This window comes from Hypomesus nipponensis, chromosome 11 (genome assembly GCF_054491055.1).
Source record: "Hypomesus nipponensis isolate SF chromosome 11, ASM5449105v1, whole genome shotgun sequence".
NCBI classification, from domain to species: domain Eukaryota; kingdom Metazoa; phylum Chordata; class Actinopteri; order Osmeriformes; family Osmeridae; genus Hypomesus; species Hypomesus nipponensis.
The window spans coordinates 14,332,971-14,402,586 of NC_140371.1; the positions used below are offsets into that span (position 1 = coordinate 14,332,971).

General features: G+C 43.6%; 5 protein-coding genes and 1 long non-coding RNA gene across 12 annotated transcripts in view; 3 read left to right on the top strand and 3 right to left on the bottom strand.

Annotated features, from left to right (window-relative positions):
* Window positions 1–934: 934 nt before the first annotated feature.
* On the bottom strand, window positions 935–13,428 carry LOC146268265 (uncharacterized). 4 transcript variants are annotated; one of them, XM_084710036.1, is made up of 18 exons: window positions 13,183–13,428; window positions 12,928–12,993; window positions 12,666–12,835; window positions 12,488–12,530; window positions 12,151–12,276; window positions 11,924–12,028; window positions 11,556–11,774; window positions 11,315–11,452; window positions 11,032–11,178; window positions 10,711–10,830; window positions 10,273–10,497; window positions 10,012–10,149; window positions 9,805–9,912; window positions 9,643–9,692; window positions 8,849–9,530; window positions 6,610–8,637; window positions 6,289–6,409; window positions 935–1,145 (listed from the first exon to the last, which is right to left on the bottom strand). In XM_084710036.1, exons 1-18 carry the CDS (start codon window positions 13,348–13,350, stop codon window positions 1,093–1,095), a joined length of 4,707 nt encoding a protein of 1,568 aa, XP_084566162.1. In that variant the 5' UTR covers window positions 13,351–13,428; the 3' UTR covers window positions 935–1,092. The 4 variants fall into 4 exon arrangements, with proteins under 4 accessions (XP_084566162.1, XP_084566161.1, XP_084566163.1 ...); XM_084710035.1 differs by lacking the exon at window positions 935–1,145 and adding an exon at window positions 1,229–2,325; XM_084710038.1 differs by lacking the exon at window positions 935–1,145 and adding an exon at window positions 2,189–4,833.
* Window positions 13,429–14,914: 1,486 nt separating this feature from the next.
* On the bottom strand, window positions 14,915–34,941 carry cul9 (cullin 9). Of its 4 annotated transcripts, none has more exons than XM_084709521.1 (42): window positions 34,818–34,941; window positions 32,779–33,444; window positions 31,496–31,650; window positions 30,742–31,329; window positions 30,178–30,319; window positions 29,503–29,693; window positions 28,792–29,206; window positions 28,478–28,667; window positions 28,138–28,339; window positions 27,778–27,968; window positions 27,385–27,581; window positions 27,059–27,296; window positions 26,849–26,954; window positions 26,521–26,748; window positions 26,275–26,365; window positions 25,933–26,104; window positions 25,562–25,667; window positions 25,381–25,476; window positions 25,053–25,228; window positions 24,773–24,906; window positions 24,419–24,604; window positions 24,071–24,097; window positions 23,634–23,770; window positions 23,166–23,348; window positions 22,857–23,014; window positions 22,549–22,750; window positions 22,171–22,342; window positions 21,894–22,039; window positions 21,670–21,799; window positions 21,293–21,492; window positions 20,800–21,062; window positions 19,583–19,958; window positions 19,298–19,438; window positions 18,767–18,931; window positions 18,470–18,633; window positions 18,278–18,371; window positions 17,947–18,021; window positions 17,739–17,849; window positions 16,963–17,080; window positions 16,648–16,781; window positions 16,422–16,513; window positions 14,915–16,258 (listed from the first exon to the last, which is right to left on the bottom strand). In XM_084709521.1, exons 2-42 carry the CDS (start codon window positions 33,437–33,439, stop codon window positions 16,039–16,041), a joined length of 7,773 nt encoding a protein of 2,590 aa, XP_084565647.1. In that variant the 5' UTR covers window positions 33,440–33,444; window positions 34,818–34,941; the 3' UTR covers window positions 14,915–16,038. The 4 variants fall into 4 exon arrangements, with proteins under 4 accessions (XP_084565647.1, XP_084565646.1, XP_084565648.1 ...); XM_084709520.1 differs by having other exon boundaries at window positions 24,071–24,100; XM_084709523.1 differs by having other exon boundaries at window positions 16,119–16,258; window positions 16,422–16,553; window positions 24,071–24,100.
* Window positions 34,942–36,019: 1,078 nt separating this feature from the next.
* Window positions 36,020–49,346, top strand: syndig1 (synapse differentiation inducing 1). Its single transcript, XM_084710181.1, has 4 exons — window positions 36,020–36,374; window positions 38,594–39,241; window positions 41,155–41,292; window positions 49,188–49,346. The coding sequence occupies exons 2-4, from the start codon at window positions 38,696–38,698 to the stop codon at window positions 49,344–49,346; spliced, it is 843 nt and encodes a 280-aa protein (XP_084566307.1). The 5' UTR covers window positions 36,020–36,374; window positions 38,594–38,695.
* A 6,375-nt stretch (window positions 49,347–55,721) lies between these two features.
* On the top strand, window positions 55,722–57,468 carry LOC146268268 (uncharacterized). Its single transcript, XR_014768792.1, has 4 exons — window positions 55,722–55,856; window positions 56,402–56,550; window positions 56,805–56,995; window positions 57,373–57,468. It is a non-coding gene; the product is annotated as an uncharacterized LOC146268268 (long non-coding RNA).
* Window positions 57,469–61,677: 4,209 nt separating this feature from the next.
* Window positions 61,678–63,013, top strand: cst7 (cystatin f). The gene is made up of 4 exons (XM_084667110.1): window positions 61,678–61,816; window positions 62,291–62,463; window positions 62,557–62,676; window positions 62,790–63,013. Exons 1-4 carry the CDS (start codon window positions 61,756–61,758, stop codon window positions 62,883–62,885), a joined length of 450 nt encoding a protein of 149 aa, XP_084523236.1. The 5' UTR covers window positions 61,678–61,755; the 3' UTR covers window positions 62,886–63,013.
* Window positions 63,014–63,692: 679 nt separating this feature from the next.
* Window positions 63,693–69,616, bottom strand: part of apmap (adipocyte plasma membrane associated protein) — a 6,347-nt gene continuing 423 nt past the window's right edge. The window contains exons 2-9 of the mRNA XM_084667109.1: window positions 69,171–69,287; window positions 68,033–68,148; window positions 67,440–67,532; window positions 66,876–66,992; window positions 66,473–66,647; window positions 66,191–66,325; window positions 65,029–65,221; window positions 63,693–64,757 (exon numbers count right to left, since the gene is read on the bottom strand). Coding sequence (XP_084523235.1) covers window positions 64,548–64,757; window positions 65,029–65,221; window positions 66,191–66,325; window positions 66,473–66,647; window positions 66,876–66,992; window positions 67,440–67,532; window positions 68,033–68,148; window positions 69,171–69,287 — 1,156 coding nt within the window. The 3' untranslated portion in view covers window positions 63,693–64,547. The remainder of the gene's footprint in view (window positions 64,758–65,028; window positions 65,222–66,190; window positions 66,326–66,472; window positions 66,648–66,875; window positions 66,993–67,439; window positions 67,533–68,032; window positions 68,149–69,170; window positions 69,288–69,616) is intronic.

Genomic DNA, 69,616 nt, shown 5'->3' on the forward strand with positions numbered 1-69,616 from the left:
TTTTAATGAGCATTTCTCGTTTTTAATAACCCACGTCAAAATGGAGAGTAGTCTACTTTAACAGTATGTGCTGAAACCCATGTAAATTAATGCTGTCAAATTGTTCACTGGTGGATGTCAAATTCTCATTTTGCAACACTGATGCTGAAAGTCTTATACATTTTTTTTTTTTCTTGTCCATGTACTAATAGATTCTGGAAAGGTATGGAAGGTTTCATACTAAATCAAACTGGTCACTCTATTACTATCAAAGACAAGGATGTTAATGCATATTGTGACTGTACTGTAATATCCTTAAACTGGGTAGTTAACATTATGGTTCTGATAGGTAAATTTCATGTTCATAAGGCCACATTTTTACACACTATTCCGTGCTTTACAGTATTTTTAATAGACTTACATCTCTTGACAGAATCTCTTGATCTGCTACAAAATAAGAAAGCCTTATATACCATTCAATATTATAAGGAACTGTTTTCAAATGTCTCTGCTCTAATGGAAATGTAAATATATCTTTCTATTTATGACTGTCTTGATTGTTATCAACTGTAGGCTACTTTAATCTTTTTGTTATAACTTTTTTGTATTTTGTTTTTCATTATTCCACTTGTAAACAGTATTTGTACTATATGCTTCTGTATTTGCGACCAGAGTGTTTTTTTAAACACTGTGCTGAAATATTGTGGATTATAAAATATGATTCTGCTTATCAGAATCTAAAAACTGTAAATATGTGTACTTAATCAAAACCAATGCGTCATTATGAACCATTTGGATTTGAACTACACTCAGATGAAACATGTTCCAAGTGCGTCCATCAGATGAATGGGCATGTGTCTGAACTCAATTGCATACACTTAATCTCACCCATTCCTTTTGAACCGGATTACATATGCACAAAATAAAATACTCAATATTTCATGAAAATTATCACTTTATTTTGTGTTTAGATGCCCTGTGTGGATAAAGTCATGGAACTTAATGACAATCAGATAAGTGAACAACATTTTTCTGAGAAAAATCCATCTAATTCGAAGGGATCACAGAGGGTTAAATAAGATGATAGATCTCAATAACGTGAAGGAAACATTTTTACCTAGTTCTCCTGATGTCTTCGTGGCACACATTTGACGTTCCATGTGGATCTACATATAATAACATGAGATTTTTAGAAAGAATCTTGCATTTTGCATGAAACTGAGGCGATAAAACATCACCCAAAGACAACTTCCAAATCATCAAGTTTATTTTCTTGGCAGACAAATTAATGTTTGCTCAAATCAAAATATGCTGAATAGCAGTCAGTAACCAGAAACAGTCAGGGAAATAGTGAGGAAAATATTTATGATTGATTATACTGAACAAACTGCTAACTAGAGTTTAGTATTACATTCTAATCTACACTTACATTGATATTTTGCTGGCCTACGATGCATCTTCAGGCACATTGAGTTACAACACTGCAGAAACATTTATGACCTTAAACACAACCATAAATGCATTTAATGTAATCGATATCCCTGGTAGTCAGTAATTGTCAATTGAAAGTTTAAATCAAATTTTCTCCAAGACAAACTTGCTCAGCAGTTACAGTGTCAATCAAATCATCACAGATAGACAAATGTGTGCGAGTGTTCAGGTCATTATGGAACTAAGCACTGAATTAACAGAAATGACAACAACAAAAAGTCAAATTGAAGGACACCTCCTAACTTTACTCAGTGGCATTATTTGCCTCCATCTCCCACTTCTCCAGAAAGTCCTGCAGGTTCAGGTTGTAGGTATCAATACCTTTCCCAGACAAATGAACTCCATCAGGCCTGTACAGGCCTGTATCAGTACCACACCTGATGTTGTCATGGGTAAGAGCAGTGCCACCTAGCTCAGCTATAATGCTGTGAACCCTGCGGTTGACGGTGGCTCTGACCAGGTCAACTTCAAGACTGTCCTCGGAGTGCCTCCAGACCCTCCGGGGCAGGATATCAGACCAGACCAACAGGCATTGTGGGAAAATACTTCTCATGGAGGTCAGGTCTTTTTTCACAGAGGCTAGAAGGTCAGTAGGGCTATCGGTGCCCAGATCATTGCCACCCAGGTGCATGATGATCACATCTGGATTAGGCCACTTGATCTTCAGCTGGAGCAGCTGGGGCAGGAGCTGTGGCCATGTCATTCCCTGCATGCCCTTCCACCACACAACCACACTGCTGGGGTCCATGCCCAGCTGCATACCTACCTCGGGTGACTTGGCCCTCATCTCTGCCCAATAAATAAGGGAGTGACCACAAATCCATATGTTCTTAGGCTCGGTGCTGATAACTTTGCCTGCAGAGATTCAACAACACAGGGTATTTGTTAGATTAGCAGCCTCTTAATGACAGATTGTTTCCCATTGAACACTGGTAGTGTGATGACTGCTCGTACACTGATGATCCTTTTCTTGTTGTTCATGAATCATATAATCTACTTTATTATGGTTGTCCGGAACAAAAATTCAATCTATCTATTGAAGTCGTAGTTAACGTTAAAGTGGTTAGGTTATTGAGTAAGTTGTAAATACATTTCTCTTATTAACTCGTTATTAATTCCCAGATGTTTTTTGTTTTGTCTCTAAAGCAGTCATTGAAATCTTAAATAGATAACAATAGTTAATTTTTGTTTCATGTAGTAATCTGCAATATTTTAGGTGAGGTAAGTTTTATGAACTAAATATGTACAGTGAAGAGACCAAAATATCAACCTACCTTGATCATAGAATGGTACATCTTTATCTGTTCTACACTTACTAATGCCATGAAATGAATACTACTGTGCTTAGTTAACATTAATCTGAGATTACAAACAATACACATGACCTACATTTCAACATTGTCCATTGTTGTACATTTCCGAATACATATGTTACCATATGAGTGACAGCTACATATCCTCAGTAAGCCCTTGCCAACACTATCAACAGGACAGGTGCAATTTGTATCTTCACTAAATCAAATTGTCATTCAATTACTTTGCACACACCCATTTATGTATTTTAAAAGTACTTGAGGCTTCCTAAACTACATTCTTAAAATGAAACTAGCTAACATGAACATAGAACAAGAACAGGTGTGTATTATATTCTATTCATGTGAGCATTCAATCATTCCTAATAGCTTGAGTACTTTTTTTAAAATGCACAACTACAATTATGCAACTGTCCTGGTAATTTTCTTCCCTGCGCTATCTGTCAAAGGACTTTATAGAGATTAGAATTTACATTGACCAGCCAGATAAAGTTACAGATGTCTTCCTCTGTTGGATGCTTTTTTCCTCCTTTCTTGTTGGGTAAAATGGACTGCTACAGTAGACCGCTAAAATGCTACACGCGGAAGACAACATTAAATAACAGTGGACACCTAGTTGAAAATAAACCTGAAGAAAAAAAGAGATACTCTTAAATATATTTTCAATGCCTTGTTAAAGATGGAGGTTCAGAAATAGCCTGTTGTTGATAAAATGTTAAGTAAAGACTGCAAACAAAAAACCTTTCCTTATTTAACCATGCTTAGGGTACAGTGTGCAATACATCTTTTTGAACATTCAGAACCTGGCCTAACTCTGAAGTACAACTGCATTCAGAATGTCTTTGTAACTTACTTAAATTGATAACCTTGTGGTTAACTTAAAAAAAACATCAAATGAGGTCAAACCAAAATGATGACTGACCTTCATACATCTATTTTCATCACACCTTCTCTATGTTCTATTAGTTTCAAATTACCAACAGCAATACTCAATTATTTAGCAACACTAGACAATCTAACTGAAACTCAACACTTGCGTGTCTCAGTAAAACTTAGAATTGGCAACCCCGGGTTTCTCTACCTGAGTGCCAGCAACATTTTCTTTAATGGCACTTGCTAAATATTCTGCAATCTACATATAGTTCACCTTTTAATGTGTATAAAAATATGTAACTTTCTACAAATGTAACTTGTAAATTGAGTCTATCTATTGAAGTCATAGTTAACTAGTGGTTAGGTTGTTGGGTAAGTTGTACATAAATTTATCTTATTAACTCGTTATTAATTCCCAGATATTTTTGTTGTTGTCTCTAAAACAGTCATTGAAATCTTAAATAGATAACAATAGTTCATTTTTGTTTCCTGTTGTGATCTGCAATATTTTAGTGTGAGGGAAGTTTTATGAACTAGATATGTACAATGAAGAGATCAAAATATCAACCTACCTTGATCATAGAATGTTACATCTTTATCTATTCTACACTTACTAATGCAATGAAATTGATACTACTGTGCTTAGTTAACATTAATCTGAGATTACAAACAATACACATGACCTACATTTTAACATTGTTCATTGTTGTACATTTCAGAATACATATGTTACCATATGGGCGACAGCTTGATATCCTCAGAAAGCCCTTGCCAACACTATCAACAGGACAGGTGCATGTATCTTCGCTAAATCAAAACGTAATTCAATTACTTTGCACACACCCATTTATGTATTTTAAAAGTGCTTGACGCTTCCCAAACTAAATTCCTAAAATGAAACTAGCTAACATGAACATAGAACAGGTGTGTATTATATTCTATTCATGTGAGCATTCAATCATTCCTAATAGCTTGAGTACTTTTTTTAAAATGCACAACTACAATTATGCAACTGTCCTGGTAATTTTCTTCCCTGCGCTATCTGTCAAAGGACTTTATAGAGATTAGAATTTACATTGACCAGCCAGATAAAGTTACAGATGTCTTCCTCTGTTGGATGCTTTTTTCCTCCTTTCTTGTTGGGTGAAATGGACTGCTACAGTAGACCGCTAAAATGCTACACGCGGAAGACAACATTAAATAACAGTGGACACCTAGTTGAAAATAAACCTGAAGACAAAAAGAGATACTCTTAAAATATATTTTCAATGCCTTCTTAAAGATGGAGGTTCCGAAATAGCCTGTTGTTGAGAAAATGTTAAGTAAAGACTGCAAACACAAAACCGTTCCTTATTTAACCATGCTGAGGGTACAGTGTGCAATACATCTTTTTGAACATTCAGAACCTGGCCTAACTCTGAAGTACAACTGCATTCAGAATGTGTTTAAATTGATAACCTTGTGGTTAACTTCAAATGAGGGGTCAAACCAAAATGATGACCGACCTTCATACATATGATCATCAGACCTTCCCTATTTTCTATTAGTTTCAAATTGCCAAGAGCAATACTCAATTACTTAGCAGTACTAGACAATATAACTGAAACTCAACACTTGCGTGTCTCAGTAAAACTTAGAATTGGCAACCCCGGGTTTCTCTACCTGAGTGCCAGCAACATTTTCTTTCATGGCACTTGCTAAATATTCTGCAATCTACATATAGTTCACCTTTTAATTTGTATAAAAAATATGTAACTTTCTATAAATGTAACACAATTTAAATGCCAGTGCTAACTAAAAGTGAAAGTGCAATCCCAAAACTAGCTAATTTATTATACAAAACCTAACTACATAAGTTTCAGATCAAAGTCACCAGGGTTGCGCAATAAGACTTCACGATAGACATCGCAATAGACTTCCCAAAATACTACATGTATAAAGGGCATTATATATCTTGGTATGCCTAGCTATTTAATACTGCTGGTAAATAATACTGTAGCAGGGCTTTCTGAACCAAGACAAAAAGTTTACTTTGCGTTGACAGGCTGTTACAAGTCGTCTTCCTTTCTTGGTCTTTTTTTCTTTGACTCCAATCTTGATAGGTGAAATTGACTGCTATTCTTTGCTAGGAAACTGACTTTAGCACACAACATACAAACTGAATTCAACATTCTACCTGAAGTCTAGCTTGAAATATGTCTAACTTTGCATTGTGCAAAAAGATGATTTAAGATAAGTCCACATTTATCAAAGCTTATCTAACATTGCACTATGTTAATTGTCAATCAAAAATCTGAGTTACAGTACGTGTTGACGGCATCCACAGTAAAATAATCAAATCTATGATCATCATTTACGACGGTGCGGTGGTTGAAAAAAGTTTACGTTGACCTGTGTCGCTGAAGTCACAGGCTCATATTATCAAGACAATTTACTTTATTGACTTGCAGCCTGTCTATCTGGTAACTTGATTGGCTTTAAAATGTATATTGATAAACTCAACCTGGCTACAGATAGTGACTGGCTATATCACTCTTGAAGGTAATGACCAGAATATTATGAAATAAGAGCCAAACAATGTAGGCTCAAGAAGGTACTTTCAAAAGCTAATGAGTATGCAACAATATGGTACCTGGTGGGTTGTTCAGATTTTTGTTTCGAGCCCGCACATCCTTCATTTGCTGCCTATCAATCATCCTCTGGGTAAATTGTTGCTTACTCTTCTCCATCATCCTCTGGTTAAATTGTTCCAGCTATAAGGTCATAACAGAACACAAACACATACCAGTTATTGGTTTGAGGCATCAATTCACACATTCAACTAATCATTGACTTAATAATACAACAAACAACAAAAGATTAATACTCAGGTCATCCAAATCATCCTCCAAGCATGCATTGTGTTCATAAATTGGGACTTGGCTCCAAATACAATTAGATAACAATGACATACCCGTTTTTTTTGTTTGACCTCGATATCATCCTCTGTTCCTGACGAGGCTTGTTTACCCACAGTTGATCCAGCATGCGGCTGTGCTGCCTCGGAGGACTGCAAATTGAACTGGACCACCTTCCCTGGTTTAGGCGACTCTTTCTGTACAGTCTTGGTTTTGACAGTTTCAATGACCTTGAGGCACCTAGAGACGGATGTGGCTACAACGGTCTGCTTGGAGTCATCACTCGTGGGAGTCAACGGTGTCACCTGTATCAATGTATTTACTTGTTGAGGTTTTACGAGGGAAGTAGACTGAACTATGGGAGCTAAAGAATGTAAGGGATAAGGAGATACGGGGGGAGGACCAGCTGGAGGCTGCCCATAATAATGGGTGGGCAGGCTAGATGTGTGTCCAACGTAGGAAGAGTATTGTGCTTGCTGGTACACCCCAGGTGCCTGTTGACATGAGGAGGGAGCAGCAGAGGTTGGTGGTATGGGATACTGTGTGCTAGCCCCCTGGTGCCAGCCATAGTCAGTGGTAGAATAAGAATAGGCAGGCAGTTGATCTGGGTACAGTGACGATGAGGACGTTACAGGGGTGGGGTTAGAGGGAGGGGTGATGGGCATTGTTTGTTCGGGTGCGTTCCTCACAGTCTTGGTGAGGCTCTGCATCTGTCTAGCCTTCTCCAAGGCTTCCTCTTCTTTCTGGTCAAGGAACCCACTATATTCGGATGTAGGCTCGTAGCTGGAGTATGGTTTCCGACTGGGCAACCTTGCAGGGGAGATGGACCGGAGATTTTCAGAGTCAGCGGAGCGTGTACGACTCCGATGTCGATCATCTCTCCTCGATGACGAGTGTTCCCGATCTCTATCTGAGCGCTCTGAAGACGATTTCTCTGTTCGGCCATAGAGTCTCTCCTGGGTCCTGTCTGCCAGCTTGGAGACCTCTCCTGTGTCAAGATTCAGACCAATGGTGCGGAGAAGGCTCTGGATCTTGTCAAAATGCTCAGATTTGCTGGTACTACCCTCCCTGGTTTGTCTAGTTGGACTCAATTTCTTGCCTTCCCTCACTGGTTTCTGCCTTTCTCTTGACCCCGAGGACCTTTTGTAGTGTTCACCATCAGCCGCAGAGCCCTTACCATGGTAGAGGAACTTATCTTCATCCATGTCGGTTGCTTTCTGATAGGCACTGGGAGAATATTTCTCCTGCGCCATGCTCAGTATTCGAGAAAATCCACTACCATCTTGGATAGCTCTTTCATGCGGCAACAGATCATCCTGACAGTGGTCAGTAGTTTTGCAGCTATCGTGTTCATCAGGAGTTTTTAATATGTCACGGCTGAAACTGAATGTCTTCTCGGGGTCTGCTTCTCTTACACTGTGAGGGTCGTATTTGTCAGTATTTAGCTCAGGGTGGCTCTGTGGCACTACCTGGGTGTTCTCTGCCAACACTGAAATCTCATCTTGAGCATCCTGAACTATTGTCGAGAAAAGACTGGCGTCCACGCCTTTGTTGAGGATGTTAAGAAATCTGCTAATCTGGGTGGTCAAGTTACGTTTTTCTTCAGGGGATGACTTTTGGCTGGGAGGAGAGGAATTACGTTTACTGGATGAAGACAGGCCAGGGGAAGGTTGTTTAGGGATAATTGGATGGAGTGTGGACTGGCTGGAAAGGAGGCTTTGTGGATTCTGTTTGGAGGAAGGCTGACCAGGGGGAGATTGGCATGGAGGAGATTGGCTAGGTGGAGTTTGCTGAGGTGACAGTTGATTTGGAGGGGGTTGACTGGGATTAGGTTGACTTGGGGGAGACTGATAAGCAGAGTGTGTGTTGACAGGAGCAGAATGTTCTTGAAGAGACTGGTTTTGATAAAAATGATCCTGTGCCAAAGTTTGTTGACTTTGTTCATATGGGGAATCGTCATAATATGACATTTTACTGGATCTCTGGGGATACAAAAGATGGCTTTGCTCTGGTGAATCAAATGACTGAATATGGTCAAGTGTAGGTGGGTTGTAGTGGTACTGGTTATGATCAGGGGGTTCAGTCTGTAGGCAAATGAAATAATATCAATCATTATAGAATCATCTTGGTTAGTTGAGTTAATGTATTTAGTGTCAAGAAGAATCAATGATTCATCCATGAAAACAATACAGTGTTATTAATGTCTTAACTATTTAAACTTCAAATATTTCATAGAGCCATTGTATACACCAGTCAATAAGATGATCTGGATAAAGAATGAAAGGCGCAACAAACCTTAATTGGGAACAAAGGCCCAGAAACACTTTCAGTGCGTTTCTTCAGAATGGATTTCACCGGCTTGAATTCTGTGATTGGGACAGCGATCCGGCCATGGTCGTAGTCTATGCAGGTCTTTTCCATTGGCCTCATATCCATGATGCCTCCCCTCGGCTGCATGGTCACCATGGCTTTACGGCGAGCGATCATATCATTGAGTTCCTCAAGCTCCCTTTTCTTCCTGGCAAGCTCATGGTCCACTCCCCCGCTGTGCCTGGGTTCCCCTGGAGGCAGGCTGGAGTCCCGGCTCCTCCTTTGACCGCTGCCCTCATACTCCCTGCTACTGCGTCCCTTGGAGACCCTTCTCTCCCTGCTCCGGCTCCGGCTCCTGCTCCGGCTCCTGCTCCGGCTGCGACTGCGGCTACGTCTGCGCGACCTCTCCCTGCTCCGACTGCGCCTGGGCCTGCTGTGTCTATCTTGATCCCGGCTCAAGCTCGGCGCTCTCCTGTGGCGGCCGAACGCGTCTTTAACGGGACTCCTGCTGCGGCTCTTGCTGCGTTGGTTTCGCCGCCGGCTGCTGTCGCTGTCTTTACGTCCCGTGCTGGGCTTGTTGTCCTTTGACCTCAGGGTTTTGACAACGGCTTTCATTTTGTCGGACTCGGTTGGAAGTTTTGTTTTCATGTCCTCTGGTTTGCCCTTGCTGGAAAATGATCAATTGGGGAGGGAACTGATTGTCTTCATTTTGTAGGTACCACATACTTGACGCGTAAACCAGGACACAAGGTTTTCAAGCAAGAATACAAGTTACTTACTCATCAAGATTGGTGGTAGAATCCTTAATTAGCTTGATAGTCATCTGCTTCTGCACATAGGAAACACACAGCTAGAATCTCATATGGTATTGTATACACTTTAATTTAGCATCACAAATACCTAATCAAACCTAATTAACCTCAAAAATGTTTTTACTATACCTTTATTTTTTGGGTTCCCACTCCCCCTAGCTTGGGCACAGGGAGGAAGACTCTTTCAGTCAGACGTTTGATCCTGATTGCCTGACTCCCACCTTCCGCTGTTTCATGCTTGGTAAAAAAAAAAAAAACACATAAAAGATCACATTTACCCCAAAATGAAGTGAAATCTACCCCGTGGATGATAGGTGCAGCATCATCAGAACTTACTGGGATGACACTGAACTCCACCTTTTCGTTGAGCTCCAGTTTTTTAAACTCCATCACTTCAGACATGTGGAAAAAAAGCTGAGGGTTTTGCTGGCATTTAATGACCCCAGACAGGTCCTCGATCTCCACCACCATACCCTGTGAAGGTGTATAAAAGAGTCATCATTTATGCAGCCATTTTTAACAGAGATGTCTCCAAACTACAGTTCAGCTTCCTTTCTTCATAACGACAAGGTCCAAAAGAACCACTTCTTGACTTACCGTTCGACGTTGTTCAGTTGATTCCGCAAATGTTTCTGGTGAAATATTTATGTTGACGGCCCGCTCTTTCTTGGTTTCTCTGTGGGTCGAGATGTTGAACTTGATCTTATCGCCGTCCAACATGGTGGCGGCGGTCCGAATGTCTTGTGCCTCAAACGTTAACTGCTTCTGTTCACCTGCCAGTGTCATCACCAACCTGCCCTTCTCAGACTCTTGTCCCTCTGCCTAAATGACAAGAATATAAATTATATCAAATGTTACATACTTCTGTAGTCAACAATTAAGCTACAAAAGTGTGACGCATGTGGCACAGTTGAAGCAGACAAACGCTGCATTTGCATTCATGTTTAATGGGAATTCATGACCCACTAAAACAGAAGAAATATTTAAGGTATTAATACACAAATGTAGCTTGCAAGCACAAACACCATGACTTACTGGCAGCTGCTGAGGATTCTTGAGGATAGCTTTGAGGACTGTTCCCTCATACTGTTCCTTACTGATGTCCTCCACAACCTCAGTCATCACAGGTGGCAACTCCGAGCTCACTGGCTTCCACTGAAGACACACACAAGTGACAGAATACACTATTACATAGAGTATCACAGTGGGAAGGTTAAGTGAGTACTGCCAATGGTATTGTGTTTAAACCAATGATCTTGTTGAAAAGCACCATATTTCAAAGCACACGAGAACATCATCAACCGTTTATTCTTCCATTGCATAGCATATAAACCCAATAGCCTTTTATTGTAATACCTTGTCTTTGGCTATAGCAACCTCTTCTTTCTTCTTGATTTCCTCTTTTTCTTTGACCTCCTCCAACACACTTTGGGTCTCAGAATCAAATTTCACGGATCCTCCCTTCAGCTTTCTGACTCGAATAGCCTTCTTTTTCTCCTTAACCTGAACAATCAACAAAACTGTGAACATTCTAAACTCTCCCCTATATCACACAGGGTTCCAATTATTGTAATACCTTCACTGATTAGGTCATAACCATTTAACTAATAATAATAATGAGACGGCAGATAGCACTCACTGAGATGACAGTGAACTCCACTTCATCTGTGGGGCTGAACTCTGTATCACCCAGGTTTTCAGTCAGGTCAAAGGGCAAGTTAGGGTGGTCCTCTGACACAATAATACCTTCTGTGTCCTTTATGTTCAAGATAGCACCCTGTCACAAGAAGGAAGCATATTACAGTTATAGTAACTACCCAAGTATGCCTGGTTGCCCTTTGTTAAGCATTTTAACAAATACTGTTAATCCTCCTTGATACCTTTTCTCTTTTCTCCTCTGTATGTTTAAACGTGGCAGGAATCTTTGGCTTGATGTTGGTGGCTCTCTTGTTCTGGGTAACTATGTCATTTAAGAGATTGATCAGAACATGGTCCCCTGCCAACAGAGTGACTGTGCAGTCCCGTTTCTCGTAAGGCAACTTGGATTTCTCAGGACCAACATTGACTTCTATATATCCGGGTTTCTGCCTTACACCAATCTATATGGAACACAAGATGGAAATCATTGAACAAAGTAATATACATGATCCGTATATTATAGGTCAGCTTCACTACAGAAAACCAGGTCAACGAGTTGTATTTATGTAGGTGTAGCAAAACAAACATGACATTTGTCATTGTACCTCACCTGCGCTTCAGTATAACTTTCGATGACAACTCCTTCGTATATCTCAGTGTCAACATTCTCAGTTCCACCCGGGGCCACTTTCACATCAGTGGCAATCTCATTAGACTAGTTATAATTCAAAAAGAAGCAATATAAACAAATCTAATTATACAATACTGAAATGTGGTGTAATGTATTCATATATTAAGAAGTAAATATCAGCTAAAGATGTGTAGATATTGACCCACCATCTCTTTGCATGCTGTAAAGTGAACTCTGACACCTGGTGCCAATGCCTTTCGACTCCCAAAAAATGCATCAAAGCTAAAGGTGAATTTCTTTAGGTCCTCTCTTTCAATAAAACCGTAGCTTGGCTGTAGGATGGAGAAAATGATTCATGACAATAAAACATTATGATCTTCACATTTCTGTAATACATATTTACTGGAAACATAAAAATAATACATTCAAGGCCAGTCAGTGACAAGTGAAATCAAAAATCCTGTTTCCATTGAGGCCCCTATGAAAGATTCAGACATATTATGGTTTAAATAATACATATATTAAATAATAATAATAACTTACCCCAATGAATGAAATTATCCCTGTGGATCTTCCAGGAGGAGGCCTAAAACATTGTAACTCCTTAAAGACAGTGGTATCAAATGTGGTATCACAAGTATACCCTCCTACACATCTTTGATCTTTTTCCTATGTGAGTAGCTGTACTGTCACAAATACACTAGTGATAAAAAAACATTACTTGTCGAAGGTTCTTGTCCCAAGTAGTCCTTGTGGTTTAGCCTTCTTTGTGCTGGCCTTGGACTCATCCTTAGGCTGCTTGGACTCATCCTTGGGCTGGTTTGACTCTTTCGCAGATTTTGACTCAGTGCTTTTCTCAGTGCTTTCTGGGCCAGATATCAAGGCTTTAATCTTTAAAGACAACAATTATAATTGAGTTAAGTATATTTCCAGCACATTCATTCATCTAAATAGTCAAAATCAGGAGAAGTTGTGGTGCATACCCATGCTGGCTGGTCTGGGGCAGGGTTGACAATTATTTCTTGGTTTGATGGAACACAAGTGCTGGCCTAATGAACACAAGATGGTTAAACTTGGTTTACATTTTAGCGTAATAACAGAGTCAAACGCAGTAGTACATAGGGATTGCATTGAAAAGTTACATACAGTACAAAAATATGCAATAGTGTATACACTGTTAGGAACATTGCAGTATAAACACTATGGGATTGCTAAACCACAACAAAGATAACTGTTACCTCAGTTGGCCATGTCGGAGGAGGGATAGTGGCATAATTGGCCACTGCACCATATTCACCCACTGGTCCATAGCCTGGCATCATAGGCATTTGTGCAAATCCTTGAGGATCTGGTGGGCCTGACATGGGTCCATAACCCATTGGGGGAATTTGAGGATTACCAGCCATTGGATTACCAACATAATTTGGATCTGGACCACCGTAGAATCCATCTGGTGGCGGCCCACCCGGTCCCCAGCCACCTGATGGTGGAGGTCCCCCAGGCACCCACCCCCCTGGTTGAGGTCTGCCTGGTCCCCAACCTCCTGGTGGTGGTCCGCCTGGTCCCCAACCCCCTGGTGGTGGTCCGCCTGGTCCCCAACCCCCTGGTGGTGGTCCATTCGGCCCCCAACCCCCTTGCGGTGGTCCACCAGGCCCCCAACCTCCTGGTGGTGGTCCATCCGGTCCCCAACCCCCCGGTGGTGGCCCACCCGGTCCCCAACCTCCTGGTGGTGGTCCATCCGGTCCCCAACCCCCTGGTGGTGGCCCACCCGGTCCCCAACCTCCCGGTGGTGGTCCATCCGGTCCCCAACCCCCCGGTGGTGGTCCATCCGGTCCCCAACCCCCCGGAGGTGGTCCGCCCGGTCCCCAACCCCCTGGAGGTAGTCTACCCGGACCCCAACCCCCTGGCGGTGGTCTACCCGGTCCCCAACCCCCTGGCGGTGGTGGTCCCTCTGGTCCCCAACCTCCTGGCGGAGGACCACCTGGGCCCCAACCTCCTGGAGGACCATCATACCCCCAGCCTCCGGGTGGCGGAGGTCCTGGGCCCATCCATGGCGGACGTGGTCCTGGACCCATCCCAAAAGGAGATTCATCTTCGCCGTTTTTCTTGCGCTTCTTCTGCCCTCCTCGAGTCATTATATCCAATATGAGGAGACACTTGAAAAACACGAGCGGTCTCTCGTAATAGCTAGCTAACTAGCTAGTTATTCAAAACAAAGTAGCTCCACAGCAAAAGACTGAGGAAAATGTAAATCAAAATGATATATCGTATCAACTCAACTAGTTACAGTGATAGTAATAAAAATAATAGCTATAACTGTTCATTTCAGGGCTCGAACTATTCTCAACTTAAAAGCTTACGATTCTTGCAGGCTAGCTCGCTAGCTTTAGCTATGGACTAGCTCTATGAAGATGCGTGAAGCCAGCCTCAATGAAGAATCTCATGTCCGACTGATTTCTTTAAAGGTAACTTCAAAATAAAGGTCAGGAAACAAACTGTCCTTTTTATTTTGATGTCAAAACTTATTTTGACTTAAAAAGCGTGTATTTATTTAAAACAATTACAATGCAGGATTTACTCAAACCAATCATAATGTATTTTGGTGAATCAAAAGACTGGAGAGCTTTAAGGTTAATGTACCTTACGTACATTTTGGGAACTCATTGGTTGCCTAGTACAAATAACCAGACTATATTTTCTGTTATAATAATTTGATTAAAACAAGCTTTTTAAATTCGTTCTACTTGTAGGGAGGCCATGCTCTTATTTTGAAGGCGAATTCACAAAAACGCCATTGAGGCGAGTTTGATGGGTGACAGAGCCTGTTTAAGGACTACTAGACATTCTCTGGTACAACCAAATAACTTATATTAACTCTTCGGTACAATCTAACATAGCAAACATCCCTACAGTATGCCAATAGAAAAGCAGAACTCATAATTGTACACAAACCAATACATTTACACTTCAGAGCGGAAAAAAAGCTTTTATTTAGTTAGCCTAAGTCGAACAAACTCAACGATAAGATCAAAAAGATATAACATTTTAGAACATGAATATAGGTTTTTCCCCACTTACAGCAAAATGAGGTATTGAAATATCAGATACCTCAACGCCTAAGCCTATACAGAGATGAACACTGACATGTCCAAAAACTATCTATGACCCGCCCCCCAAAACAGCATGTTACACAAATTTTGCTTAGCAAATAACACCACAATGACCTCATACTTTCAAACTGTTATTGCAGAGATTCTAGAGCCAGGTAACATTCCAGAATTTCCCTGTTCAAGTCCAGACCACATTTTTTATTTAGTAATGTTACATTTAAGTCTTATCCCTCGTAGCCCTTTAACACAGTTGCATGAAAAAGTTACACTCTTAAAACAATGTATTTTGCAATGTCTTACCAGAATGCTAAACACAAACCAAGATGTAGATCAGGAATACAGTATTTTACGTATTTCACGTATCATGGACGTATATAGCAATTAAATGTGTTCTTTATTGTTCGTAATAAACGCATACCCACGTATTAAAAAAAGAAAAGGCAAACCTGTATGTGATGCAAGAAAAATTATCTGAGCCAAATCAATATGCCAGTATATGATGACATAAACATCAACTTATAACCAAGACTAACAGTCTTACCAACCCTGGATTATAAATCCCTTCATTCAGTTGCCAAAGTAAATCAAAAAGCAGCAGCATCTGCATTAAACAAAAATTATGGGCTTTGTTCCCAAGCATATTCACATAATGTTTTCACTTATGACGATCCTTCATCAACGCATCAACAAGTAATTGTGCCCTTATCAGCGGCATAAATGTTTCATAAGGAACACAAGGAAAGGCTTTATGAGTAATCAAACCTATGGAATTGACAGATGAAGTACAGAAAGTGTAAAATGTTCGTGCAGCTGGTCAAAGTCAGCACAGACAGACTTATTCTCTCAAACGTCTACCTCCCTGTCTTGTATAATCGTTGTACTGTTAGATTCTTATATATCTAATATATTCATATGGTGATATAGTGCCTGCACAGTTGGGACTGACTTTTGTCTGCTTCTTCATGTTACTGTGTGTGAAGGTGTCTAGTCAAAGGGACTGAAGTCCCTCTCGAGGTTCTCAGACTCGTCGTCGTCTGAGAAGAAGTCGTCCTCGTCGATGTCGTCTTCGTCGTAGTCTTCATGCCACTCGGGGACGTACTCGTCGTCGTACTCGTCGTCCTCCTCGGCCTCGTCGCCCACGTCCTCGCCCGTGTTGTTGTTGTTGTCGGAATCCCCGGACTCCGAGGCCCTGTCAGACTTGGCCCTGAGTAGAGGTAGAGAAAGAGGTAGAGAGAGAGGTGAGAGAGAGGTTAGAGAGAGGTAGAGCGAGAGGTAAAGAGAGAGCTTTGTCATATCTAAAGCGTTCCACTGGAGGAAAAGCAGTATCACCATTATAAAAGGAGGGAGTCCTCCCTCCCATTCCTTACGTTTTGTTGGCGTCTGTGTGATTAGACAGATTTGAAGCTTGAGCAGACTCCTGGTCTTGTCCCGTTTTGGACTGATACCCCACTCGAAAGTCCTGTGTTTGGAGAGACCAGACAGGAAACCCTCAAGACTTGCTGTTGATTGAGCGACAAAGCATCCAATGAGTGGCAAAAGCGATACCTGAAGGTCAGAGAGAGAAAGAGAGTGTGATGCAGGGTGGAGGCCTACCTGGGTGGAGTGCTGCAGGATGGCCACCAGGCGCTCCTGGATCCGGCGGATGAGCTCCAGTCCAGTGTTGAGGTGCTCAGGCTTGAGGAGCCGGACGCAGGACGCCAGATCGGTACACTGCAGCAGGGTCTCCTCTGAAAGGCCAAACATAGCAATCAGAAACGCTTGAAATAAAGGACACTGAAAGTGGCATGATACCATCTTGTCAACATTGTATTCCAGTATGCGTTTAACTCAGATCATCAAAGCTACCCTGAATGATGCTGTTCCACCCCTACAGGTGGGGCCTGCAGAAATGATTCATTTAGGTCTTACCCAGCAAGATCTGTAGGGCATTAGTGTGAAGGTCTAGGGCTTCCATCTGCTGCTCCATCACATCCATCTTCTCTGTGTCCTGGTTGTAGTAGCTGTACACACACGAGTAGGCCAGCACCTAGTGCAAAGTTATAACCATCAGAATGAATCAATGATACAACTGTATAAACGACAGATGTACTGTATGACCAGTATTAGGATATGATGTGGACATTGCTCAGTATACGGACACCTGGTTGTTGAACCTCTCATTCAAAATCAAGGGCATTCATATAGAGTCGATTAAACGTGTTTTCTGTAACAGCCTTCACTTTAGGCTTTCCGATAGATGTCAGACCATTGATGCAGGATTTGTTTCCCTTCAGCCACAAGAACATGAGGGAGGTTGGGTGATAAGACCTGGCTTGCAGATAGAGTTAGAATGCATCACAAATGTGTTTGTTGGTGTTTCAGTCAGTCAACATCATTGCCCAACCTCCCTAATGATCTTGTGGCTGAATGAAAGCAAATTCACAGACGCGTGAAAAGGGGGGCCAACTCCACACTCCGCCCACTGTTTTGCGATGGGATATCCAACAAGCTCAGACAGGCGTGATGGTCATGTGTCCATATACCTTTGGCCACTTCGTGTAGCTCAAAAACCAAATACAGTGTACTGTACTTGAATGGTATTAAACATATTCATCAACTGATTAAGGAAAATACTTGGACCAGACAATGTGTATTGAAATAGTTGAACCTAAAATGTATATTCTTGCTAATCATGAGATGCTTACCTTGCGAGCCTGAGCGAGGACCTTGCAGGCATCGATGACGAAGGTCAAGGATTTCATCTGCAAGGCTTCATTGATGGCTGACACTTTGTTCTCCAGATTGATAGCAAAGTCCTTAATCGAATCGACAAATGTAAAGTTCATTATGATATTATTCAGGATTCACCAACTTTCTGGATAAAAGAATATGGTCCAGAAAGTGTGTGTGTACCTTGGCCTGATTGTGGAAAGTGCATCTCTCATTGTAGTCTTGAAACTTCTTCTCTTGCCTGGCAGCTTTGCTCACCTGATCATTTTTTACAAAGTAAGCAAGCATTATTTTCTTCTTGTCAAAAAAGGCAGAGGTTGGGTATTTGAACAAATGTGTCCTAAAGAGCAACAGTGCTTCAGCTTTAAAAAGAACACATTTTGGAAACATTTTGGACTCGGCAGTTTGATCACACGCGTTAAAGCCAGTGATAACACATGCAGTAGTTATGAAGTCATTAGAGATCTTTCTGGTGGAATTCTACACAATGTCAGATCAAACCTGTAGAACTCACCATGGCTGAGCAGTTGTAGTAATCTTTGTGAGTTGGTTTCCATGGCTTCAGACACCTCCAGCAAAAGCCATGGTTACATTTGGCACAAGTCATGCTAGGGAGTTGGAAAAGTACAGAAGGAGATCAGTTAAGGTGGCCATCAATTGAAACTATACGACATTCAATGTGCACTAAAGGAGGTTGTGTCCTTACTGTAGGCAACCTTCATTCTTCTCTATCTGGGCCTGGCAGCTGGGGCAACGTTTGGAGATGAGTTTGGCAAGGTGCTTGCTCTGGGCTTCCATGCTCATGCCCTCATAGTAGCCACCATCGTCCATCCACTGGGACATGTGGCTGCAGCTGGCCGGGTAGTGGGCCTGGGGAAGAGATGGAGGAGAGTCCAGGTTAGCTCTCAAGACGTTTGAATATTTCCATGGGTGTCTCATTAACCAATCGCAATTGCGACTATTTATTCTTTGATCTGTCAAATAGCTTGGAAAATTTGCTTACCTCTGGGAAGTTGCAACTGAAGCAGGAAGACCAGCAACACTTGGAACAGGTGCCCATGCTGCCGATGTTCTCCTTGCACAGGATCTGGTCACAGCCCTGGGGGTTGGTGCACCAGGTCAGGTTGGAGCAACACTCCACATATCCACGCAGGAGGGCGTTCTCATACTGAGGGGGGGGGGGGGCAAAAGAGGACAGAAGAGATGTGTTGTCAGGAAGTTAGTCGTGTAATATGCAACATTGTAAAATACATTCAAGTATGAGAAATTCTTGTCCAAACAGCCACGCTTTCCTCAAGCTCAAGTTGACTGCCAGTTGATTTCACAAAATAAGTCAAGGCACGCCTCGCCAAAGGAAATTGGATGGAAACTAGCGGCATGCTCCAAAAGATATAAATGTACTGGTGCTAAATCAATGTGAGGGCCTCACTAGCTTACACAACATGTTTATAGGGGACACAACCTTTTTTGGACTGAAAAAAATCCTTTCTATCGTACCTTTAATGAAAGCCAAAAACTAGATTGATCCCCCTACCTTGGAGATGGTATCCTTGTCTGTTAGGATGCTAAAGAAGAACTGAGAGGTGGGCTGTGCTCGACAGTCTGTGATTGGACAGTTGCAGTTCATCACCAGGTTCTGCTCAATCCTTGCCGTCAGATACTCCTGCCAGCAGGACTATGTGTAGAAAAAAAAGAGCTTATTCTCCTCTCAACTGCACACATCAACGAGAAGGAAAACATGTCTACAAACACTGTCTGGAATTTCCAAGATCAATAAATCACTGCTTTGGATTGAAGGAATACAAGAGTTCAAGCTGACCTTGCAGCAGTAGTGCATGCAGCAGAGAGTGGGTGCGGCCTCAGTCTCCCCCGTCTGGGCGATGAGACACACGGGGCAGCTGGACACACTGGTGGCGGGCGGCTGTGGGTTCCTCCCCTTTAGCCCAGCTGCCATGACCACGCTGTCGGGGTCGTCCGAGTAGCGCTGGATCAACACGTCCACGTTCCACTTGCAGTGCACCAGCAGGTGCTCGGCCCGGTCCAGGTCCAGACTCAGGGTGCCGGCGACCTGCTGGACGGTGCGCTGCATCAGCTGCCTGACTTCTTCCTGGTTCATGGTCCGGCCCATGGAGAACAGGACCGCCTCCAAGACGCCGTCCTCGGCACGTTGAGGAGCTACAGCCAGGCCTCCCAGGCTGCAGAGGATTAAACACAACCGTCACAACAGACAAAAAGGAAAGCAACATTTTTATGACGCCAGCTATAGAGGTCCTTGGAAGGTTGGATGTGGGAGCATTTATCTTTCAAGTATTACAGTGGACATAGGATTTCATCATGAATGGGGAAAGTATTTCTTTTGTTAGTTCTGACTGGGATTTGAGAGAAAGCTTCCAAATTAATATAGGCTGTAGTAATAGTGACAACTTTTGGAATCTGACCAGCATTCTAACCACACAAAAATAAGAGAGCAACAAACATGGTTGAAAGTTTTAAGGGTTCTTTATTTTCTTCGTTTAAGGTTATAAAACATTTATGTTGCATTATGCCTGCATCGCGCTGTGTGCAAATTGTAGGTAATCGTTGCTAATGTAATTATTGGTTTACTTGAGAAAGATGAAAATGAAAAGTGTAAGTGCAAGATAATCCTGAACGCAAAAATCCAGACTGATATTAAGGCATAGCCATGCAACCACAGTGCGGGTCAAAGTGCAATTAAAAGCTAAATTAGTACAGAACATATGGCACAGTGTGTCAACACCAGGGCTGAAAAAAAACAACCACTGGCTCGCTCTAGAAGTTATCAATCAAAGCATCATAGGAGGGACTACAAATGACAAACAAATGAAGACGAGAAAAAAAGCCTGTTAGTATATAGAATATTCTTGCGTGATATTTTGGCAGTCGTCCTGTCCTCTCATTGAAAAACAAGGCTGAACCCAAGGGCCAAGATTTATCCTAGACAAATTCAGAGGTCTTCCACATAAATAGAAAAAACACCCAGCCTCCCCCCCCTAGGGTCAAGGGTCGTCAGCACACCTGAAGTCAGCCTTGCTGCTGCCGCCACTGCCAGGGGTCTTCTTCAGATCCGTCTTGCTGAAGGAGAAGTGCGCCTGGCCCTTCTGGGGCGTGGAGGGGTCCTCGGGCACAAACTCCACAATGTGGGGACTGTCCTCGTTGCGCCTGACGTAGCCCTTGCTGATGACGTGCATGACGCAGCCCAGCACGTCCGTGGTGGTGCAGCTGAAGCGCATGCCGCCAGGGAAACCCCCCGCCTCCTGCTTCTGGCACGTGTCCAACACCTAGGGAACGCCGGGACACAACAGGCACAGGTTGGTCGGCCGTTTCGAAAATGAAAACGCGGGCAGCCCGGCGACGACCCGACACGGGAACCTCATCCGTGAAGTAAATGTACATGCATGTACTTCGACGCTCCACAAGCACGTTTACGGCAGCACTGATTTTAGACCCAGTGGACCCCCTATGGAAAAGCAGGAGTGTCGTGTGAAAAGGGTAAGAAAACGAGTTTTACTTTGAACACCAGGTTGTCTATGTGCATCTCCTTCTCGGTCTTCATGATCTGGACGATGAGGCAGTAGATGAAGTTCCTCTTCCTCTCCAGCGTGCGGGCCGAGTCCTCGTCTACATTCAGGTAGGTCTGCTTGGGCAGCAGGTAGCAGAAGCTGTGGCTGTCCTTGCCCTGGGTTAGAGTATGATTCAACTTCAGAACTCCTGTGGTTGGAGAAGGAAAAAGAAAATGCTCAATAAACACCTCTTGGTTCCTTTATTTTAATTTTTTTATCGCTATGAAAAGTCACCAAAAGTGGGGTGGTACCAATGTCTTGTTTAGGGACAGCACACGCTTGAATAAACACGCAAGTATTTCTTCGGACATTCCTAAACACGTACCCTTTGAGGGGTCACTGTCGGGTGTGTCGTGGGTGAGGATGCCCTTGTCGGCGGTCAGGGGGGACAGGGCGTGGAGCAGGACGGTGGGCGACAGCCCCGTGGCCTGCAGCAGAGCCTCCACAGACACATCCTGACCAACACACAGGGACGTCACATAAGCCCGTCCGCTCTCATGCCACCACAGAACAGAACGTGACGGAACGTGTGCGCGCGTGTCAGGTTACCTCTTGGTGGTTGAACTGGAGCAGGACGTACATCTGCAGGGTGGACACGTAGATGGTGCAGGGGCCGTACGTCATCTCGGCATGGCCCAGCCACGTCCACTGGAGCCGTCGGGGCTTGGTGTGGGCCATTTCATACATGCACTGGCCTGCAACACAGACGGAGGAACACGTTTTGATCCTTTTCATGGGGGGGGGGAAAAAAACTATCCGGCCACAGAGGGAGAGAACTGCGACTGTGCGGAAATGAAACAATGTTTGGGTGAACAAGGGGACTAACTGTTGGCATAGAAGTCGGTGAACTCCGCCAGGTAGCTGCAGAGCTGCTGGGGGAGGTGCCTTCTGGGGTTGTCCAGGTAACAGGGGGAGGAGACGGCCCAGCAGCGGGGAGACAGAACGAGCACCTTGACCTCGCTCTCCTCGTCCGGCTCCGAGGACTGATCCTCCATCATCTGCACAGCAGCCACGGGGACAGCGAGAGAGGGACAACCAGAATTGACACGAGCATATCGACAACAATCAACACGCGAGGCTAATCCAACGGTCAACGAAGGGTATTAGTGCGTGACTCGTGTCGCTTGGGACCCAGCTGGGCTGGACAAAGACCCGAGCCAATGAGCTTGCAACGTTTGTCAGAGCAAGCCGGCCTCGGTCTCACCTCCTCTTCCGTGTCCTGCAGGGTCTTGTCCAGCTGCTGCAGGCGGTACAGGTGGAACTCCTGCTGGAGCTCCTCCGACTCACTCAGGTTCTTCAGCATCTGCTGGGGGAAGCGGTTGGGGAAGCAGGTGCCGATGTGCTCGATGACGGCATTTTCCAGCCACACCTTGGCCTGGCCCAGCAAGCGGTCCCCTAGGTAGTATCTGCGGAGGAAACGGGTCGGCAACAACGTACGACCTTATCATGCATGTTCCGTTTTCAATTTCCTTAGCGAAAGTAACCGTGGTGATTTTTTTTCCCCTCACAAACCTGTAAAAGTGCTCAAAAGTGTTGGCCAGTTCGAGGCCGGACAGAAAGAGCATGGGTTCCAGGAACTGTTGGAGCTTGTTGAGTGTCTCCACGTTGCCAGAGTCTACTCCGCTGTCCTGGATCATCAGGTCAATGTACTGGGCAAACCTCTCACTCACCTACAGAATGACAATTAACAAGGTATGTCAACTGGGAACATATCCCCTTTACAAATAGCTGGAGAGGGGGGGGGGGGGGGTTGTGAAAGGACTTAGGAGAAAGCCGTGAAAGGTGCAACGTTGTTGGTCCACGGCTTATTTAGCCACTTACATGCATGGCAGTGAGGATGGAGAGCTGGAGGAGGGCGGCAGAGAAGCCGTGGCGGAGAGCCAGCGCAAAGGCTGTCTGCTGACCAAAGAGCTCCTCCATGGCGTTTTTAAGACGTAGGTACATGTTCCTGTACCTCTCCACAAAGTCAGGGAGGCTACACGTGGAGTCCAGGAACTTCTTTACCTGTTCAAATGATTACACACGAGTAAAAAATGTTTTGTCACTAATATTGTACCCATTTTGTTGCGATATGTTAATGATTTTATATTAGGGACATCCTTACACACATGAAAAACACAGTTGGAACAAAGCCAATGTGGGGCATTGTAGAATAAAATATACAGGACCAGTCAAACGTTTGGACACATTATCCCAATGTGTCCAAACCTTTGACTGGTACTGTATATAGATTTGTTTTTCCCAACAAGGAATCGGTTTGGTAGAAGAGAGGTATTCATAATGACATACCTGGCGTTGCACCACACCCTGCCAACACAGTGCTATTCCTGCAATGCTGCTGGTGTTCTTCAGTTTGGGCTTGACCGATGAAGAGGAGGAGGAGGAGGAGGCTGCGGCCGCATCTTTGTTCTTGCCTTCTTTGCCATCTGAAAGACAAAAAGGACCATCATCGAATCCTGCATCCAAAACAAAGCTCCGATAGTATTGTCAGGGTGATGAACAGAAACAGCAGCCCAAAAAAAAAAAAAAACTGAAAGAAAAACAGAAATTAAAACCTTCTGATATTCTATGTGGAAAGGTCAAACAGGTGGGTTGCGTGTGCAGGAGAAAAAGCGCAATGCTCAGGTCATTAGTAGTACAACATGGGGATAAACACTGAGCTGAAGGAAAAAAAACGAAAAAAAACAAAAAACAATGCAGTATATCAGCCTCTAATTATTACTTACTCTTCAAATCTTTGCTTCGGTTGATACCTTCTGAAAACAAAAGACAGGCCTTAAAATGGAAGACGTAAGGTGGTCTCTACGATTGTCGTTAGCAAATTTCTATCTAAACTAAATAATATGACTCAAAATGTCCTTTCATGTACAACCGGAGATGTTACCAAAACCACTTTCGGTTTCACTATGGACGAACTGCAGCTCGTTTACGTTGACTCAAGGCTCGACGGCATGCCAATTATAAAGAGACACAGTACAGGTTTTTGCTGTGTCTAAACGCATGACAGAATCAAGTTTACTTAACAAGTCAAGTTGACTTAGCAGGGTGGTTACAGGATGTGACAGGGGACTCACTGGACTTGATGGGCGGCTTGAGCTCCTCCGTGTCCACCCGGCTGGTGTCCACGTGCACCAGCAGGTGGGTGAGGCGGCGGACGCGCGAGTTGAAGATGGCCGCCCGGCTCTTGCAGCGCCGGGCCGACTCTGCGTTGTCCAGGTACTCGCTGAGCAGCCAGGAGAGCGGGCTGACCGCCGTGGTACCTGATCCAGCACGTCAACACACAGCGGGGCGGGGGGGGGGGGAGAGAGTCCACATGAGGAACACCACAGCTCCAGCAAGACCAGGGGAGAGTCGAGTGTATGATGAGCGATGTGTTGTTGACGCAAGGCGTGCGAGGAGGCACGGATGAGGAGAGAGCTTTGCCGTACGGGTGGAGGTGATGCTCTGGACGATGGGGGTGATGAGCGCCTCCCAGCAGGTGCGGCCCAGGGCCTCGGCGGCCTCGGCGTCGGGCAGGAAGCGGTCGGCGAACATCTGCTCGTGTCGGAGGGCGCTGTTCAGTCTGCGGGGAGACGGGTTGCGCGGGTCAAGATACGAACGCGCTTCCAGGCTCTGATCGCGCGGGCTGGTCAACGCTTGTGGTCATGTCTCGAGGGAATGGATGTGGTGTGGGCAGGGGCTGTGGTGGAGTGGAGGTAGGGCTCTTACTTGTTGAAGAGTTGCAGTAGCTGGGCCTTGTCCCCCAGGATCTCCTGGCACCAGGTATAGGCCTTGGTGGTGTAGAAGAGGTAGGTCCTGCAGCACAGCTGCTCTTTGAACACGGGCCAGAAGGTGGGTTTGGGCCCCAGCACCTCGAAACCGTGGACCCGCGTGTCAATGCCACCCTGGAGGAGAGACACAGGGCTGTTAGGCAAACATTCCAGTACAGTTATAGTTAAAAAAATATTTAAAAAAGGCACGCCCAATGTATGAGAAGGATCCGTTTCGTTTTCGGCTCAGTGCGCACTGTTTTGATATTCTAATGAATGTGGCTTGCCTGCTGACACCTCTTGACCCTGATCTGCACGATGGACCAGAAGCGAGTCATGTTCTCCAGCAGCACAATACGACTGGCTGACGGAGGCACGTTGACCTGCAACCACAAAAGATATTGAGCTACTATCGAAACCCACAAATGTATCTGCCAAAACAAAAAAAAGACTCCTGTCCAAACATACTGTGTTCAGCTCCGTATTGATGTTTGTGGGGTCGTCTCCGCCCAGCACCACAATCCGTGCAGGCATGTAACTTGAGTCTTCACTGGCCACAATCACCGCCAGTTGCCTGGGTCAAACAAGGATCTTCATTATTCGTTCATTACCGTAACACATTCCTTTCTATGCTTCCAAAAAGGAATGAGATACATTTTATGATCAATCCATTTTTCTGCCTTAAAGGATAACCACAAGAAATGACAACCCAGTTAGAAAAGTTGTGCTTTAGTTTAAACCCATGCACGTACTCAAAGACAAGATCATTTGAAAATATATTTAGTTGATTATCTAGTTCCATTTTAATTAGTTTAACCAAGAGTGAGGCCGGGACATACCTAATAACCACCCCTTTGTGCATGTAGATGTTGATAAAATGGGAACCTGTGCAGCCATTGGACTCCCAGTAGGTTTTGGGGTTTTTGTCAGTGAGCTTGTTGGCTCGATGGTGATTGGAGGACACCTCCAGCTTCTCCCAGCATTTGTCCTCCTTGAGTTCCACACTGGACCCTGGAGGTTATCATCATGGTCAGATGACGCAAGAACAGTTTACAGGACTAGTGATTAGTGACAGTGAAGACAAGCAACGCCTTCCTAAAAGCTTGAACAGACAACATGTTCAGAAACACAGTTAGGAGAACTCTGAAGTTATGCTGTGTGTCGGTTAGGAGGGGCCTCACCTTGGCACAGATTTCGAAGGAACACGTCAAAGAAGGGGATGTTGATTGGCTGGTGGCTGCGGCGGTGCTCTTCTATTTGGCCAAGGACCATCTGTGGAGGAGTTAATGACAAAGTCAATACAATGCAAATATAGTGCATTCGTGGCATATCACTTTGGAATAGGTGGCACAAAACCACAACAATACTGCCTAACAGACAAGACAATAAAGGAAATCCATATTATAGGTAAAGAATATAAACGGAACCTGGATGCATCCAGCCAGGACGCTTGTGGTCATCTTCTTGTAGAGACTGGCGTACTTCTCACAGTCATTAATCAGGTCCCGTAGCTCTGTGACCATGAGCAGGTTGGTGCTGTGCTTGTCAAGGGCCTTGACCAGGGCATCTTTGGTCCCCAGGCGACACATCACCACGGCATAGTCTTTGTTCAGAGAAGCCAGACGGTAGAGGAATCGGATGAAAAGCTGCACCACCTGAAAGAAAGGAGCCCTCGTTAGCCTGACCAATGCTCCTTCTCAACTGTGACCCTGTGAGAATGTTGCCTCTGCTGCTATAGTGGAGATTCTCCGCTACCTCCCGGTCGTTGATGAAGGCCGTCATCGAGGACAGACAAGGCTCGATACTCTCATGCCACGGAAGCAGATCTTCTTGGTAGTTGTCCAAGAACTTATTCAGTATCCTAGAAAAAAGAAAGATGGCCCGTGATAGACAATAAATGAACCTTCAAAACAGACAAACGCAACATATTCTCCTATCTTTCACAGCCGGGGGCGCGGTAGCTACCTGAGGATGGAGAGTTGGGCAGCGCGGTCGGCCCGGTGCTGGTCCATGAGGCGGACCAGGTCCTGGTAGGTGTCCCTGCTGCGGGTCACCTGGTTGCGCTCCTCCTCCAGCTGCGACGTGCAGTCACACAGCAGCTGCTCCAGCGTCAGGATCACCTCCTTGGTGGCCGTCATCTCCTTCAGGCTCACCACCAGCATCTTCAGCTCCGTGTCCTTGAAGTCGAGCTCCTCCTTGGACTCTGGAACAGCAGAAACAGGAGGAATCAAGAACGACTTCCTTTGCCTGAACCGGCATGGGCCGAACTGAAGGCGAGGGCAATGTCCGACCTTTCTTCTCCAGCTTGTGGACCATGGAGATGTGGTTGAGAGCAATGATGGCCAGCATGGTCTCTGGCCGCGGGGCTGACAGGCACTTCTTGAGCACGGTGCTGACGTCGCAGGCCACAAGCTGCTCAGCCAAGCTTTTGTGACTCGAGATCAGCATAATGATCACCAACAGACCGTTCCTCACCGACAACATACACCTAAGGGTGGAGACACACGCTTTTCTTTTAGGATAGAATCCTTCCCAGATGTTCACACCTTCCAACGTATACTCGAGGATTTATTTCTTTCAAAATTGTTGGTTTCGTTTTCAAATTTATTCTTTACTGAAGTGAATAAATGGTTTGGGTTGGGCCGAACGTTCCCTTTGAGGATGGAGGCGGTCAAGCTAAATACCCTGGGGTGTTGAGCATCAGCTCGATGGCGGCGGGGATGGCACCCAGCAGTCCCTTGGAACCCTGCGGTGTTGCCGAGCCAATGCTAGCGAAGATCTCCAGCATCATCTGGGTTCCAGACTCGGAGAGCGGCACGCAGCTGCCCATGCTACTCAAGTCATGCTTACTGGCACCTGTGATGACCTTCAGAGTCTGGAGAAAGTAATGGGGGGGGGGGGGGGGGGGTGTTCGGGGTGGAGTCAATAAACATCCTGACCTGAAGACGACATGCAAGGTCCTGACCCCAATGGGTTTATCTCTCGAGGAACAGGAACATTCTGAAATCCAAAAAGAAACTTTTGTGATTGAAGGTAAGACTCACCGCCAGGGCGACTTGCTGGACCTGTGTGACGGTGGGGTGCTCCTGCATGCAGGACAGGATGGCTTTGATGCCCCCTTCCGTGGCAAAGGACACTCTCCACTCATACTTGAGCATGAGGGCACGGGTTAGTCGCAGGCTGCTGACCACGATTTCCTTGGGCTGACCGCTCAGCATCTCCACGAGCAATTTCAGGACTTTGTCCCTGGGGTGGAGGAGATTCACATCACATTCCCCATGTTATTCTAACACCCTAGACACTTTCAACCAAAACGTTAACATAAAAAAAAGACAAAAAAAGAAGTGGAACGAGGAAGTGTTAAATTCATGGGAAAGGTCTCACCGGATGGTCTGGGCGTCGGCCCTGAGGCCACCTCTCTCCTGGGGCCCTTCCTCCTCCAGGACCTTGACGATAAATTTCATGCCAGCCAGCTGCTGACCTGGTTCGGAGCCACCCTTCTTCATTATGTCAACCACCTCGCCCAGTTTCTCCAGGGCTGTCTTCTTACCTTGCACCTTTGGGTTGTTGAACACTGGAAAGGGATGGGGGGGGGGAAATGGGGTTAGGACGAAATTCAGTTGGGTGACCTAACACAAAGAAATGCAGTTGTGTGATCATATTGCCCTTTCACACACACACACCACACACACACAAACCTTTCATCTTCTCCTCCAGGTCTTCAGGGTACTTGGTCTCATCGTCGGGCAGCTCACTCTCGGTGTCGTAGCTGGCGGTGCCCGAGTCTGCCGAGATCTCCTTCTTGGGCTTCTTAGACACAGAGCCCATGGCTGAGGAGGAAGAAGATGAAGAGGACGAGACGCTGGTGGAGGAGGAAGATGAAGTGCCCTGCCCTCCCAGGCCCGAGGAGCCCAGGGAGCCATTGACCAGCATCTCTTCGTCCTCCAGCTCTCCCCCTCCTCTGCGCCGGTAATATTTGGAGAAGGTGTGGGAGCAGAGCAAATCCCCCAAGCAGGAGGCCTGCAGGGTCTGCTTTAGGTAGAGGAGCAGCTTCTTGGCCACCTCGCCTGGCACCAGCAGCTGAATGAGAGTAACTTCATCCAGGTCTGATATCTGGGGCAGGAAGACAGGAGGTGAGAGACAAAGTGGAAAAGGACAGGAGGTTAGGGTGAGGGGTGAGTCCAAATCAATCCCAGTGTATTCCATAAAAGAGTAGCAGTAGGAGCAATGTGACAACAAACCCAATGTACGAAAAATGCAAGGGATGCAGCAGGATGTAAGAGGCAGGTATCGACGCATTAGAACAGATTGATACAGTACCAGTGTTTCTTGTACCTACCTACCAAAGTACCTACGGCTACTTTCTTGAGGGTTGGTGTATATAAAAAAAAAAAAAAGACAGTACTTGCCTGGTCGTCGAGATTCTGGCGCAGGATGTTGTTGACTTCTTGCTGCTGCTTTGGTTCCAGCTTCTTGATGAAGAATAACACTTCCCACCACTCAGCCCGGCTGAGGCAGGTCCTGTCCACCTGCAGCCCCTCAGCCAGGTAAGGCAGCGAGTACAGCCCGCCAGGAGGTTTGGAGAAGAATGTCTGGCTCACTGCACAGAAGGAGCAACATGTCAATGGTCAAAGCAAGTGAAAAGCTCCATTAAACTTGAACGACATGGACTAAAACTCCTTAAGGTGCATTGAACCATGTATTTTTCAGACAGTCAAGGTTTTGTAACAATAACATTTTAATAAACATGAATAGATCAGTTTCTAGGGTAATGCTGTTTTTCATCGTCCCATAGACGCAAGCCAATCAATCGATAAAAATAAATCTCAAAGTCAGGGTCATTTTAAATTAAATCCTAACACACACACTTGCATCCAAGGTCAAAGTTCACATCCAAATACGTTGGCTTTAAAGGGATATTGACGACAACATTTGCTTTTGCAATGCAGCCACACAGACCAGAACCACTGTACACAACAACCGTCATACAGCTATGTTTAACAAAAGTTTTGTGCAGCAGGCAACATTTTAAATGTCATGGATTTTGCTGCAGTCGTGTTGATGTCCTAGCCGTCTCAACGTACCCGTGGTGAGCTTGAGGGTCTCGGTCAGGGAGGAAGCCTTCTCCTGGGTCTCCTTCTCAGCCTGGCCGCTGGTGCCACTGCCCAGGATCTCCACCATGTGCCAGTGCACCCAGTAGGTTCTCGACAGAGAGTTCCAGTACACCTGCAGCAGCAGCGACAAACACAGCAGTCGTAAACGGATATTATCCCATTACGTGACCTCTGACAACACGGGTTGGCATTCCACAAAGTTTCCACGAATCCTACCACTTTCGCATAAATGCATTTGTGGCGAACAATGGAGAAATAATCCCCAAATTCATTCAAACAGACGACGACCAATAGCCATAAACACATTTCCCAGAATCCTCAGCAATCAAACCATAAATGAAAGCTTGGCACAGAGCCACAAAGACGGTGCACATCTGATCCGTCAACGGTCATTTGAAGCCAGAAGTGAAAGTGAAACGTACTCGTCAACGGGCATAGCACACATGCTCTCTATATAGCACGCCAGCTAGAAATAAGCAGTACCTCCCCCACACTAATGTGTGCCATGGGGCAGTCAGGTCTGTAGTTTCGTACCTGTACCGGCGGAGATCCGTCGTTGCTATAGCGGAAGTCTCCCTCGTCTCCGGCGCTGACCTCCTCGTAGTCCTCCAGCATGCGGACCAGCATGCCACTCTTCAGGTTGTCCTGCACATACTCCACGTAGGCCGAGCGGCTGGCGAAGTCTGTGCGCGTCTTGAAGCCGTTGCCCGTCTTCTTCTTGGGAGGCGTGGCAACCACGGCGGCGGCGGAAGAGATGGCGGCGACGGGCGAGGCGGAGAAGCGTGGCTGGAAGATGGAGCGCAGCATGCGGCGCGGCGGCTCGTCCTCCGGCTCCTCCCCGCAGGCCCCTCCCTGGGCCGGGCCCTCGGCGAAGTGGGGCACCTGCCGGTTGCGGTCCCAGCCCATGACCCGAACCAGCTCGGATATCAGGTTCGCCATGGCCATCGTGAACTCAAATTCCCGCTGCACCCGCAGCTGCTCTGTCTGGTGGCTGCCGGAGGAGGAGGGGCCGGCGTCCTGCCGCTCCGCACTGGACTCCACGCCTGCTGTGTTGAGCTTGTCCATGAGGGATGTGACACATAGGTAGCGCTTCACCAGGGAAAACAGCAGCTTCCCTGGGATCTGAAGAACGGAGAAAACAGTTTTTTTTTTTTACTTGTAGGAGCACTTGCCAGTTGTCGTACAATCAGTCAACTAAAAAAAGGTTTGCGGGGGACCAATACACTTGGCTAATACAACCAGTAAACTGGCCAAACCGACAACACATCATGCTTGGCGGGTGGACTACCTGGGGGAGGTGGATCCCTTCAAAGGAGATGCCGTGCTCCTCAGAGGAGGTGGTTTCTGCAAACAGCTCCAGAAGAGTGTAGCGATTGTCAAAGTCCATGTGCTGCTCGATGCCATCTTGCTGGCTTAGCGACAGCAGCACGTAAGCACGACTCCCTGTGGGCAGAGTGGAGAGAAACATGCAGTTTCAAATGAATGCCAAGTGTGTGTAGCTATGGGGTTGGAGCATTAGATAGCAGATCAAGACATTGCAAAATCAGCCAGTTGAACTCGTCACAACTTTATAATCTATAGTTGACTGGAACCAGAACATGGCCTTGTGTGTACTCATCACTAACAAGAGTATAACAAGATCAAACTGGAACAGTATTTGCCATTCCTAGGTAGGCCATCTCTGAAGTCCAGAAGGTTGATGAACCTTGTAGAAAGGCAAAGTAGGAAAGGCAGCAGACTCCATCCACGCCACAATTTATCTCCCTTTTCCCCAAGAGGACAACTTTCATCTAATGACGAAACCAGGAACTTTGCACAGTAGTATGTTAACCCTGTCTCGTGATTCCTCATTGATAAATTGAGCTAACAATCCTAGCAGGAAACACAGTGAGTGTCACTTTGGAGGACATGGTTTCTCCACAAGGGAAAAGGAAGAGTACTCTTGAAGAAACCCATGGAGAACAGCTCAAGGAAACTAAATCAGACGCAATATACCCAACCATACTGTCAGACAAACCAAGAGAAAATGCACCAAATAAGGCCTTTAGAGGTTCAGGAAAAAGGCATGACGTTATTTGCTTGGTGCATTACAGCCAATGCAAATGCAAGAGCAAGACTTCATTATTTCCAAACACTGTCCAAACAGGGGTAGCATCACTGGAATCTCCATGCCTTATAGCTAAAAGGTCATACAGATAACATAAGGCCCTTACACCACACAGTTAGCTAGACTAATGCACAATGAAAGCAGGGGGTATAGCTTATTTTACTGTAGTGCTTCAGAATCCATGTAGCTGTCACTATGCAAACACAAGCCAGGTAGGCCCATGTATCACTTACATACTCATCCTGATGTTCTTAGTATTAAGTTGGAAGGACACACACTTTGGGGAGTAAGAGGGCACTCGAATAGTTAATGTATGACCAACACACCAAGTCAGGACTTAGGAATCAAGAGTGCCTCACATATTACAGATGACGACAATCCCTTCAACCACTTCCATGAGTAAGTCTGTATGCTCAAATATAGTTCACGAAAAAGTGCTTCATATCAATCAAAATCTGCTGTACCTGCATCGTGCGAGGCCAGGGCCCGGAGCATCTTCCCAGCACTGCGACGAGTCTGTCGCTCCTTGTTGCAGAGCAGCTCCATGAGCAGGTCCAGGGCTCCCGTCTCCTTGAAAACCCCCACCAGGGAGCCGATGCTGGCGTAGGCACTGAGCACGTGGATGGTGTGCGTGATGCTGATGGCAAAGTCGCTCTTCTTGGCCATTTGTTTGCGAGCCCTGCACACAAGATTCTTCACGTCGTCCTTCATGTCGGAGAGCTCCACCTCGTCGAAAGTGACGTCCGTGGGGAACTGTCCGCTGGGCCTCTCCTCTTCCTCCAAGAGGGGCCGCTGGGCATCGGCCTTGCGCTTGCCCAGCAGCGACGGGCAGTTGGCGTACACGTCTTCAGTGGACATCCACATCAGGATGTTCTCCGTCTTGCTCTCGCCTGAGTTTGAGCCACCGGAGCCACCGACACCAGAGCTGCTCCCCCCTCCCCCACCGGCTTCGTTGGTGCCTCCACTAGAGCCACTGCCATCATCTATAGCCTGCAGACACCAGCGAATCAGGTACTCTGTTAGACCTTCATGAGTTCGCCGCTGTCTGATCAGCTCCTCCGGGTAGGCCTGCTGCTTCGGCCCCAGCTGGACAACCAGGTTCCCATTGCGCCGTTCACGCACCATGGTACCTGGGACAAAAATGTTTTACCTTGAGTAATTCAACATCAGACACCTGGTGATATTAATTAACTTTTCATGTAGATTATGTGAAACCTGCTTCACTTGCAAGCTCAATCTACCCAATTGGAACCCTCATTACAATCAAAATGACCAGATAAAACAATGGAAACTTTTGTGTGACAATGTACCATTTCCACGCCAGGCTAATATAGAAAATGTATTTGTGAAAGTTAAGTCAATCTATGCCTTTAAACAATACAAAACACTCTACTTTACTGATGACAGCCATAATCTGTCATCAGTAAAGCCAACCCACATTACAGTTTTGTGGACTGTCATGTTCCACAATGTTCCTCTTTTTATGAATGGTAACTAGCTTACCAGTTGCTTAATGTTTTTTTTGCTGAGGCCCTCAAGTTTGAAGCTAACGGTGACGGAAACGAGATGGCTCATGAACATCAGCTAGCTAGCGAGCGTGGCTAAGAAATCCCTTTAAAGTAACTACAATTGTTAAAACGTTCCCTAATTTCCAGCCCAAGGCCATTTCCTGTATTTAGACTACATAATGAGCTACCAAGTATGCAGTGCAAACCAATATGGGCTGAGATAACGCTTTCGTCTTTCTTTAGAGAATATAGTTAGTGCTAACTTGGCTAGCTATCGAATTACACGAAATCTTAAATTTGATCAACTTCGAGCTACTTAAATTCAAAAGAGAATAAAAACAACCGTCTCATTTACAATGTCAAAATACCCGTCACACGCAAACTATTTCAGTATTTGAGAGTTTGAGACTTCTTCGCTACTTTTTAACTGAATGACAATGATCCGTACATATAGTAATAACTGAGCGAATTAATAGCTAAAATATCTGAATGTAATCACTGAGGCAGTGGGGCGTAATTTTGCCAACAATTGGTAAACGTGGAACGCTGCATGATGAGGTAGGCGTTTCTAAAATCACAGTTTTTGTACTTTGTACAATTCATGGTTTGCCAGTTAAGTTACATACAATTAAATCAGCTATTAGCAATAACAACACTGGGCGCGTCAGCCCTTGAGAAACCCAAACCTCCGGATAACATGTTGCTAGCTAGCCTATTTCTTCTAAGCGAACTGACTAGATCACCATCCCCGATAGGGCCTGTCCTTGGAAGCCGAGGAGCGGAAGGGTGACTGAGTGGAACTTACTAACTAGCTTTAGCATAGCTAACGGCCAGCTATAATAATAAGTAGCTAACTTGCTAATTTGCTGGCTATCTACTGTAACGTATTACCTGGCATTAGCTAACAGGCTATGCTATGGAAACTGAAACAGTGCGGCCTAAAAACATCAGCATTACGGAATATCAAAAAGAAAAGGGCAAGCGAGCTGCATTACTTGAAATGTCACAGGGCTTCCCCTTCCTCTCTAATTTCTCCCTCCTCAGTCGATGGAGCTTTCTTCTCCGTTGTAATGTATCGTTTCCCAGCCTGCCTGGTATTTTTCGCCAACGTTCGGTACTGTTGAGTGCGCACGATGACAGGTAACAGCAGGAATTTTGGTTTCTTCTTCTGCCATGTGGTGACGTAGTTTCCCAAATGTTTACTGCCACCAACCGGACAGGGTCTTCACTACAAATGCACCCAGAATTTGGTCACAAGAGTGGGCTATAAATGGACCCAGTCCAAATTAATATCAGTTTAAAAAGTATCGCATAAAAAATTCTAGAACTCTACTTCATGCGATTCTTTACTTTATTTTGGGTTAGTTCTGTGGGTTATGTTCTGTATATATATGTTAAGTGTTTCAATTCAGTGTCGATCGTGATATCGAAAATATACTGTCTGTGTAATTAAATGAAAACAGACACATAGACACATGGTCACAAAAGATTTCCTTATGTATTGGCCAATGCTGAAAGAGGCTACATTACTGTCAGATGGGCCTACATTAGACCAAAGGTGTTACCTTCCTTTATAAAGTGTGTACAATTACAATTAGCCTACTCTTGTTTTTTTCCTGAACTAGAATTACACGCGCATTGTCGGTCTGAAGTACTTCAGTCACATCAGCCTGACTGAAGTACACCCGAGGGCAGTATTGCATTATTTAAAAAGGGAAGCAACGGTACTATTGTATCGTCAGCTATTTGGTGTGTAGTCAGACTGTGTTCAGAATAGTTTAATGTACAGGTACGTTACCATAGCAAGAACAACTGATATTTTTACGAAATGTTGTTGCCTACTTGAATTTGTATTCGAACTTCACATTACCTTACAGATTCATGCCACTGTTCAGACCAAGGCTACATAACTGTGTTCACATGTTGTGCCATGTTATATGCACAGTAGTATATGTTCTATACCCAGCAAAATAACACTTTTTTGTGATCAAAATTTTAATTATCATGGACATGGAATTGTACAGCCTTGCCGTTACTCGTGTATTTGAATTGCGTTCAAGAGTAACTCAACCCGTGCTTTAGGACCATGGGGATATCTACTTTATGTGACGCTACTTCATCGCTACTGCACTCTACACTCCCAAGCTACATGTGACACTATCACTCAGCAGCGCTGCTGCAGTCCACAAATCGGAACCACTGGTCGGTGTCCTGAACAGGCTTGATGTTTTTCTTATGTTGTTTCATATGAGCAGGCAAAAATGCACACAATTCCAGAAACGGATCACATAATCACCCTCCAAACTAATTATTTCCCTCTTTCTCTAACTAGCGCTCTACAAAAAGTGGAAGAAAATAGCTCATAGCCTACACAGGACACTTGAGAATTCAGTCCAATACTTTTTTGTAGACAAGGCAGAGTAAAGGATCTAAAGAGGATACATATTTCTAACGCGAAGAAAGTAGACTACCGATAAATGATTGGTACCTGCAGGTGTCCGCTGATGTTTTGCACGGGGTCTACACCGCAGAACGCTCTTTCACCTTGGAAGGTAAGTGTTGCCAGTCAGATCACGAACTCGTAGCCTATGTTAGGCTACAGCAAGAAATTATTGCACCAATATTAAATCAAGAAGGCTACACGACCATCGCGGTGACCTCATGGTCGATGAGTCTATGAGTTTGACATGCAAAGAATCCAGAACAATCAAATAGTCTACTCTGTGAATGGGAACATTTGATTTTTTAATATAAATTCACAATGACAGGGGACTGCGGAGATCGTTTCATCCACTTTCACAAGAAGGTTGACTGAAGACTGCATAACATACTGAGGTTTTTGGAATTGAAACTTCTAACTGAAACTTGAAGCTTCTAAAACATATAATTGAAATGTCTTTACGAAAAAATATATGTGGTGGTGCAAGAGGAACGTGTTTAACGGCTAGCTCTATAATCTTTTGATAAATAAGGATTGTGAGTGGCGGGGGTCAGCACCACGGACAGCAACAGCACCCTGTTTTTCCTTTCCTTTTCTTATGATCTTCTCTGGATCACCTTTTTGTGTCCAGAAAGTATTCGTCAACGAGCGGGGACACACAGATATATCTTGTTTACGTATTGATGTATTTCATGTAGCATGTTTTACTGGGAAAACATTTCGCAAAAAGCTCGTGTTTGTAAGGCAAAAGTTACAATTGCTCAGTTGTTAGGTAGCCCTTTTTACCTTCATGCCATGAAAGACAAGTGACAACATAATGACAATGCCATGGAATAATCTGTGCCTATTCTGTACAAAACGAGCGCTCTCGAGATCTCTATTCTTCTCCCGCTGACAGGCCACCATTTGTCATTTGATTATGAAAATATATATCCCATGGGATTTTTTATTGATAACAGGACAGTCACTTCACAATTGCTATATAACCTTTAACATTAAAGAGTTGTCAAAGGATGTTCTTACGCTAGTTATGTACTCATCTTACGCGAGCTCAGTGCTAAATTAAGCCTTTAAAAGCTTTGCTGTGTAATGGCCAATTATGGTCATATGTTCATAGATAGCACAAAGCAATTACCACTGTTGAGACTGTACTTGATGAGCTAGATAGACTTCTTTCACCTAAGCAAATAACAATTTGGTAGCATTAAATAGATTAAACACTATCACCTTTTCCTTTACCTAAGTTTTTCATATAGAGAATGTAAAAGGGGGAAACAAACTATACATCCCAACAACCTAATTGGCTCATTAAAGCACGATGGTGCTGATAACCATAGCTTTAAAGCCGGTGGATAAGTTTCCCCCAAGGCCATGAATTCAAAGCAGCAAGTAAAATTCCTGTGTGAAAAAGGGTTAGGGACGAAAGCTTAAAATGATGCCAAGAAAAGTCCAAATAGCTCCTACATTTATTTAAGGCATCTAATTGGTCAAGCGATGCTGCACACAGAGCCACTCTAACAGTCAGTGGCAATCCACTCAAGAGCTGACCAGGATGCCACCACGTCCATTAGAGCTCCCCTGCAGTCAGCCATCTCTCATCCCTAAAACAGACTTTCCTGCTGAATACAGCAAAAACATCCACTCCACTTTGGCTCTTGGCAAGGAAGACAGCACAGATTATGTCATCAATGGCTCTGACATGTAATCCTACTGCTTAGGCACATACACTGTGCTTAACATTTAATAGGTCTTAAGAAAAAGAAAGACTGTTTTTGTTTGTGTGTCTCTTAGTAAAAGGAGCATTGTGTGTGTGTATGTGTGTGACAGAGAGAGAAAGACCGACAAAGTGGGTGTGTGTGTACTTATCTTTCAATATTTACACACGTGTGTATGTTGGCGTATAATGCTTCTATGAAATAGTAAGTATATAGGCTGAAAGGCATAAAGGAGAACCCTGAGGATTTAACGGTTGGCAGAGTTGATGTTTTCAAACTGTCATCTGTGCCATTACATCTTCATAGAAATGACAGAGGTTAATTGACAAAACACACCTCTCCATTAAAAAACAAAAATTCTAACCTGACCTTGCCCACAAACGATGTGAATTTACCAAACAAATTGCTAGTCAGTGCTTTGACAACTAATTGACAAAAAAAGGTAGAAAATATGGTACATGGAGCCAGACACTGTGTTTTTATTATCCATTTTTTGGGAAAGAATCTGAAAACATGGAGCACTAGTGAGGGCTTTGTGTTTATGCCGCTTTTGAAGGGAAAACAATGCAAAGTCCCTGTTTAACTCTTCAACCATTTTAAATCTGACATCCCACAGGAGAGTGGAGCCTGCCATCCTATGCCTTCTCAAAGGCCCCTATGAGAAAGGCATCTAACGAGGAGGGGATTTTCTCAGACAATCCAGCTCTTTTAGCAGAGGATGGAGGGTACACAGGCTGAGGCTCTGGGCTCTACCCAGGCTGAAGAGGCTGAGTCCCTCACACCAGGGAAGACATCACCAACCGGGGAAAGGGAGGCAGTACCCTGCAAGCGCAACGGACTCATCAACACCCACAACCTGATGGTGGAGACGAAGGAGGGACTGATGTCTGTCTACTCTGCCCCTAATTACCAAGGCCACGTCGTGGTCAACCTCTCCCCCCAGCAGGAGCAGAATGGGAGCGGAGGAGGACGGGGTCCACCACAGTTGCTCAACCCCAGCACTCTTCCCCAGAGCATGGACCCCCGCTTCAGACCTAACCTCATCCTGTACTCTGAGAACATGTTGCGGGCCTGGGGAGAGGGTGGGGACTGCTGTGAGACTACCTTCATTGAGGACCTGGCCTCCGGCTCCTCCTCTGCCTCAGTTGCCAAAGACACTCTCATGTTTGCAGACGGGAAGTTTCTGGATCTTTCTGTGGAGGAGGCCAAGATACACACCCTATCATATGACATAGATGATGATGATGAGTTCCAGGAGCTGGAGGTAAGATTATACAATTGGGGATTATTCTTTATAATTTATGTATAACACTGGGTTTGCGACTGTATAATTATAATTTTATGCATTGCACTTGGACCTAAATCAAAGCAAACCAGACGATATGACTATTTGTGAATTCAAACTACTGTATATCTTAGTTCAATGTTTTTTGCTTAAAATCTTTTTAGTAAACAGGAGAAAATATCACACTGTTTGAGCTGGGTTGTTAGACACTTCTAAAGCTGGCTCCACAAGAGGAAATGCTCTGTACAGAAAACCGAGAGGCCAGGAGAGTAGAGATAGCACAGGGGAGAGATAGAAGTTTGTTTTTATTCTGGGCTAAAATAGCCGAATGAAGAGTAGACGAGAGCAGAATACAGGGGAAGGAAATGAAAAGAGATACTACAGGAAGAAAATGGAAAAACATTTGAAAAGAAAGGGACAGTCTGGACGATTGGTTCCCTGTGGTGCTCAACTGTCTCCTCCACCTGCTCTGATGGAGCTGCACGGCCCATGCATACTCCTCCTCAGGAGGGCTCGGGTCTGGCCCAGGGGTACAGAGTTCTTTATGGGGCCAGGTGGTGCCATGTGGGGGGTGTTTCACCAGTATATCTCCCTGGATCTATCTACCAGATGACCTTCAATTCTCACTTCATTAGGCACTCAATGTGATCTACTCACAGCTCTAATGTAAACAATAATAAGGTTTGCTCCGCGGGGTTGTCATGGATATTGTGGGTGTTTGATCCAGAAGTGGCAATGTAAGTGGCAATGTATTGTGTATTTACCAGACTTTTATTACTCAGGTACGTTAATAAAAGACAGTATGAGTATTCATATTAGTTACAGCTATGTATGAGAACGTGAGGCTTTTTTCTTAGATTTTTCTAACAATGTAATAGAATCTGAACTACCAGAGAATAATCCCTATGCAACAAATACTCCCACCCCTGAGAATAATTAGCTACACTAGGCTGACATATCAAAACATAACACGATTGTCCTGTTGTAGATCCAATAGAGCTGTCCGTATGAATATACTTCACCTGTGGAAGATGACATATTTTATAATTACATTACTTAAAATAATTGCACCATTATCACTTCTATCAAAATGATCTTTTATGGGTATTCCTAAATTTTGAAACAAAATAGCCAAATAGCTGAGTTTGAAACCCAACCCATTGAGGTCTTGACATCTTGATTTAACTATACCGAGAAATGTCTAATTCTGTTTCAGAATCACGGTCCAATTTAGGCACTGTGTGAAATAAGATTAGAGAATTATGTATTCCTCATCTTGCTTCCAAGCCATTGAAAGTTAAGTAGCTGGTGGGTTGAAGATGTGCAATGATTTGTTGAGTTCCTCCATGAATGATATGTGGTGGGGGGGATAGACTGAGAGAGTGATGTAGAAGAAGGTCTGTTTTTATCGTCCATCTGGCTATAGAGATAGAGTTTAAAGGGAAAACAAAAGAGAGGGGGGGAGAGGAAAAGAGAGAGCTCCTCATCATTGTCCAGCTGGGAATGGAGAGGAAGAAAGAGAAAGCGAGAGGTGGCGAGAAAGTGAGAAGGAAGGGATTGTGGCTCATCATTCTCCAGCTGGCATGATTTTTTGGGGGCCTTTATTGGCCTCAACATATGTACTGGGCCTTCTTGACTGTTAGAGAGCCCAGCTGTGCAAGCTGTCGGTGCCTTCTCTTAACCTAGGGAAAGGAAAAAAAAACTTGAGCCATCTGTACTATGTAACAACCAGGAGGTTCTGTGTAATATCAACAATCACACCTTTTAACTCACTTACCTTCAGGCCATTTCGAGTGAATGTGAAGAGTTTTACATGTCAAGGAACTCTTCATTGTTTACCTTCCACCTCTTGTCCCTCTTGAACATGCTCAGTGTGTCTGTGCTTTTTATAGAGTGACTACTCGAGCGACACGGAAAGTGAGGACAACTTCCTCCTGATGCCACCCAGGGACCACCTTGGCCTGAGTGTCTTCTCCATGCTCTGCTGCTTCTGGCCCCTGGGGATTGCTGCCTTTTACCTGTCTCATGAGGTAAGCAAAACTGCTCTGGGTCACTGGGTCATACTATAGTCACATCAGGGTCATAGTGTAAGGGTAGTACAGGTTACATAAGCTAACTGAGACCAGGAAAAATGTATCGAAAAATGTAAAATTGTACATAATACAAGTATTTGGGGAAGCTTATTTTAGGGAAAAGAAAGGTTGCACCATGGCATATCCTTCATTCATTAATGTTGCTTGGAGAACTAGCAACTCTTTTGGTTCAATATGCTTGGCCATAGCTGCGACAAAGAGCCACAAACCAGTTATCTTAGATACAAAGATTTAAATTGAAAAGCATCTCGATATTCTTTTATCGTTACTGTGTGTCTGACAAGGGGGAGTGTGCTCTTGTTAGTTGTTATTTGTGAGCTGCCTAAATTCTACATTCCAGTGTAGCCTTTGAGAAAATAGGACAGCTCTCAGATGAGTCCCAGTAAACTGCCTCTTGGTAGGTAGAGAACAGTAAAGGCCAGATCTGCATGAGCACTGGCTTTTAGCAGCTCACATCACAGGTCATCCGTGGCAGCTTTGAGAGTGATAGAAGCCTTCAGAAAAAAAATATGAAAACCAAGAGGCAGTGAAATCGAGGCAAGGGCGGATGTGTTTAGAATTTTAAACTGTGTTGCCGAGCAAAGTCGAATTTTTCTCTAAAGACTTGTGCCACTTGACAGTGTTATAGTATTTTGCAATGTGGCCATGAGATTGGATTCCTATCATTTTCAGTGAAGCGTTCATAAGAGGAATTCTGGCATGCATTTCAGTAAAAAAATGACATATTGAAACACATTCACAACATTATATCCTGATTGTTGTTATGCAAGTTATTTTTTACCACTTCAAAGAGTCTTTACACCAGTAAATTGAACTCAGATAGCTGCAGGCTTGATTATGATTTTTGACAGGTGTTTTCCCCCTTATTTCTGTATATCCCAATGATGCTCTCTCTCAGTCCAAGCCTCAGCTTTCTTCATGTGAACGATTTCAACAGCAGCTGTCTACCCACTCTGCGCCACTGTAGACTGTCTGCATGTCACGACTACACACATATATCTCGCTCTCTTCCTCTCTCCCTCTCTTATTCTCCATCTTTATAAAACTCTGCTTGGTTGGCATGGGCAACACAGCCTACGCTAAAATCAATTCCCCAAAAATCCAACTACAAAGCCGCCGTGGAGAGGAAGAAAAACATGTCGCAGGCTTGGAATTAGAACAACAGAAACCCACATTGTCATCGTGGGAGGTTTTGGAGAAGCGTCAAGCTACTGATAAGCTATTCAGTGAGGCTATTCAAAGATTTTGCAATCCCCTAGGAAGCTCTGTATCACGTTGAATTGGTAATCATATGCATTAGATAAAACACCTTTTAATATCTCATCTGGACAAATCCACAACTAAAAAATCCCATAAAATACCTAAAAACAAATATTTGGCTGATACAAAAACCCTGTTAGTTGACTCATATGTAAAACCCTGTCAGAGATTAATGAAATATTACATAGGAATTTAAAATGTGTGACTATAATGGTGGAGTGATAACACACTCAAGATAGATGACTTACCACAATCAAAACAGACTACAGTATATGTATAGAGTACTCTGATACAGTACAGTATATCTGTATTCATGTGCATGCTAAAGATAACACCCCACACCCACACAACACGTGCTGCTTAATATGTTCCCTGTCAGCAGCTCCCTCCAGGGTTTATATTTCAGACATGAATCACCAAAGGCACTTTAATCAATCAGGTACTGGCTGCTTTTGGACTTGTTGAGATTTGCTTCACACTCTCCAGGCTTAGCAGAAAGCATCAACAATTCTTAATACAGAAATTGTCCTACAGTTCTGCACTTTGGTTTCTGCATATATAGAGTGATTTTAAAGGCCGCAGACATTTTAATTAGTTACCTTTTACCTTTTGTACTGCTCAGGACTCCAATTAATTTCCTCCTTTGAGGAGGAACCAAGCAATCAATACAGCTCAGTGGGGGTGACAGGGGGTGGGATAAAAAGCGTGACAAATCTAGATTTTATAGGCTAGATTGCAAGGGACCCCCCATCCTCTCTATTGGATAAACAATCTATCAGCTTCAAAGTTGCTGGGTGAATCGTGAATCTGTGAACCTACCAGATACACTTTTGTTTCCTTCATAGAGGAAGATTGCAGTTTCTCAGTTTCTTCACAGGGTTATTCACTTTGACCCAATAAGCTTTCCAGTCAGACTTTGTAGCCTTATCATGATGGGCGGTCGAGGCTCAGGGGGGGTAAATAGGGTCAACCGCTAATCGCAAGGTTGGTGATTCGATCCCCAACTCCTCCTGGTGTGAATGGGTGAATGAGAGGCAAAAAAATAAAAGCGCATTTAGCACCTCTAAGGTAGAAAAGCGGTATATAAATGCAGTCCATCCTCTCCACCATTATTCTCCATCTACAATGTCACTACCCAAAAAGACAGAGCATAAGGATTAGCTTCATGCGTCCTTTCAAACTCCAGTCCCTGCAACTCCTCTCAAAGAAAAGGCATAGAGATGTCCTGAATTGACCTTCAGTCTGGAGAGCAAAATATCTCAGCAGAGTCCTATTCCTTGAGTCCCGCTCCTGGAGGCAGAACAGTGGATGATCACTACTCTCTGAGGACCCTGAAGACCCATGCCTCGGTGAAGCAGCTTCATTAGTCATGCATAATGCATCCACTACTGTACTACTCATCGTTTCCAACACCCAGGAAGAACCAATAGAGATTATATTGTGACATTCATATGCAAGCTGTAGTATGTCTCAAATGAGGAGAAACTGGTATGTAAAATTTGATATTTCCATAACTTGTCTGTTGATAATTAATTGGCACACCTGCATGCATCATGTGTGTGACATTTAAACATGCATTTTCTGGACATATTTCAAGATGGTTAATTTGAATGGAAAATTGACAGTAAAGAAATACAATACAAATCCAATTTCAAACACAGGCTGCTGCGGTATACCATAAGAATCAACATAATTTCTTTGTCTGACCACTACTCAGCCAGATTAAACAAATGTGGGGATGTCTTTATTTTTGCACCTTTATGTACACATACTGTCATCCAATAATGCTGGGTGATTTTTGCTTGTTTGTTGGGCAGCTTCATCTCTATGCAAAAACCCATTCCCCAACTCACAGATTCATTAAGCTATGACAGCACTGGTCAAACACAGATTGAACTTCACAAACAAAGGAGCACAATCCAATCAGCTGGATACTAAATTGCACAGACTGGGCATTTAGGCATTGAGTGACAGGTTGCTTTTGTTCAGTGGAACTGCTCAATAAGATTTGTCCTTGTTGATCCTAGATCCTTTTCCAGAGATCATTAGAATGGGGTTGTAATCTGAACAGACACTTTGAAGAAGGTTTGTTTAAAATGAAAAGAAAAATGACATGGTTTATAAAAACTACATATAACAATTGTGATAATGGCTTTCACATGTTACTTGATGACATGGATATAAATAATGCAAGTGTCCACATTCCGTCTGGTAAAGTGACCATGCTTGAAAACCTCAAGCCAAATTGCATTTGTTATTCAACAGTTCTTTCAGGCATTCTGGTTCATTGCTTTTCTTGGAAATAATTTGGATATGGAAGAAAGGATTTTACCTACGGTTGGAAAGTTCCTTCTGTGAGTAAATTACTTCATTCGTTATTTACTGTATATCTCTAGCTACCACTTAACCCTATTAACACATGGGCAGTTAAAGGCTTCTCAAGAAGTGGTTCTTCAATATTTCCATACTGAATTGTGACAATCTGTTTTTGCTAAACCAGTGTGCATAATCTGATTCACTGCTTTTAGAGCATGCTCCAACACAAACGGGGTAAGCTCTTTACATCATATTTTGGCTCAATAGAGTGTCAGAGTATGACTTGTATGGAATAAGCCGAATCAAATACCTTCCTGTAGGCAAGAGATGGACATGTTCCACAAAACACAGTTTTTTCTATTACTTACCATGGATGTGCTTTTCCTGTGTTCTTCCCTTGCTCTCTTTCATGTTCCCAGCTCTTACGCCGCCCCTAGATATCCACAATGACCTATTTCTCTACAGTTCCATGTATGTAAAGCACATGTATACTCCTGTGGATGATCATAAAGGGGTTTTGTGCTACCAGAAGTTCAAGATGGAAACACACTTAAATGTGTCAAATACAATAACTGGACAGTGTGTGTGTGTGTTCCAATCGCCTTTAAAGCAATCTTAGGATTTATTTCTTCTCTTCATCAGAGGAACTACAGTAGAGTTAATTAGTTTGTGCTTGGGTTTGATTGTTATTAATTATACAGACTTAAACAGAACCAGTCATTACAAAGAACAGCTTTCTGTCCTGTGCAGAACAATAGGCTTGTTAATTGTATTTGCATACTCAGTATGCTCATTAGCTGCAGGGAAGCAAGAGTTTCAAATGGAACTGTTTCTTGTGGTTGAAGCAGAATAATTAGGCGTGGGGATTGGGATCACTGTGTGACTGTATCACATCTGAAGTAATCAACTTGAAGATGACCTGCTCCTTATCTAACAAAGGCATGTTTCACTTACATGTTTTATTGATCGAAATACATCTTTTCAGATCACTTCAGTGAATGAGCGAAGGTATCACTGCATGAATGGTATGTTCAGTATGTATCTTCATGACCCGGTGGTGCCTTCAAGATCATTAGTGTTGCTTCTGACAAGGTCCTCTGACTCCGCTACTCTAGTGCCTGACATGTCAAACACAGAATGTCATTAATCACAATAGATTCAGGTTTTAGATGACAGTTTGACAGGAGATCAGAAACGTTCCTCATTCCATAGCCAAGACCCATCTCTGACAGTGCTACGTACTGAAGGCTGGACTTAGTGGCTGTGCCTTTCAGTAGATCTGTAACGCGCACAGCAGTTAGGCTCGTCCACTCTGCTATTGATCAACATGGTCCCTCCGGAGGCTTACATTTTGGATGGTTGGATTGATCTCTTTATGAAATAATGCGATCAAACTCAGATTAACTGTGGGCCGGGCACCCAGACGCAGGGAATGATGCCTTTAGTTTGAGTCATGGTTGCATTGTTCCCGAGCCGGACAGTTGGACGGAGTTTGTGTGTGTGTGTATATGTGTGTGTGTTGGGGGGGTATGTGTGTGTGTGGGGGTGCGCACGAGAGACGAGAGAGAGAAGACAGAGAGAGGGATACAACAACAGCAACATAAAATAATTGTCAGAATTACCTTGATCCCATCTTCTAAGCCAGCAGAGAAACTACATCTTTTTACAGATGTGAGAAATTCATGATCCCTTTCTGGTTTTTCATCTCACAAAGTATGAGGCATTTTGGGATATCTGAAAATGAGGGGATTATAACCAACTCAGACCCCTTGCTGAAGTGAGATCCTTGTTATTGCTGTCTTATTCATGCTTGTGTCAGTTTATATGTGGGCATAGAAGCGCTCTGCAACAGCAAAGCTGTTACAGTTAAGTGCACAGCTTTAGTGTACCTGAACTTTTCAGCCACCAAATCGCAAGCCCAAAATGAGATCCCTTTTTCAAATATCGTTCTCATATTCCCACCAAACTGCATTTCAAGTATGGGAAATGTTTTAAAACCGTTAATATGTGAAAATAGCATTATTTTTAGAATTGTCTTTGGACAGAGGTTAGGAGACAGTTTTGCTGAACCACAGACAGCAAACAGATAAACCACATACAGCTCTGGAAAAAAATTAAGAGACCACCGCACCTTTTTCTTTTATTTCCAAATAATTAGATAAGGAACATTTTGAGTGAGGAACTGAAGGATTCAACTTGCAGTGGCCTCTTAAATTCAACCCTTCTGTTCCTCATTCAAATTTGTATTCAAATGTTCCTTCATTTTTGGAAAGGAAACAAAAAGGTCCAGGGGTCTCTTAATCTTTTCCAGAGCTGTAGATGTTTCCATGGAAATGGCCGAGGTTGCTATATGACACTGGAATAAAGTCACCCCAGAACATTTTTGGCATTACTGACAAAAGAAAGTGAATCTTTTTGAAATATAAGATTTACAGCTTCCGAAAGGTAACTTACCTAACGCTACAGAAGGCTGATGCATAGCTCTTTGACGTCACTCCCTGCAATTGAGCGTCATTGGTTCAAGCTGGTATAAAAATAGAATCAATGGAATGAGGTTGCATGTTGAGTAGCCCGACCGCTCCTCCTCTGGCTCAGGCTCTGAAGAACACACATGATCGGGCCATTGTCATGCAAAACAAGGACCTGTTGCACCAAATGCAATTCCAAGCAGCCAGGGCCAAAGATGCAATTAGCCCCAACTGTGTGACCTTGACCATCTTACAGCTCCATTGTAGCTGACCAGAATGACTCCAGATTTTCATGATGTGCCTATTAGTTTACTGTAGTTTTGGATATGGATGAGCTATTGAAGTGTCCAGTTACCTTTATATAATAGCCAGGGAATGTGTAAAATCTGGTCATGAGACTTTCATGTGTAGGAATCTTTGTCAATGCAGTCTCTTTTGGACATTCCTCTTTTGGTTTTTAATTGGCTGCTCACTCTGTACCCCTCTTTCCTCCCTTAATATTTTCTCCTATCTAACACTCACTTGCTTGTCTCCAGGAGGTGGTGTGCTGCTGCCAAACGAGCAAACGTTTGGGTCCTGCTCCCCAGGGTTCAGAGCTTGGCTACGCGCATGAATATTTCAGCCGGCCTGTCACAGAACACGTTCACACCAGCAGGCCTTTTTGGTTTTAGTGCGGGAACTCAATGCTGTTGAATACCAATAATCTTTGCCAGAACTGTTGTGGCAGAGCACTCAATGGCCTCAAATGTCCTCCTCACTCTCCTTTCTATCACTCTCCTTTCTGTCTTTTATCCTCCACCTCTCACTCTCAGTCTGTCTGCCTGTCTGTCTTTCACTCACACGCTTCCTCTGACTCACCCTCTCCCTGGTGCCACAGTTACAGAAAATACATATTTATTTTGGTAGGAAGACAATCGTGGTGAAAAAAAAAGAAAAAGACTGACAGTCAGATTTAATTGGACTAGCAAACGAGGGCTTCTTGTGGTTTGTGCTGTACTCATAACTACCCTGTCTCTGACCAACCATCCAAGATAGATTACAAGAGAAACAGTAGTGGAGACCACAATAGAGAAGCATCATTGTGCTAGTAATGTGTTTTTTCATTTATACATTCTGTTCTGAAAGTCTGGGTAGGATCATAATACATGAATAGGCCTCAACATCTCCCATCTTGTTAGTCCCCACTGGGCCTAGCACAACAGGAGACCTAGTCTCTACCTTGTTATGAACCTGGCCTGGAATCTCTAAACTAGGAGTGGTGGTTCAGAAACTAATATCTGAGTTCAAACAGGCATGCTTAACATTGTTAGGAGGGCTGTCCAGAGGCAGAAGATGAAAGAACCAAGGTCTGCTGACTAATAGTCCAACTTCCTATTACATTATATAATTCATCTGTTCCCCATGCAAGGTAGTACGGAAAAAACGATCCTTCCAGTTCACAGAGGTAGAGAGAGGGAAGGAGAACGGATCCCTATGGGGCTTTGAGACTGAAATACTCTCATCAGAGTGGCTCCATATTATCTTGATATCATCTCCTGGACATCAAAGGCTCTGAAGCTCTGGAGGCGTTGAGTCACAGCCATTCGCGGGATGCCACGTTTTGGCGGAGCTTCCCTGAAATATCCATCCTTCCCAGCCATCTGCCTGAAAATGTGTCTATTGACTTCATAATTGACCACTATTAGTCGAGTGATTCCATCTCTTCCTCTACTCTCTCTCTCTCTTTTTTGACTCTCTCCCTCCCTTCTTCCCTTCTTGTCTCCTGTTCTCTCTCTCTCTTTCTCTTAGACGAACAAGGCGGTGTCAAAAGGGGACTTCCACCTGGCCAGCTCCAGCTCCCGGCGAGCCCTCTTCCTGGCTGTTCTGTCGATCACCATCGGGACAGGCATCTACGTGGGCGTGGCGGTGGCCCTCATTGCATACCTCTCCAAAAACCACCACTTGTAACCTTGCACTGCCACGCCCCCCTCCCCCCCCCCTCCCCGCACCGCATGGTTGGCTGGTTGTGCCAGGGGTGTGGCTCACCCACGGGCAATCAGAAACACTTCTGCAAATCACAGGCCAGTGGAGTTCTGCCATGACACGACGCGGAACAACATACTCATTGTATGTAACGTGAGAGGGGATGTGACATGGACAAAAACCGTTTTGTTAACTGTCAAGTTCTTCTCTTATTTTGACAAATCGTCACATGAACTGTAAACTGTTTCTGGCCGTTTCTCCTCATGATGACAGATGGTTCTGTTTTTGCTATTGTCTCTCCGAGTTGTGCTTCGGTTTTGCCATAAAACTGCACATGTTGACAACGTATCCGTCCTAAGAGCATATGTTTACAGGATGTTCTCTCTAAACTCTCGACCAGTGAGTTGTGGAGCTGGGTGTTTTATGGCCTGCTATATCCACCACCCTATCACTCATGTTTGGCAGCTCCTGTCAAGAATTATGAGAGTGGATTAAAGGGCTGCTAATGCTGTCAGTTATTTACACACCCAGTCCACTTTCATTTACACTGCTACTGAACATTTCTATAGCATATCAGACTTGGTTGGTTGTGCAAAGCTGTGTGTACATAGTATTTAGCCTACTCACACTGGGTTGTTAAAACGTATTGTTTTAAGTTCCATGTCCGGGCAATAGGCTTTTGTGTGAAAGGCCACCATGCTTGTATTGTCTCCTTGTCTGTTTTATAATGGGAGCATCCCCACAGCACAACAATATCACATACAGTATATGTCACACGCCTACAGTTTGGAGGGGTAACCTTACAATGTTTTGATTCTGTCAGTCGGAAAAAATGCACCTGGCTGCATCTCCTCCGACAGAAGCTGCTTACGCAGAGATACTCTGGTGTTGATATGCACAAATCAATAGGGGAAAGAGTCCTTGAGAGCTGCAGGAGCCATAGATGTATATACCTTGTGATTACTATTGTTTATACAAGACACACAGGAAGGGAAGACATGCAATGTTGAAACTGATGTATGAATCTATGTTGCTGCTGTATACTGCTATGTCACAGTTTTAAGACTTCAATCAGTGTTTTTTCGATTTGCTAATTAAATGTTGTATTTCATTTAAACAATATTTAACATGACTATCATTTCATGTCAGTGATGTCAATATGGGTTTAACATGATCCCTCATTGTAACGTATGTGTCAGTAATAGCTGTACTTAGGTTGCAGCTTTTGCTTTATCCACCAATATGTAATATTAACTGCAAGGAATATTGCTTTTTTCACTGACAGAAAAGTTGTACCTGCACAAACTCACACAAAGACCCAATGAACAGAGTGCTTATGGGAGTCAGCTCTATTATAAACCCTACTTCACTCTGCCTGCCTGCCCATCCACTCCAACCAAAATGACTAATTACCTTCAGCACACCTTGTGCATATTTCATAGCACTAGCAACTCACTGCCTGTCAGGAATATTAGCTTTGCAGCCAGCTGAGATAATTTGTCTATTGAACATGACGCGGCTGGTGCCGTAACGGCGCTCGGCATCCATTCCCTCCTTCTCTGTCTTTCAATACGAGCCCATGGCTGAGGGAGGACCCTATGGAGGTGATCAGAGAGAGAGGACTGGGCTGCTCTCTCGCTAATGAGACATTCAGCCTTGGTCGGATGTTCAGTCGGAGGTAATTAATGAAGCCCTGAAGTGCTCGCCAAGATTTTCCATGTCGAGGAGGGAGTGGGGGGGGGGGGGGCTGGTGGAAAGAGTGTGAGGGTGCGTGTGTGTTTGTGTCTTGAGGGGGGTGAAGGTGGGGTGCGTTGTATCACATCGTCCTCCGTTGCACACTACAGGCATGTGTACAGAGGATGAATGCCTTGTCTTTGTTTTGTTTTCACATCCTGTAACCTCAAGCCTGGCGCCGAAATGGACGGACAGCGTGTGGACCTGGCCTAAGCATACCCGCTAAGTGAATCCTGAAGGCCGTGTATTCCATCCTGATTCATACGAGAGTGATCAGCTGAAAGGCTCACGGTGAGTCACTGGGCAGAGGACTCAGCCAAGGCAGCTAAAGCCAAGCTGTTAAGAGAGATGACAACAAAGAAACACTCCCCGCATCCTGGCAGCGCGGTCGAGAGGCTGACACAAAGAAACGGATCTGAACGACACAGCAACCTGTAATCCGATACTACAACGGCTTTACTGTTTAGGTAGCAAACACCATGTTGCCAAAACGAACTCGAAAGGGACTCTCTTTTACGCCACGGTTGTGGAACGCCACCTCGCACTCCATCAGCAGAGAGAAGCCTTGACCTTTAACGTATTGACAATGCCGAGTTCTCTTCATACCCACGCAGCACAGCAAGCTGTAAGATGGCCCTCTATGTGGGCTGGCAGCTTCCTTCATTCCTAATGTAAACATAACACAAACCACGGCTGTGGTAAGTCCACAGGTTTAGTCCACATCCTCATCTTATTGAGGTTAAATGGTGGAGGGTGTTTGATAGGTGGCGACCAGGCGGGGTGATGGGTAATTAACCTAATGCTCTGTGGCATCCATGTTTATATTCCCTGGCACACATCTGATTTTGTGGAGATAATGATTGAGCAGGCCATTTATATGCATTATTGTCGTCAGCATCCCCCTAAGGCAATTGGATGGGAGGAAGATCATTGATCATTGTTGTTGTAGTCAGTGTCTCCTGAGGCCCGCCTTAGTGTTTGATTGTTGGGTTGTCAGCTTCAAAACCTCCTTTCCAAACAATGGGTCCCATCATTGTTGTCCTTCTTATCAGAGTTGGCAGGGTACAATCTGAAAGCAGATAAGTCATTCAAAACATTGATTTGCACGACCCTGCTGTCTTTCATGTCAAACTCTCAAAGTCGGAGAGTTGATCAAAATCGTCATGGTCAACACTTCCAGATGTTTTAAAAGGGACTTGTACAAATGACGTGACAAAGAAATACCTGGCTAGTCAACCAAAACAAGCAAAATAAATGGAAAGGTGCTAACAGTTGTTGTGGGTTCTGCCTGGGTATGGTCTGGCCAGGAGGCATCATAGCTGATGAATCGCAGCAGCTGTTTTCCACCCTAAGTCCATTAATTAGAAATGAACAGTAATTGAGTTTCTATCCACAGAAACAGTGGAGCTGGCTCTGCTGCATAGATATCACCCAAACAGATAGAAGAAGTATTTGCTGGGAAGCTTCGAGAGTGGATGGTGATTGAAACTGAAGATAGACAAGGGGTTGAGGTTTTGGAAAAGATGGGTATTGTTTGTCCTGTGAGGGCCGACGCATTGTAGAGTATTTCACAACATCAAAAAATAATCAAAGAAGATGAAGGCCACATCTGATGACAAAGTACCACATTTTAACAACCCACTTCAATGTTCCATCTAAAACTCAATCATTCTTTGTTCAAATCGAATCTGATCAAGTTCTGGCCTGTCATAATAGCTACAATGAGTAACAGTGCTTTGGTCTCGCCCTATTCAATGGCTATCTCTCTGTGGTTTAAATGTTAATTAATGTGCAAGTGGGGCATCAATGTATAAGAGCCCACAGCTGTAGCATGGAACCATGATGACTCAACCCACTCTCTATCTTTCCCGCTCTCTCATCTCTGAATAATTAATTAATCTCCCCTCTCAGAGGCCAACAACTCTCTGGATGGGTGAGTGGTGAGGAGAAGTGCTGAAGTAGCAAGCTAGGTCAACTGGAGACAGGAGGACATACTGATCCCATAATATCCCTTGTGTCTTTCCAATGGTGATTCCAGACAAACAGGAACCAGTGACCATCATAGACTACCGAACGTTACAGCTACACAAAGCCACCCAGACATTCTGCAAAGTGAAATAAACAAGTTGTTACTGGTCATCTTACTGATCAATTTTACAGAGCACACACTCTCACAGGGATCCTATGGACATGATTTGTTATGAAATGAGAGAGAGAGACAGAGAGAGAGAGAAAGACACAGAGAGAGAACGAAAGAATATAAAGACAATTCTGTTCAGGCCTTTCTTGCAATCACAGCTGAAGACCCAGATGCGTTTGACTCTGGGCTTGTGAAACAGCATACCTGTCAAACTATATTCTGACAGAAAATGATGAATCTCAGTCGTACGTAAGGTAATTTGTGAGATAGGGTATCTCACCAATTCTTTTTAAATGCACTCAAAAAGCTATAGTATCATCACGATTTCTTCTATTGCAGAATTTCTAGACGAGAGTTACAAATATCTTTTAAATTGCTTTTGGAATAGGATGACTCAGTTGTTTGATAGAAGTTGTTTCGTGATGTCTTACAGCATTATCCAAACATTGCACTGAATGAAACGGACCATAGGCTAGGTCAGACAGCAGCTTCCTGAGGAACACTAATGAGGAAGTTAGCCAATGATGCAGACACACACTTCCACCTGGTTAAGGGGGGCACAGCCACGCTCTGCTTACCGGCTACTTCCATTAGCTCATATTACCCACTGGAGCCTAAGGAAACACCAAAAAAGGCCCGGCACACGCAACCATCCTCGAATGAAGCAAATAAGTCTGAATAGGGGTGGTGTTTGGGGTTGAGGGGGGTTCAAGAAAAGAATGAATTAAAAGTATGGAGCTTCTTTTCGGCAGAGGAGGGAATATTTCAAGAGCATTTGATGCAGTCAAATGGAATTACAATGACTTTTTAATTGCTATGCAAATGCTGGGCGCTCTGGGAAGGACACAGCTCCCAAGACTCGTTACCATATGTGGTCTGTATTTTCCTTCAGCAGACACCATCTCCATTCCTTGGCTGGACTCACCAACTTATCTGAAGTAATTACATAATACTGGATACATCCCATGCTTCCATGCCCACAGGAAACACAGGGCACTAAACAGCAGAGTACAGTTTAGGGATAGATTTTATAAGAGCATTAAAACAGTAAAACAGTATACTTAGAGGTCGGATAACATCGTTGGATAGCGGAAATGCATTTAGTGCGTTGCACAGTTTATTGCTTTTTGAGGAACATGGTTTCCCTTTTGTGTAATGGGTCGGAAGTGATCCCAGAAATGATCAAATGAACCTTCTATCGTGCCATACAGCCTCACTGGGAGCCATGTCTAGTTCATGTGTGATGTCTTTGGCAGTTTCGGTTTCTTGTGTTTTTTCCAAAAATCATCCAGGAAGATGGAACAACAGGAAGCAACCTGCTTGATGCATGATGACTGCACATTCACGTTCCAGATCGTTGCCTGCACGCGCACCCCCTTAAAATGTCCAATTGCAGAACAGCGTGAGCAAATTGCGGCATTCAAAAAGTATACACATCTTTGAAGCTACAACAATGTCATTGCCATATCCTTTTTGTCTTCTCATAAGGCTTGCATTCCAAACACAGAAACCGGGGATACGTGGATGTTCAGAGCACAATCCACACAAAGCCATCGGCTTACAGTATGCACTTTACAGTATGCAGGGGGTGATACATTATGCATCATTTAAAGCAGAGCATTTATAGCCTTGCTAGATGATGACAAGAATATGGATTAAGAATATCCATCAACCACTGCAGAAAGTCACTAGTTACTCAACAGTAAGATCCCAGCCCTGTGTGAGGGGCTGACCCATAAGCTCTCAGCCACAGAATGACATTTACTGACCTTATCATCACCAACATGGCTGTCTTTAAAAGCCCATGCACATTCATCCTAAACAACCAGTTTAGACTTCCCTCAGCAATCATCTGTAGTTGTAGCTCTGTCCTCTACAGTTTGCTTCAAGCAAATTGCTTAAACAACAGTTGGACGGCGGTTGTTTCCACTTACTTCCCATGATGCTCTCACAGAGTGAGTGTAATTATCGTAATGTTTGTGTTGTGTGTATGCACCACAAACAGCTTGAAAGCAGTTGAGGATTAATGCTGGAGTATGTGTAGCAGGAGGCAAAATTCCTATGATCAATGCAGATTCTCTGTTTTGGAAATCACAAATAAAGTTGGTAGGGGGCTGAGGAGGCGCAACAGAGACCCCAGATCAACACCTAGAAGTCATCAATCACAACCTTCACCTTCTAGACAAACAAGGTAGGAATTTTACTCTCAGCTGAGCCATTGCTTGACATAATAGTTTTCCTTAGTGCATTGCTTCCTAAAACACAATAAAGCATTCAAACAAGGCATACCTCTTCTACAAATATGAGCTGCCAGTTTTGAAAATTATACTGTTATTAAATGTTATGAAATGATAAGCAGGTTTGAGTTCGGAGACCACAACTGGGGAATAGTTTTTTTTAAGTATCTTGTTTTGCTTGCTTGAGTGCTGTTGCTAGGTTACATCCAGGTAACAGAATGCAGTATGTCCTTGTTTAAACTGGTGAGAAATGGGCTTCAGCTTTATCCTTTTCAAAATCCTTTTCAGAGGATCACAGGCTGGACGTGGCTCAAGTGCATGCAACAACACTTAAATCCTTTCAAATGAACGACAAAATAAGACAGTTCTCTTTGATGAATGCAGGTACAGTAGAAGGAGAGTACTGTCATTCAAGCTTGGTTAGATTTGGATGCATGTATTGTTCCCATCAGGCATGTCAGATGGGGAGATATGGCCCAGATTTATTTGAGAAAGCATTATTTTTTCACTGGGAATGCATTGTCACCTGTTGACAAATGGCCTTGTCGTGACAGAACCAAAAAGGGACATCAGAACAAGATGTCTCTCAAATCCTGGATGAGCATACTACGTTTCCGTACAAAAAACGCAAACACAATAACTCCTTTGAGAAAGACAGTGACTCACCAGCACACCCAAGTCTTTTGTATCATAATGTTGATGATGTCAAGAAAAATTTCAAATAGATGTAATAAATCACAAATCTTTAGTAACCAATCAACTCTGGAAGTTATGTAAGGAATATGCAGAGGTAAATCTAAATGCTAGCTTTGGATTAAATCAGGCTTTGGGCAGAACACATGAAACCCCTCAGAAGGGGTCCGCATGTGCTGGTGAGTGTCTGAAAGATGGTATTTGATGGTCAAATGTGTTCTGTTCAAATTACACAGGTATCCTGTCACTGAAGCACAAAATCAAAAGGGCTGTCTAAATGGAAATGATTATATCTGCAGGGGAAAGATGTGATTATATTAAAATGTCAGAGTGAAGATTGAACTGCTTCAACGTCTTTTCACTTACAATGAATTTTTGCAGTTAGGTAAGTGTACTGTAACATCATGTTTGTCAAACAACTCAGACATTTGGGAGCAACATTATTTACTTGAGCTGACTTATAATCTACCTACCGATAAATATTCCAATGCGTTAAACTGCCATTACAGCTGATCCACTTGTGCTAATGAACCTGGCGGCAATCAAAAGTTAATTTGGTGCATGATGAACATATTATTGCCATGGTGTTTTCACACATTTCACAGCAGGGTCTGTGTATGTTTGTTTGTGTGTGCATAGGAACAATATGGTGAGCCCTCAGTGTGAACGCAGATGGCCTCCCTCCACACAGAAATAAAACACTGTTTACCGTGTTTACGCGTGTGCACAACAGCTCAGTGTTGCACTGACATCACAATGCTGTCAGTGTCTCAAGGGAGTGTTCAGAGGATGAACACAGTATAAAGTAATGGGCAAACAACTCAGAAGAAGTAAGGATATCATATATTCTATATATTAATATGATAATGTAACGATAATCTATAGTTTGGGGGTGAAAAATACATCAAAAATGCAGCCACAGGGGAGCAATTGGTAACCAAGCACCAGCCCTGTCTGGCAGTGTGCCAATGCATACCACCCTTACCCAAAGCCCATGACTCAGGTGCTTCGGTGGTAAAAATAGAACGTAGAAGGAAAGGGTGCATCAGCCAGGGTGCATGTGCTTTTATGTCTGCGTGGGCTATGTGGGTGGAGGTCAATTTTATTTTAAACCAAGGAAGGGAGAGTGTCTCACAACAAACATTATCTTCTTTTAACCCCTAGAACACATTATTATGTAAGATGTAAATTGTCATTTTTCTTTTAGTTCCAATGAAGGATTTTATGGGACATTATAGAGAGCCTGAAGTGACTCCCACAGCCCAACCCACAGTGAAAATCTGCTCCAATCAATAAACAGAACAATTACATTTCTGAGCAGTTATATATGTTTCTGGAAGGTTTAGTGCGTGAGAGATGCTGAGAGCTGTGTGGGCTGATCTCCGAGAGGCAGGGACGATATGCACCTCAGCGTTTCTTGTCATCGGCCAACGTGAAGGACAGTTTCAGAATAGGGGAGGAACCTCTATATGACATTGAGGCTGCTTGGAGGGGAGTGTTTTATTTGATAGCCGTCAAATCGAACTGTTGAAGCTTGGTCATTGACGTTGGTTTTAAGGTCTTGTATTTGTAGATTAAGCCTGTAATAAATAACACATTATCATATTAAATTAACATTTTATTTCATACAGAGAAATGACTAGGAGACATTGTCAAAAAATTGTATTATAGCTGGAATTTAATTTCCCATTTTCCAGAAAACGTCAATGACAAACCTCAACACTCACACAGACACAACAGTCGGTCAAGGACACTCCAGAAAGCCACTGGATTGACATACACTATTTGTACACCAAGAAACAGAACACAAGTGATGGTGTTTCAGTCCTGAATTTTCCAAATACTCTTAAAATGTATAAAGAGTTATGTGCAACAATGGCACCACATACATGCAGGCAGTGTCCACCAAGTTTGTGGTGGATCTCAAGAAAATAAAATATGTCAGGAGTTGTTGAATGATGATGTTAAACGTCATGGCACAAGACAGAGCATGTTTCCGTCCCCACTATAAGCTGTTGCCTAGACACCATTGATAATTTTCTGGGGACGTTGTAGATGTGACGTTGACAAAGCCCCTGCAGGTAGAGTTTCCAAAATGCCAAATCCTTAATGTCTGGGTAATTTGATTCTCCACATGCACCTTGCACACAATTATTGATAGAAAAAGAAGCATCCTAAGAGAGCGTAAAGCAAACATAAATGGTGGACAGGAGTAGACAAGAGTATCAGGAAACACAGGGTACAAGAAAGCCTTAGAATATAGAATATAAATGCCAACAGCCTTAAATGCAGCATAATGCTTTTAAAAGGAAACTAAATGAACAGAGTCACGCTATGTGGAATTCAAAGGGCACACAGTGATGTATGACGTTAGTGATGAGGTCTCATAACTAGAGGCTATGATTAAAGCTGTGGGTGAAAGAAGAAAAACAACATGATTTGATCATGGCATTTTGTTAACCAGGACTATTGAACATTAATTTACGTGGCTTGAAGAGATTTGATTGAACCATTGTCTGATGTCAACTTGAATGATGAAGTAGATGTAAGAGAAAGGCATTTCTGATTTCTGCACAACCTGAGCAAAAACACAAAACTGTTCACTGTACAGTATGTTGTTCCTCAGTCTTTCTCTGTAAAATAAATGGCTTTGAAGTATTTAAAATAGGCTATTACAAGCATTCTGGTGAGAGCCCTTATTTATAGAGGTATAAATTCCCCCCTTGTCAGATTAATCCTGTTGACTCAGAGCAAATGTAACACAACATGCAGTCGCTCATCCTAAATATTTGTATCTTTTGAGTGCATTTGGTGACAGTGTAAAACCTTTTGAGACACTCAGTTTAAACTGTGACCACTCATCCGAGCAGTAACTGTTCGGAGGTTCTGGCAGGTCTTCCAAGTGTATAGTTTGACCTTGGCACAAATCACACACATTTCCTGGGTCCCCATCACTCTGCAGCTTCCCTCTCCTGTCACAGTGTCACAAGCTCCTGTATACATAGTCTACCACTGAGGTGCCACGCCTGCCTACTCACCTCAGCCCCTAGTAAGAGCATGTTCACATGTCACTATAAGAGACAGGCCAACGCTCAATCTCCCAGAAATACATCAGTGACAACATGATGTGCACATTGGTTCAGTAATCAACATTTTAAGAATCGTTCAAGTTCAAAGCATTACTGTATGCTCCACATTAGCAGGACAAGGGCCAATCCATCAAGCTAATCAATTTATGACAACAGTGCTTTATGGGTTATCCCAGGTAACTTCTCAATTTTCAGTTTAATTCCACTAGAGGCAGATAAGCAACTGGTGTATTATACTTAGATTGTGTGATGTGTGACATACTAAGTCAAAATAAAATGTTTGGGGTAAAAAAGGTAAAGAAATACTCTATTTAACTGTTTAGAGTTTCGTCATCCGTCATTAGCAAGTCAGAACATGTCTACACAACAAGTCAAACATTTAAACCCTGTTAAATATTATTTTGGTTATTTAGACTGCAATTACACTGAATGATATCTCTAATTGGCAAAAAATTGGAGTAAGTACTTAGGATGCAGATTTAAATCCACAGCCAGTGAAGCATGTGAATAATGCCCAGTGGCTGCAGTAGCACAGTTGTAACCAGTTTCAAGCAGCATGCGGACAAACCCTGGATTTTCCCAGCTGTGAAAAACAAAATAAGACTAAGTTCAAGTCAGTATGTATGCAACAACAGATGAGCAGGGACTTTGATGACAGGGGTTCAACATGAGTGCACCATCAAAACTCCTCTCCCAACTGACATACACAAGAATGATGTACACAGGGTTTACCACAGAATAGCTGTTTACAGTGGAACAAAAGGTCCTTCAAAGCTTTTGTGCACTCCTGTCCTGAGCCTGAAGACTGGGTCATTAGCTCTGTGAAGGGTTGTTCGAGGTCTTCATTGTTCCTCGTTGGCCAGGGACAGTTTGAGTGTTATAAATGTAGTTTGTTACATAGTGCTAGTCATAGTCCATATAAATTCAATACAGCTAAAGGAAACTTTAAAAGGAAAATTAAAACAACAAGTTGAGAGAGGATTTAAGTCTCAAGTCTTTTATTTGTCAGGTACACAGAACAACACAAGGTCAGACTGTGTGAAGACATATTCAATGTTTAGATGTATGACAGTTTCATCATTACACAGCGTTGTGGAGGTATTTCGATATTCACAAAGGTATATGAGGTATTTGGTCACATCTGAACTATCATGCTAATATAGGTAGGCTAGAATGTGTCGATCCTGTGTCTACTATACCCCCCACTGCAGAATCATTTTAGCGGATGCAGTTTCCGTAAACATAATCCATTATTAACAACCTCTGGATTCCACATCAGGTTACATCTTCATCCCTGCGGAGGTGACGAATTGTAAAGAATTGATTAAGGCCAAAGACTTCATTTTCCCATTGAAGACCTTTTACATACACACTCTAAAGATAGCTGGTGATGTAGGGAAGAATAGACTCATTTTCAGAGGTAACAAGTACCTCCCAGTCAAAGTGCAACATAAGACAATCGTGGAAAATTGGTTACTATAGGGTAAAATGTCTGAACAAAGCGACTAGGTTTGGTCTTCAGATATCCATGTGTATCAATGCATGCAGAGTATGCATTAGTTGCATTTCCACTACAATACCTATATAATGTAGATATTCAAACCAGTCGGCTACAGAGCTTCTCCAAGAGATAAACCAGTACCACCTGCTGGCCGTTAGCGGTACTTCAAACAGTGATCCTACAGACGCTTCACTGTCTGATCTACGGTACTAGAACAAACCAGAAAAAGCAGACATTATTAACTGGAAATTACCGTCAAGCTCTTCAAGCTATCATTTGATTTGGTTTCAACATAATTTAGGTTTTTATAGTAAATATAGGTCTGTTTTAGAACTGCAATGCATACTATGGGTTTTATAGTGCAGTGCCCAGATATCCCCATCTAAGATGGGATAGTAAATGTACTTATTTTAAAGGGAACTTGAAAGAAATTAAACGCTGAAGTGGTACCTTGAACTGGTCTCATTGAAAGTACTTTTGTGGCTTTCAGTTGAACACAGGAAGTGGTGAGACTAAACCCCAACCTCTATGCAGCCTCTCTGCAATCTATCTTTAAACTCATTCTATCTATCTATCAGACAAACATTTCTGTGAAAGCAGCCTTAATAACCACACACAAAATTGTCTTTGGTGTGTGCTCTTCATGTTTCTTTCAAATAATCAGAATGCTGCGACTGGAGCTTACCGCTAACACGTCTTAATTTCACTTACTAAGAACATTATATAAACAAAGAAGTTGGACTGGAAGATCTGACACAAACTTCCAAAACAAAATTATTTCCAACATTTTGGAACGTTGTGTCACACCTTCCAAGCCAACTTCTTTTGTTTAGTGAACTTTATTGGTTGCACCTGTAAGTTAATTGGTTGAGACCACCAAGCATTGTGTGTGTGTATGTTGGTAGGAGGTTCTTTACCGAGTTTTAGCTGGCCTGTTGGTGTGGCTAAAGTGTTGCCTTACAGGAAGTCAGTCAGCAGTGTTGAGGCAACTTTAAGACTGATGGGGTTAACAAGGAACATGTCGCTTGTCATTTTCTTCTTTGCTGGCTGGAATGTACTGAGTAAGTTTTGCTTCCACTAATCTGAATAAGATGGAACTGGCTATGTTGACTAAAGATTATGTGTCAATTCTATTAAGTTTAAGGGTGTGACCCCTTGGTTTGGTATTGGTCAGTTGGTTGTTGGTCTTTTTTCTCTCATCAAATACATCTCATCTGCCATGGGCTGTATTTCTGGTACGCACTTTTTGCCTACCTTAGTTTCAATTTCTGAACTACGGCATGTCAAGCTTTGTAAATGGGGAGTCAAATTTCTGAGTGACTCATAGGTGGTAAAATCTACACTTCTCAGTGAGTTGAACATATTTGGCTGCTTGTCACATTCAAGTTAATACAGTATAGCTTTTAGTTTTTGTTTAGAGGCACAAGCCTTGTAAGAAGAAGTAAATCGATTTAACATAAGCACTGTCGACATGTTTACTGAAGACTTACACGAAACATTTTTGGCATATTATTTACAACTTTTTTTCTTACTAGAAAGTGTGACACTCGGTCATACATCTCGACTCATTCCCGGCCACCCCAGTAACATCAGCAAGAACGACACAGGCCTTAAGAAGGCTGTGCTTGCTGGGACCTATGCATTTAACAACCAGTCCAATGACCTTTTCCTCTTCAAGCCTTCTGCTATAGAAGCTGCACAAAGACAGGTATGGGACGATAATTCTAGATAATACCATATTCACTGCATACAGTTCTGTATGTTGCACTTTGTACTCTACAAACTGGCGCTCCTGTTGTAGATTATAAAAGGGATCCGGTACATTGCGGATGTAGAGGTCACCCGCACTGTGTGCCGCAAAAATGAACATGACGAGGATCTAGTCAACTGTGACTTCCAACCAGATGGCTCATTATATCAGGTACAGTCTCCGTTTTATATTTAACAGCAGCACATCTTGGCAACCGTGTAAATACTAATGATTGGGAAGATCTGGATAGATGATATTATTGAGTAAACATTGCTGTTTTCCAGACCTTTGACTGCCATTTTGAGGTTTGGGTTGCACCCTGGCTGCACCTGATGAAGACCACCTATTTCCTGTGTCGACCTAAGACAGGAACAACCTGACTGCTCTTTGTCCTCGGCAAAAGGGCCTTTTTTTAAATGTATTTCCAATCGGAATCTCATCTTCTGTTTCAAGTGTTCTTTTGAAATACCATGTATGTGTGTTTAAACAAAATGTCACAATTTCAAAATGTTGTCAGCACTTTCAGTATCATCACATTGGCTGCCCAAGAAACGGCTTAAGCCTGTGTTGTTTTGAGTCTGTCCGGCTACTGCACAACTACAGACCTCTGACAAAACTCCTGTTCACTGCCCTGACATAGCATGCAGATGCCATAGGATCTTTTCAGTTTCCGGGATTATCTTACTCTTCTTCGCACTCGGTGAAATGAACCTTTGAAAAGCTTGGGCTTGTATCTAATCATCTGTGATACAAGGGCCTTAATAATTCATAGAATCTTTTAAAACCAGCACAGTGGGCAAAGTCTGATCTGGAGGAGAGGCAGAGGGACTAGCACTGCAGCAAGTGGGGAGAGGGAGGGAGCCTTCTCCTGCAGCTCCACCAAGAGGCCCTGATTTGGAGCCTGCACTTTCATTCCTGCTCCTCACAGCGGGCTCTTTGAAGCGGTTCTATACCATATGTACCCTCTAAGGCACTGTCGATCTGAAGGAAGGCACTGACGCAAAGGAGCAATTCACCTACAGGGAGAGAGATACATCATCTAGTTTGGTATCCATGTCACATAGGCGAATGAGACATGTTAGATCTTTATTTCTCAAACTGATGATTGTCAGTTCACTTACAAGAAGCTGATCTTCATAACACTTCATTGTTTTTTTGATTGGTTTGTTTCAGAATGGATATTAGTCTAAAACAGAGCTAGTTTTATTCAAAGTAAACTCAGGAAGATCACAATGTCTGTTTAGCAGAGGTTCGGAAGCATTCAACAGTGAACAAAAATAAGACAGCTGATAATATATACAAAACCAGACCTCAGTTGCCAAATGGAAGCATTCACATATTTCAAACTTTTCATTACATGTAGATCAAGCAATGGGAGAGTCACAAAGAAATCAGACTATACATTTGTTCAATGAGGCTCTTGAAAAAAGTGGTTGGCATGTTTTTTTTAAAACCTCACCTTTCAACAGACAAAATTAGATTTCAGAAAATCTGATATCAGAATGCTGTCAGTTAAAGGTCAGATGGACAGGTCTGTGCAAAACAACACAACTCAGTGCAAATAAAGATGAATAACTAAAACTGACATGAGCCCACTTTGGCATCTTGTGACACAAACTCAAAACAAGAGCATGAACACAATTTGAACAATAATCACAAAAATCTCTGGGTTAAATATTGAGCCCACACAGTAGTTAAACCAGTTCAAAAACAGTTCCTTTTCAACTGGGAAGGAGGGGTTGATAGATCATGGGAATATCTAATGGATATGAGTGGTGAGATATACATCCTTGCCACCCAACACCTCACGGGTGCATTAATGATTACCAACACCTGTGTGCCACAAGCTGGTGTGAAGCAATACAACGTTGCATATCTAGCATTAAGCCATTCAGACCGATTTGATTACTGGTGGTTGATTAGGTAAAACCTCTCCCTCGAGACAGTAGGAGGGTCTCGGTAGGCATAGAGCAGTCTTGGTGGATGTGTGGAATACATACAGCGCGGGCCCCATTTCTCGGACATTATCGGTCGTTCTCGACTCACACCTTGCTGAGGTCCAGCTTGCAGATGTACGGCGAGCGGAAGGAGCCCAGGTAGAGGTGTCCGTCGTGCTCGTGGACCTCGCTGACGTAAGCCGCCACCACGCCGTGGGGGTCGTGGAGGCTCCGCACGCACGTGCCCCCGTCCTTCAGCTCCAGCACCAGGCTGTACCGAGGAACGAACTTCATCATCACGTCCTGACTGAAGATCTGAGGAGAGGCAAGGGGAGATTTCAGTCGTGGTTCACGAGACCTGGAAAGGAATCTATCGGAAAACGACAGTGAAGGAGACCTTTCGTTCTACTTCCTGTTCTGCCGGGCATGTTTCCTTTTGCTATTCCAAATCCCTGCTGACCAATGATATTCCCTACATACGCACACATGACTGACATCTTACTGTGACGAGAGGATCACAACACAACATTCAAAATCGACCTAATTGGACAATAAGGGTATAACGACAGATCATGTTCAGGTCTACCTTGAAGATGAGCTTCTTAATCCAGGGCCTTTGAGAGAGGAAGTCCAACATGGAGAATCCAGGGTTGGGCCGCACCGCTGACATGGCAACCCAGTAACCTCCTGACGAACTACGTCGGATGTTGTCAGGGAAACCAGGCAGGTTGTCAATAAAGGTGTCCATGCCTCCCTTATTCAAGCCTGACACGTGGACCCTGGGAGGAGGAGTGAAGACCGGGGGTTAAATGTCTAACTGGCAAGACAGCAAATGTTATAGCCTACAACTAAACCCATCTGACATACCGGTTAGTTCCTAAGTATTTGTGAGAACCTGAAATACCAGGGGAGTTTACCTCTGTACCATGCCATTTCTGGGTGGGGGGGAGGAATTACTGCTAGTTGTAAGAAGGTAAAGGCCTATTTCTTATATAAACCTCTCTATGTCAATGATCAATAATCCATCAATTTCCATTTAGCCCCGTCAGTGAACAGAAAACAATCCCAAACTGTTTCACGGCCAAACAGGCTTGAAATGAACAAAGAATTGAACACCTCCCACTCAGTTAACAGCTTCCACATTCCACACACACACACAGATCTGATATTCCTCCCTCTACTGACTATTCGCTATTAGAAAACAAGGCAATTTATCTGTCTCATTCAATGGCCTGCTGAAGGGCCGTTACCCTGGCAACGCTGCCTTTGCATCATCCATGCAGGCGAGGGAGGGATCCCCTACCGATTTGGAAAAGTGTAATATCACAGGCGCATAGGAAGTCCTACCAAAACTGAAGAGAAAAACTACAACACCTGCAGGCGGCACTTGGAGAGAGATCAAACAGGATGCACAACAACAGCACACGCTCTGACGCAACATCAGAAGCAGGAGCAAGGAGATGTTGTACCAAGACACTCATCTTAGATACGAAGAGTGTGTTTGGGCCTGACATTTTATATGGAGTTGAGATAACGAGGGGTGATTCTTCAACAGTTCCCATGACAACCTCCCCCTGGATCCGACCCAAGTCAAACACTTTTAAATACTGTTCATCACATAGAAATTGAACCTTGACCCACCACATGTTAAAAAAGCAGCTTGAATGCTTTCAAATCCAAGCGTTTGATCTACATACTGTATATTTGGACTGGGTCTTTCCTCCATATGAAGATCGACTATGCTGTACCTGCGTATTCTTGCCATGGTCGTCTCAGCCACTAGAACAGACTCCTCATCAGGGAGAAGCTGAAGGCCGTTGGGGAAACGGAGGTTCTCCATCAGCACAGTCACCTCCTTGGTCTCGGTGTCATACTCTAGCACACTGGATAACAAGAGAAAAGTTCCCTTTTACAAAATGACATTAGAGCTTTCGTGAAAAGCATCCAAACACTTTTTTGGGGGAAGGATTGTATTTTTGCATTTGACATGACTTAGCAAAAACTAAGCCATGGTTCAGCAAATAGTTTACCGTCCATCCGCGGTGGCTTCCATGATGAGGTAAAGGTAGTCCCTGCGCTGCCACTTGCTGCTGGAGTCAGTGAAGTACACCTTCCTCCCGTCCTGGGTGACGTCCAGGTCGTTGACAAATGAGAGCCTCCGACCGCCGACCATGTGACCAGTTGGCACCAAGGTAGTTACCTCACCTTTTCAGATACAGATCAAACAGAAGGACTGGCGTCGGAAAGCAGTACAATTTATTGAGATCTGAGCATGGGAACCACCATTTTGACAGGAAAATTGAATGGGGTGAGAATCGAAATATTGAATGTTTTTTTACACCCTCAAACCTTTTCCCATTATAATTACATGATTTATTTAAACATGTTCATACAGTGATGATGTGACCCAGAATGATAGACGGCACCGCTGACCTGTAACTGGGTTGACCTCAAACAGCCCCAAGTAGGCATCCGCTACAAAGAGAGTCCCATTTGGACCCACTCGTATACCCAGAGGCCTTCCACAAGTGGATTCCTCCTCACGGGAACCTAACATCGGACAACAGAGGTATGGATTCACTAGCGCTTTAAGGCTAGTACAGTAGTACAAAGCACCGTTGATACATGCATCTGTGAAGAAATTCATTATTTGTTGTTATCCAGCCATTAATTATGACTGATCAGCAAGCAGTTATACAGGTTTGTTAATGTTCCGTCCTTATAATTTCATTGACTTGTACACGACAAATTCAACTGCGAGACAAGTTCACCTGCTGACGATTGGCTCATCGCTGACTAAAGGAGGGTAAATGTGTTGACACTTCCTTATGACCTTATATTTGCAATTCCAGTCTTAGGCAACAAGAACTGTGGGGTCATATTGCTCTACAAGAATGTCACTGTCTGTAGCAAGTATAGATAAGGTTGTGAAATGAAAACATTTTGAAATTAAATCCAAGCAACACAGAGTGAGGGTTCATTTGATAAGTTACTCACCACAGGGTGGATTGCCGAGCCTGGCCACAACATGGCTTCGTTTACCATCGAGTTTCAGTATCTTCCCATCAGATGTACCAGTGTACAATACATCTAGAGACAAACACACCGACTATCACATTCAAAAAAACAACATTTTATGGTTAAAGGCTGTTTGATTGTCTATTGTTGTTTAAGTACGAAAGAAATTATTGACTGATTCAAATTAATACTTAAGAAAATGTACTAAGCAAATAGGGAGTAGGGGTACAAAAATGTTGAAGATCGAAGATTATAATTTTAACCTTCAAATACAAAACAGCCATATTCAGCTCTTCTGGTGAATAAAACTGTGGTTTACTTTGAAGCCTGAGTGACTCAGTGGCAGGTGCAACACTGGTGCAGAGCGCTGGTGTACCTAGTCTAGGCAATGGTAGAAGAAATGTGTAAAAAGTCAAACAAAGCATGCCAGCTACTCAGACAGTCCAGCCTCTTCAACTTTAGCTTCAGAGATATGTCACGGCTCTTGCCAAGAACAAACTCGGTGAAAGAGACTGTCGGGTCAGACTCCAGCTAGACAAGCCAGCCCCTGCTGAGATCCCAAGCACACTGACCTCCAATGTTAGCGATAGACTCTGGGCCAACGATCTGGTCCTCAAACAGACGTTGTGCCTCTCTCAGTTTAAAGTTAGGCTCGTAACATCCCACCATGAGGGGCGGCTCACTAAGACTAAGGAAAACAGGAATAGAACAGCAGTGTTAGACTATGTAAGTGTATTTAAAAGAAGCTGCAGGCCCATCTCCTCTGCTCAGGGAATGACTTGGCAGTAATCCAAGACAATTATCCCAGGATGGGCCATGCAGGGGGTAGAGACAATGAGTTTTTTTTAGATCTTGTTTGTGGTTTCAAATATTTCTGTGCCTTTAATGTTGTACGGTTTGTCTTTTGTCCAGTGTGACATTTTCATTCGTGCCAACTTGAGTAATATGCTTGTAGTGTGTTTGTACCCTACAATGTTATTATGTTCTCTGTTTTGCCTCAATAAGAAAGCTAGCCTGATGGAGAATTCTAATAAACCTTAAACAAACCCGTGAAAACTTAGACAATGAATAGACTAAATCCCTGTCCTGGGCTGCCCTTGCGCAGACGCCTGGGGCAGCAGAGAAATATGAAAGGGACGCTTGGCATCAGGACATCAAAATGGATCGTTAGGCTGAGGGATGCAGCACTGAGAAATGAATTTAAATGAGGGGGGAAGATGCATAGTAAACTACTTGGTTCTAGGGCACTGGATAGAATCAGATTAAATCATCTTTGAGACCGAGTTGAGGACCTTGTACGAGTCATGTGTTTTGTTAAAAGAGAATGCATTAATTGAGAGAAAGGGTTATGTGAGGATAGGGGTTGTCAGGTCACATGGGACCAAACAGATGCTATATATCAAATTGATATTTGGTTAATGCATGGTGATCATATTGGTCCTGTATCAGCACATTTTTATCAAAACTATTTAAAACAATGGCATGTAAATGAGACACATTAACAACTTATCAGTTCCATCAATTTCCCTCAAGGGTCATCATTTTCAGCAGAGACCTCCAGTGGGCCTTTGCTGCCAACAGAAGCACAGCTTTCATGCATTAGATGAGTAAGCATGAATTGTAAATATTCATTATTTTAAATCTTGCAGTAAGGCAAGCTCAAAACCTGAAAGATGGCAGACTAGCTACCGACAGCAACGTTTTGCTCACCTGAGCAATTCTGGTTTGATAGGGGACTCCAGGAGAAGAATGACTGCCAACAGTGGGAGAAGCAGGAAGGCTCCAAGACTCAGCAATGTCACACGAAAGACTTTTCCACTGTATGTGCTGTTGGAAGACAAATCAGCGATTTGCTCCTTATAAAGAGTAATTCGGCTATGTGCATCATGAGCTTGATGAAAAAAACGAAACATGTAACCTATGCATTTAGCTGTAATATAAATAGTTTACATAGTGATTTCACGAGGGCTATGGCACAAAAGCAAACGACATTAGGCTACGTGTTCTCTAAGGTTGTGCAATAATATCCAACAACGTGAATGCAGAAAAAACGTACAATAATACATTTACGTTCTTTGCAAGTATGTTTGGATATATGACACGTCACTGCCAAAACAAAACTGACCTAGATACGCGGAATATTACTGGAATGTACC

Bases quoted from the DNA above. Each gene is read 5' to 3' on its own strand.
- LOC146268265 (XM_084710035.1), bottom strand. From the start codon at position 13,350: ATGGCTGGTAATCCTCAAATTCCCCCAATGGGTTATGGACCCATGTCA. The intron at 12,836-12,927 runs GTATGCACCACA...TTGTCTTTAAAG, and splicing joins CCCCAGACCAGCCAGCATGG to ATTAAAGCCTTGATATCTGG. The intron at 12,277-12,487 runs GTAAGTTATTAT...TCCATCCTACAG, and splicing joins GGATAATTTCATTCATTGGG to CCAAGCTACGGTTTTATTGA.
- cul9 (XM_084709520.1), bottom strand. From the start codon at position 33,439: ATGGTGCGTGAACGGCGCAATGGGAACCTGGTTGTCCAGCTGGGGCCG. The intron at 24,101-24,418 runs GTGAGTCCCCTG...TTTTGTTTTCAG, and splicing joins CAAGCCGCCCATCAAGTCCA to AAGGTATCAACCGAAGCAAA. The intron at 18,022-18,277 runs GTGAGTTCTACA...AAAAATGATCAG, and splicing joins ACTACAACTGCTCAGCCATG to GTGAGCAAAGCTGCCAGGCA.
- syndig1 (XM_084710181.1), top strand. From the start codon at position 38,696: ATGGAGGGTACACAGGCTGAGGCTCTGGGCTCTACCCAGGCTGAAGAG. The intron at 39,242-41,154 runs GTAAGATTATAC...TGCTTTTTATAG, and splicing joins ATGAGTTCCAGGAGCTGGAG to AGTGACTACTCGAGCGACAC. The intron at 41,293-49,187 runs GTAAGCAAAACT...TCTTTCTCTTAG, and splicing joins CCTTTTACCTGTCTCATGAG to ACGAACAAGGCGGTGTCAAA.
- cst7 (XM_084667110.1), top strand. From the start codon at position 61,756: ATGGGGTTAACAAGGAACATGTCGCTTGTCATTTTCTTCTTTGCTGGC. The intron at 61,817-62,290 runs GTAAGTTTTGCT...TTTTCTTACTAG, and splicing joins TGCTGGCTGGAATGTACTGA to AAAGTGTGACACTCGGTCAT. The intron at 62,677-62,789 runs GTACAGTCTCCG...GCTGTTTTCCAG, and splicing joins CAGATGGCTCATTATATCAG to ACCTTTGACTGCCATTTTGA.